At 47.9% G+C, this 70,466-nt stretch overlaps 12 protein-coding genes across 12 annotated transcripts; 5 read left to right on the top strand and 7 right to left on the bottom strand.

Moving 5' to 3' along the window:
- Positions 1-19,709: 19,709 nt before the first annotated feature.
- UCRPA7_2547 (putative maltose permease mal61 protein) lies at positions 19,710-21,572 on the top strand (the record flags this gene model as incomplete). Its single annotated transcript, XM_007915121.1, has 5 exons — positions 19,710-19,931; positions 20,012-20,487; positions 20,541-20,875; positions 20,928-21,325; positions 21,384-21,572. The coding sequence occupies 5 exons, from the start codon at positions 19,710-19,712 to the stop codon at positions 21,570-21,572; spliced, it is 1,620 nt and encodes a 539-aa protein (XP_007913312.1).
- Positions 21,573-25,117: 3,545 nt separating this feature from the next.
- On the bottom strand, positions 25,118-26,216 carry UCRPA7_2546 (putative family transcriptional regulator protein; the record flags this gene model as incomplete). Its single annotated transcript, XM_007915108.1, has 3 exons — positions 25,118-25,455; positions 25,556-25,982; positions 26,043-26,216. The coding sequence occupies 3 exons, from the start codon at positions 26,214-26,216 to the stop codon at positions 25,118-25,120; spliced, it is 939 nt and encodes a 312-aa protein (XP_007913299.1).
- Positions 26,217-36,799: 10,583 nt separating this feature from the next.
- On the bottom strand, positions 36,800-38,333 carry UCRPA7_2545 (putative agmatinase 1 protein; the record flags this gene model as incomplete). The annotated part of the gene is made up of 7 exons (XM_007915120.1): positions 36,800-36,928; positions 36,989-37,407; positions 37,469-37,698; positions 37,759-37,842; positions 37,897-37,987; positions 38,038-38,134; positions 38,202-38,333. 7 exons carry the CDS (start codon positions 38,331-38,333, stop codon positions 36,800-36,802), a joined length of 1,182 nt encoding a protein of 393 aa, XP_007913311.1.
- Positions 38,334-38,968: 635 nt separating this feature from the next.
- Positions 38,969-40,465, top strand: UCRPA7_2544 (putative mate efflux family protein; the record flags this gene model as incomplete). Its single annotated transcript, XM_007915114.1, has 2 exons — positions 38,969-40,304; positions 40,353-40,465. 2 exons carry the CDS (start codon positions 38,969-38,971, stop codon positions 40,463-40,465), a joined length of 1,449 nt encoding a protein of 482 aa, XP_007913305.1.
- Positions 40,466-41,424: 959 nt separating this feature from the next.
- Positions 41,425-42,736, top strand: UCRPA7_2543 (putative mfs transporter protein; the record flags this gene model as incomplete). Its single annotated transcript, XM_007915117.1, has 3 exons — positions 41,425-41,432; positions 41,502-42,344; positions 42,397-42,736. The coding sequence occupies 3 exons, from the start codon at positions 41,425-41,427 to the stop codon at positions 42,734-42,736; spliced, it is 1,191 nt and encodes a 396-aa protein (XP_007913308.1).
- A 1,053-nt stretch (positions 42,737-43,789) lies between these two features.
- On the bottom strand, positions 43,790-45,376 carry UCRPA7_2542 (putative nucleoside transporter protein; the record flags this gene model as incomplete). The annotated part of the gene is made up of 1 exon (XM_007915123.1): positions 43,790-45,376. One exon carries the CDS (start codon positions 45,374-45,376, stop codon positions 43,790-43,792), a length of 1,587 nt encoding a protein of 528 aa, XP_007913314.1.
- A 1,026-nt stretch (positions 45,377-46,402) lies between these two features.
- On the top strand, positions 46,403-47,528 carry UCRPA7_2541 (putative clavaminate synthase-like protein; the record flags this gene model as incomplete). The annotated part of the gene is made up of 2 exons (XM_007915109.1): positions 46,403-46,838; positions 46,912-47,528. 2 exons carry the CDS (start codon positions 46,403-46,405, stop codon positions 47,526-47,528), a joined length of 1,053 nt encoding a protein of 350 aa, XP_007913300.1.
- A 5,402-nt stretch (positions 47,529-52,930) lies between these two features.
- On the bottom strand, positions 52,931-54,748 carry UCRPA7_2540 (putative allantoate permease protein; the record flags this gene model as incomplete). The annotated part of the gene is made up of 4 exons (XM_007915110.1): positions 52,931-53,604; positions 53,668-53,811; positions 53,976-54,408; positions 54,458-54,748. 4 exons carry the CDS (start codon positions 54,746-54,748, stop codon positions 52,931-52,933), a joined length of 1,542 nt encoding a protein of 513 aa, XP_007913301.1.
- A 6,005-nt stretch (positions 54,749-60,753) lies between these two features.
- UCRPA7_2539 (putative viral a-type inclusion protein) lies at positions 60,754-62,919 on the top strand (the record flags this gene model as incomplete). Its single annotated transcript, XM_007915116.1, has 3 exons — positions 60,754-61,758; positions 61,913-62,311; positions 62,368-62,919. 3 exons carry the CDS (start codon positions 60,754-60,756, stop codon positions 62,917-62,919), a joined length of 1,956 nt encoding a protein of 651 aa, XP_007913307.1.
- A 2,090-nt stretch (positions 62,920-65,009) lies between these two features.
- Positions 65,010-65,741, bottom strand: UCRPA7_2538 (hypothetical protein; the record flags this gene model as incomplete). The annotated part of the gene is made up of 1 exon (XM_007915122.1): positions 65,010-65,741. One exon carries the CDS (start codon positions 65,739-65,741, stop codon positions 65,010-65,012), a length of 732 nt encoding a protein of 243 aa, XP_007913313.1.
- A 750-nt stretch (positions 65,742-66,491) lies between these two features.
- UCRPA7_2537 (hypothetical protein) lies at positions 66,492-66,983 on the bottom strand (the record flags this gene model as incomplete). Its single annotated transcript, XM_007915113.1, has 1 exon — positions 66,492-66,983. The coding sequence occupies one exon, from the start codon at positions 66,981-66,983 to the stop codon at positions 66,492-66,494; it is 492 nt and encodes a 163-aa protein (XP_007913304.1).
- A 1,042-nt stretch (positions 66,984-68,025) lies between these two features.
- On the bottom strand, positions 68,026-70,007 carry UCRPA7_2536 (hypothetical protein; the record flags this gene model as incomplete). The annotated part of the gene is made up of 2 exons (XM_007915112.1): positions 68,026-69,650; positions 69,710-70,007. The coding sequence occupies 2 exons, from the start codon at positions 70,005-70,007 to the stop codon at positions 68,026-68,028; spliced, it is 1,923 nt and encodes a 640-aa protein (XP_007913303.1).
- Positions 70,008-70,466: the final 459 nt, after the last annotated feature.

Below are 70,466 nucleotides of genomic sequence, written 5' to 3'. Positions count from 1 at the left end.
CAGTAAGCAATGTCTGGCTCTAAGATCCCTGATTCCGCACAATGATGGTTTCTTTTAGAATGTTGGAGCCACTCGCCTTCCGCCGGCATCAGCTACGCTGCGCAGTCTGAACGCCCGTAATGTATTCGTGGACTCCCCTCGAGAGTGGCCGTAATTTGACGCATGGTTTACCATTTGGCTGGTATGCTCTGGATTTGCTCGTTGAGACGCAAGACCGCTGGATTCTATACCAACCGCACTGCGATGGTGAATGTCATAACGGTTCATCATAGAGCTAAAAGCTTCTTCGACTCCTGCACCCTGTTTTGCTGGTCCGTGACTTGTATCGAGGACTGGAAATGAGAAGTGTTTCCCCGGACCCAGAGAACCTTTATAACGAGTATTGAGAGCCTGTATCTTAGCTTTGTTGGCTGTATCCATGGGAGCCGTATCCGCGGAAAGCCCCCTTATATGTAATGAAGATGATAGTCCGATCGCCGGGTTACTTCGTGTAGATGACCGGCTAGATCCACGGCTTGAGGGTGGAGTGGGTAGAGAAGTTTCGACAAAGTCAGTTCTCCTGAAGCTGCTGCTTATCTTTCTCTGATCGATGCTTGAACTAGAGATATGTGAGGATGTGCCAAGAGCTTCTCGTCGCAATTCCTCAAATGTCAACGTTGATGGAAGCGGGACCCTACTCAATCTCCGGATGGCCCGACCATGCTTCTCTAAAAATCTATTCATTGCTTTTAATGCGTTGGAATTCTCGAAAGTCGCCAAACCACTAGTGTTGCCCGTACTACGGCCTCTAGCCTGATGCACAGCATTCATAGTCCGAGGTGTTTGCGACGCATTGGGTGACACCTCCTGTCCTGCGTGAAGGCTTGCCTGTAGCTGCTGCATAATACTATCAAAACCAACGTGTTGATTCGCGTTAGATGGAGGCATGTAGTAGCGCCCAGACTGTTGAGATTTCAGCTCCGAAATCTCAACCGAGCTTGTCAAGATAAAAAAGCTGCCATCATGCACTCGACGCCGCACAAGCGCCCAACGTGTTCTGGCAGGATTGTGTTCAATCTCAGGTCGATAGACAGAACACTGCGCGAGGCGGGAATAGAATACCTCCAGTCGGCGTGCCATGCGTTCTAGGATATGTAGAAGAAACGCCGATAAGATGTTTATCTTGTCGACATTCGAATCTGAGGTGTCATCCTCGTCGGAAAGCAGAGAAATATGGTCAAAAGCATCCATACCGGAGCATGCTTCCTGCCGGAGATCCTCAAGAAGCTCTATGTCTAATTCCACACTGGTTGCTGCGTAAGAAAAAACTCCACGCTCTTGGAAACGAAGAGAGTCCGTAGTATCGCAGACAAATTCGCCGACCATAGATAACTCTTTTGTACAGTATTCCGCATCAGAACTTGTCTTTGCACGTGCGACAGTTCCAAGGACGTCTGGCAATTTGGCATCTGTTCCTGTCCCATTGGCACTTGCTATAGTGAATGATAGCTTGAGCACTAATTCTTGCATCTTGGGCCCAAACAGCGCAGCGAAGCCGCCCTGCAAAAGTCGACTCTGGTAGGCGTAGAATGTTCTGACCGCCAGGATATTTGGCAAATTCTCACGCAGCCAGATGTTGTTGCTTCCGGCAGGGTCATACGCAGATGATGTTGCTGTTGATGCTCCCATTATCTCATTCATCTCAAACTGATGTGCCACCAAAGTCTCAACAGTTGTACGTAGGTATGCCGCCCAAAGATCATAAAGTGCTGAAATTTCGTCATGAGTGGCGTCTGGTTTTGGATTGAGGTTTCCAACAAAATATTTTGTGAGAAGACTGGAAACCTCAGGGTTGTTAGTATGTGCTAGGTTATCGAATGACTTGGAACAATCAACGCCTGCGTTTGATTTGATGATGAGTGTACCGCCAGGATGCATTGGACAGAAATCAGTGACATCATAGACACTTCCGTGCACGCCTATCCAGATGCGTGAGCCAGGACGATGCCCTGTATTCAAGGCGAGCTGTGATAATGAGATGGTCGGGAGATTGCATGGTAGCGCCTTTGGTGTCATAAACACGTCCAACATAATCCGCCTCTCTGCAAATGCTTTGTTGATGATAATGTCCACACTTTCCATAGTCGCTGTACGGAAATTGTAGATCGCTTTGCGAATTCCACTCATGACAGAATCGAAGATGCCAACAGAGCCACAAATGTACAAATGGCCTCCCAAACCGCCTTGTTTCTTAGACATGACGAGATCACAGACTGTCTTGCCTTGTTCAACAACCAGGCTGTTAATATAGCGCGGAGGGATGTCCCTCTCAAGAAGATCATGGTTCTCATATACGAGACCCTGAGAATCCCGCGAGAAAGCTACGTGAACTTCCATGAAACCAGCCCTGACGTACTCTCGAAGTTCTTCTTCAAAGCAAAACCTGTCTCGCGACTGAACACCAAAGTATAATATATTGCGGCCGCCAGAAAGACCGCTTTGAACCAGACGAGCTTGCCAGAAACTTCGGAAAGGGGCAATTCCGCTACCACCTGCAAAGAACGCACATGGAGCCATGGAGTCTAATGGTAGCTGGAAGGCCGCGGGGCGAGAAACGCCGATCAGGATCTCATCGTTTCCATAACTGCTGCTCATAGAAGGGTGAGGGTTGAGAAATCCACTCGCCACTCCAGCACGGGATATGTTTTCGTTTTGAGACAAGGTACGACATAGAACGTTCTCAGCTCGAGAAATGGCAAGATCCACTGTTGCAGGAAGTAGCTCATCCGTGTAGCTAGCAATGGAGTAGGTGCGCGGGACTTCCAGTGGGATTAGCTCAGACAGCCAGGATAGTTCATCGAGATTGAAAGCTTTGTCCCATATATGCGATGGAGTGTCAACAATCGCCTGTTGTAACAAATCTCCCAAAGACCCGCAAATAGGCCACTCCTCGGCAGCTAGTACTTGAATAACCGTGTTAGAAGAGGCATGAAGCATTTCGTGCACCTTGAGTGCAAGCGCCTTCGTGACAGGTGCTAAGTGACCCCTGCGCAAGATGTCTCTGATTTTCAACTTGGAGGGGCCGGCCCTTCTTACAGAGCCGAGGTGCAGCTCGAAGCGAGCCCATGTCTCTGTCAACGGAGGGGAGACATCTATATCCTCCAGGCCCAGTGCTGCAGCCACTTTGGCACACTCCTCCCAATTATTAAGGGGCATGATGGCTAGTCGGTCCCCAGGGGCAAATGTAATTCCAGTATTGCGAATGTCGAGTGTGACGAGACCCACCGTCCGGGCGTGATCAGAGTCAACCGGTGAACGAGACAATACGTGAGACAGATATCGACACTCTTCAAATGTGCCGCGCATTTCGTGAGGCTCCACCTTCACATCACCACGATACGGCTTGAGACGTTCTTTCATCGCATCTGAAAATTGACGGTGCGTTTCCTCCCACGGACGATCGGCATCTCCGGCACCAGATGCGCCGTTCGTCTCGGTGCGGCCTGTCTTAGCAGCAACCTCGAGAATGCCGAAGACCTTATATCTGTGAACTCCCATAAAGCCACGTTCTCCTGTATATGCTTCGACAATGCCTTCGAGAACCCCTATTAGACGCGGGTCTCCTGTCTGCTGAACAAACTCGGGAACCCTGTAGTGGTATTCGATAGCAGCTATGAATGCCCGAAGATTAGAAGGTAGCCATGCTCTAAGATGTACACCTTCAGCGCCTAGGAAAGACTCATATCTGTACCATTTCCAATTAGCGTATTATTTGACAGAAAAGGTTTAGTCTAATGACGGGGGCGACATACTGCTTGCGTCCAAGGAATGCATCCATAACGAGATACGGGGGGAATTGGAGACCTGAAGAGGCTGGACATCGTTTTGAAAGAGGAGCCGAGAACTTGGCCCATCGCACCCATTGCTGAACTGGCACATAGTTCTCTCCAGAGTTAGGGTTGGTTGAAATTGAGTGAAAGGCATTTGGCATTCGCTCGAGAATTTCCTTAAGCCGAATCATCTCTCGTAGTAAACCCTCAATGTTCTTATTCATGACATGCTCTTGGCAAGCCGCAATGGCGTCAGGTCCATGTTGGAAGGATGCTGCCTTTGAGTAAGCAGTGATCCAATTATCAGCTTCCTTCTCTTTGAAATACTCACCAGATGTATCAGCAACACCTTTGAGGAAGGCCACTTCAGCTTTCTCCCCAAACATGGGCCAACGAAGTTCGGTATTGTCAAATCTGGCGACATATGGATAGGTGGACTCAACATCTTTGATCTTCAGATTATAGGATGACTGATCAACGAATGTGAGATGTGGCAATGCTCGACCCATCCGGCGAGAGATTTGAAAGTAAGGCAGGGCGATACTACGTGGAATGCCGACTAGTTCCTCTCCAAGGTCGTCTCCCATCGGACAACTCAACTTCAATTGCTTGAATGCGGAATTAACATGTACTCCGTCACTACCATCATATTTCTGCTCGAAGCGACAAATGGAGCAAAGAAGACCAAGCGCTACCAGGGCTGCCCAAAGTGCCTGGTCTGGTATGACATCCTCTGTCCCTTCGATGATGGGTAATTCTGCAATCGACTCCTGAACACGGCCTCGAGCAACGCAACCGGGCATTCGCTCGCAGAGATGCGACCATATACGACCAGGAGACCTAGCAAGAGCTCCGGCGGCCTCGTCGTAATCCGGTGGACAGAAGCCATGACCTGTACTAAGATACCCGTCACGCCAGCCCGTCCGTGGCCCAATTTCTTCTGCGCGTATCATGACTTGTCGTGCTGGAGCACCTAAAGCAACTGCGAGAATGTCTTGCTCGTTAGCATTGATGGCGTCTATTCCGGCTTGATCCTTGACGGCGTCGATCTCTGTAACAGAGGGGATACAGGAGTAAAGAACTTGATTGATCGATCTGCGCTCTCTATAAACAAGTATTAACAGATCGCAAGATAAGCTAGGATGGGTCAAAAAACTAGTTGTTACCTCATTCGGAGCCATTCTTCAACATCGACGCCACGTGGTATCTAACATGCGTTAGTCATTCACATCCTTATTGTACATTGATGTCTTCCTTACATCGAATGCTGCGTGGACATCGCCCGGCTGGCAGTAGCCCGAGAATGAGCAACCTCTCGGCCCAAGGCGACTTTTCAATCTCAAGTGTTTGCTTGAAGCTATTCCTGTAGCAGGGCACAGCCCTGAGCTTCCAGAGACAGGACACGATTGAGTTGACATCGATCGCTATAGGACAACCGGTAGTGCCACAAGCTATTAGCCTTCAAGCAATTAAAATTAATTCGAATAGTTGAGATTTCTTTTGCAATTGTACACATTTAAGATAGTCTATAAGAATGCGAGGAGCTGGCAAAGTTTGTACTGGCTTAATCAGGCTGCAAAACACTTGCTTGAAAGAGGGCCCAGCCACAAGGACGCAATCATCCAAGCAAACAATCTCCACTTGCTCTCATCGTTACAAGCTTCACGACGTCAAGACTTGTTTTGCATCTGATCCACGGTTCTGTCGAGAAACACGCCAAGATCGCTATTTATGACCTTGACCCGCAATTCTCTCACAACGAGGCGAATGGCGGGCGGCTAGTCGAAATGCAAACATGACTGCCATCGGAATTGCGGGGGCGTTCTGTGTCTTGGCCCGAGAAAAAAGGGGTGGAAGTCTGATGAGTGATTTCAAAACCTAACTATTAGTAGCCAATTCATGGTGATCAGACCAGGCCCGGGTACTAGCCCTCTTGAGGTGTTTGACAAAATCTGTTGAAGTGGGGACCTAGACGAGACGAGTCTCACAACAGCACCGCGATCTTGGCAACTGAAAGCATCTCCTAATCCTGAACTATCATTCTCAATGGGTGCTTCTGACGGTAGCCGATAGACAATGGATAAATGAAACTGGGCTCCTGGATTCATTTTCTTGTGATAGATTGCATGACCTGCTCCGGAATGAAAGAAAAAAAACAGCGCTCTCGTAACCTAAATCATTCACGTCATGTTACCTGACCACCTACTGTAATTCCCAATGTAACCGAACGTTTACAGCCTCTATACATAGAAAATTGTTGAATGTTTCTCTGGTATACTCCCAAGATATTCAATCGGGTCCTTAAGTAGACTTTTGGAAAGTCCCTGGGGCATGGGATACTTTGGGTCTCATTGCCACACTGCGTGGGGCATCAAGGGATACCCCTAGGAGTAGGAGAAGGCAGGCGTAACGTTCGGTGGTGAACGCGGCCCCTTTTTAAAATATATTGAAATTATCATTGACAATCGCAATCCATAATAAAGCATTTATATAGCCCTCTGTAGCGCATAAGCAGCGAGCAGAAGCTTTGCCGTGAGCATTGTATCCCTTCCGGTCTCTCGATAGGTGCAAATGGTGTGGTTGACGATTAAGTAGATGGAGTACTTGCAGTAGCTTATTCTCCTACAATAATCTCTTCCATGCATACTATTCGCATTGGCTCTAGCAAGGCTAGAGATATTTACAATCCACAACACTGACATGCTCTACGAGATGTATATCGAGATTGTGAAGAATCTAGAGATCAGATACTCCGTTAATTAATTAGCACCGGGGGTACCAAGCCTAGACTACTAGGTAGGTAAATAGCGCAAAGTTTGTGCGGCAGACACTAAATTTTGGTTGTCATTCACCGAGGGGCGTAAAAAGTGGGGCCAATGCACTTCCAGATGCTGAAGTAAATCGAGATCCGACCATCTGTCTCATCTTTTGAAACTTACAGCTGCTAAATGCTTTTCAATGACCATGCCCACAAGAACGGAGTGTCAGCCACATGTCATCGAAATGCAGCCACATGCTGCGGCGCGACCGCCAAGCCAAGCCCTCGACAATGTTCCAACTGACCTTGCTTTGCCTTAGGAACCGAGGCCCTTTGACAGTGGACGCGACGCATAGGTTGTTCTTTTAGCGGGTTTCATTTTTAAGGCGCTTTTTTGGGTATTTCGTCCTCATTATATACTAGATGCGCTTTCATAGCTGTAATGCTGACAGATTACCAGGGTTCCCTATGTGCTTCGGGGTTTCCCAAGATTATTACTCGAAAATTGCCGATTTTCAAACCGATGGTGACAACATCGCTCTCATTGGAACGTTGGCTCAGGGCCTGTACTACTTGGGTGCACCTTGCTCTGCTATGCTGACGAAGCGACCGCTGTTCCCAAAATATCAGGGACACTAAATTTGAGTCGGCTGGCCAATGTGCATCATTGGCTTACTCACCGCGTCTTTTACAACATCAGTCAATGGCCTCATCGGCACACAAGGAATGCTCTACGGACTAGGCTTTGTTACAGTCACTTATCCAATCATCAGCATGATTAACGAGTGGTGGGTCGTTCGTAAAGGAATCGCATTTGGTCTCATCTCGTCTGCTTCTGGAGCCATGGGTGCAGTGATGCCCTTTGTGATTGAGGCGCTCCTCAAGAAATACGGACATCAAAGGACTCTCCGAGGGTGTGCAGTGACAATGGCTACCCATGCATTGTATACCCCAAGCGAGGCCCTGAATGGGTGTTTCCGAATTAGTCCAAAGTATACAGAACTTATTTATACGAAAACGAGTTGATGATAAGCCGTCTCGAGCTTGGTCGAATTCTTCAATGGTCCGGTCCGGATCGTGGGTCTTTGACGAGTTCCCCTCTGAAGCTTGACCGACCATGAACAATACGTATAGCTTTATCCTTGTGATAGCGAGTTTACAAGCTAGTAGATCAGCCCGATGACAACGCACATAATTGCCGCGTTTAACAAACCATTCACTCTCTTATTAGATTTAGAAGAGCCAGAGCCAGTACATTCAAGATAGAGATTCACCGGACCGATCTCAGTAGGCAGGATACATAAGAATCGTCGCGTTGGAAAATAAGCGCTCATCTAGGGTTCGTACATACCGTTGGACTAAGTCAGAGCTTGCAGGCGTCGGAAGGCCCGTAACTGGTGTGCTTCTACATTTATTGGTGATCTCATGAAGAGGCTTCACATCAGACAATAAGAACCAGTCTGAGGAGAAAATGATTGGATATTGCTCACAAAGAACTTGACTGGGCAGGCAGGTACTGACTCTACAGCACAGAACTAAGATCTATCATCTCAAAGGAAGTTTATAGGAGATGGAGATATGCCCGATCAAATGAGAAAACGGCCATAGCTTACGCGGCTTGGTTAGATGATATTGCATTCAACACAAAAGCGAAATTAATAGTCGACCGAATGGACTTTCAGGCGTCCATCGTAGTTACAATAATCTAGAGCAGTAAAGATCGTGAGAGTTCCAGATCATATGCCTACAATTCACGTGAAACTCGATATACATTAAAGGCCTTGTTAACAAGCAGCAATTTATGTAACGCAAATCTGTGGCAAGGCAGCATGAAACCCGGTTGATGCTGAACAGACCTCGGAATTATCTGCGGCGGCATGGCTTGCTAGTAAGCCAACAAAAAAGGTCGGTTTGCATGCCTTCCGCCTTTTTTAACCACCGGTTTACACTTATTTAGGCCCAGGCCTCCGAAAACGTGATACGCGGGCAAATGAAAAGGCTCGCTTTTTAAGTTCAATCTCATATTTTGATTAACGCACGGCAGCCTATATTCAGGCTGATATATGACAATCACTATCCCATGTCGATATGAATCCTTGAATCTGTGAAAAGTGACAAAACCATGGATCAGTAAGTCTCAATTGATTTTGCTCAACTACTTCAATGTCATTCTTGGAATTCAGAAGCCGGTCACTCAAAAGCAATAAGAGAGAGCAGAGAAGCAAGGTCAAGTAACAAAGCGAGGAGGTATTGCTCTGAATGATTCTGGCCCGGCCATGATATCGCGCGGAACGGGAGCAGAACCTCCGAATTGTGGAGCACTGCGGAAGGACGTAAATGCTGTCACTGATCTGTCACGGAAGTGAAAGCAGATAGTGGACCATAGCAGAAGCCTTAAATACCTCGAAATTGCCACCGATGTAGTTTCCAATGTCCATTTTTATCTTCCAAGCCAAGCTGGACAATACTCTCGACAATGTTTCGCCGAACCGCTCTCATTGCCTTTGCACTCATTCCTTTGTCATTTGCACAAGTCTCCGAAGACTTCGAAAGCGGATGGGACCAGACAGCATGGCCAATTTACGCCGCTGACTGCAACCAAGGCGGGAAAGTCACTCTTGACAGCTCGACCGCGCATAGTGGCAAGAACTCCATACGGGTTGATGGTGCTGGTGGATATTGCGGGCACATATTCTTTGGCACGACAAAAGTTCCAAGCGGTGACGTATATGTCAGGACTTATGTGTAGGCATCACGATTCTGAGATGGTTGTGTCGAATCCCGAGGATATCTAACATAACGATTTAGTAAGGCCTCCAAGGCTCTCACCGATTCACATGTATCGTTCATCACGATGCCTGATTCTGCCCAAGGCACCAACAAGCATCTTCGCATTGGCGGGCAAAGCAAAATTCTGATGTATAACCGGGAGTCTGATGATGCGACACTTCCTGATCTCTCTCCTCAAGGAATCGCGACCTCTGCAGCGCTTCCTACCGGCTCCTGGCAGTGTTTTGAGTATCACCTTGGCACCGACGGTTCCATCGAGACTTGGCTGAACGGCAACGTTATTGCTGGATTGACCAGCAAACCTGGTGTTGCCAACGCTAACGCCGCACAGTGGCAGCGTAGTTCCATCAAGCCGAAGATCACCGCCATTTATTTTGGTTGGGAATCCTATGGTGGAGACACCAACACATTCTGGTATGATGACGTTGCTATCAGCTCGACTCGCGTTGGGTGCACTTGAGTGTTGGGTAAGGCAGCATGAATAGGAGGCGTGTTAATTTTCAAGTTGGTCACGCCTCTTATTATCTTTATATACCATAACACGCGGGTTGAATGTACTTGTACTCTTCACGGAAGGGAGCCTGGGTACATGTGTTTTTTTTCTGTGTGTTGAGTAGAAGTCCGTGAACTTGAAGATAAAGACATTAAGCTAGGAATCTGAACCCTAGAAGTACAGCTGGTCCAGGCTAAATATCAAACACTGATGTGGCTTGCTATCTATACATATCCGATACAGTAGTTCCATAAGAAACTACAATCCTAGACCATCTTATAAGATGCTGCTCTTTATTAGGGAGACATGCGCTAGTGACGTGACAATTCGCAATGATCCATTACGCAGTCCTAATCTACTAGATCTTATCAATATCAATAGTTCGGTTTCCTTCCACTGCGTCTTTGATAGCTTGGCATACGACTAGTGCCGCAAATCCAGCTTTTGCATCGCAATTCGGGGTTTCGTTTTCACGGATGATGTCGCAGAAGTGTGTTAGCTGGAAATCGAAGGGCACACCATCTGCGACAACCTGCTGCTCTTTCACCATTTCCGAGTTCCACGACTTCATACCCTCGTTGTACGACCATATTGACATATCAGGCACACTTAAGGATGCCTCCGTTCCGAAGATTCGATAAAAGTCCTGTCCTGCCTTCGGTATAAGGGGATTTTCGCCCGTTCCTGACTCGAAATTGTAAGGCGATGGGATATTATCCGATATGAAGAATGTTCCAACAGCTCCATTCTTGAAGCGCAGTGTAAGGGCCGCGCCTTCTTCCGCCTCATAACCTCTTTTAGAGGTGGTTTTCTCCGCATGGACCCTGATAATTGGTCCCAGTATGTATTGAAGCAAGTCCACCTCATGAATCATATTGATCAAGATAACGCCACCGGTTTTGCTTCTTCTCCATTCAGCCGCTGAACCAAAGTAGTCGGGAGGTTTATACAACACCCAGAGGCCGTTAACTGCCACCACGTCCCCCAAGATGCCTGAAGCCACTATCTGCTTTGTAGCAATCATATATGGATTAAAACGGCGGTGATGTCCGACCAGAACCTTAACACCTGTGGTCTCGAGATGCGTAAGTAGGTCTCTCCCACTGTGAATGTCGGTGCAAAATGGTTTCTCGATGAGAAGATGAATGCCACCAGAGGATAGCTCTTTAGCTATAGAGGCATGTGTATCATTTGGTGTGCAGATCACTGCAGCATCTGGCCTATTCGTGGACTGAAGAAGTTCATCAATAGAAGGGTAATACGCAACACCTAACTCGGCGGCAAGGTGCTCTCCTGTTCGCGAAATATCAACAATAGCAACCAGACTGGCATTTTCGCTTTGTGCGATTGTCGCAGCGTGACGTGGACCAATCAAGCCAGCTCCAATGACCGCGATTTTGACTTTTGGTTTGAAAGCCCCCATGATGATATGTTTGATATGCTAATCAATGTTCAATTTTAATTAGTAGCTCTTGTCTTCAGTTTAGCATCAGGGACAGAAATTCCTTCATATAATGATTTCCTAGCTAGAAGCCAAGCCCTTTAATCTCGTCGTCAACCCCTCAGTGGAACAACTAGCAGGCAAAACTCTTATCCGGAGTGCCGCCAATGTTCGCATCAACGCTTTTCATTTTCGAGATCTGACGTCTTCTCATTTTGTAAGGTGATATACAATGTGACTTCAATAGAGACCAAGATAAAGCCTGAACTCTTGTTTCTACTCCTTTCCATTTAAAGAGTAATTGGCCTTTTGCAATCTTCAGGCCAATGAGGTATCATAGCTGCTAATGCATCATCGGTTTGTACTTCAATATCGCGGAGACATCAAGGGAAAGGTCGACCCTACAATCACTCGGAGAGCTGTCGGCCTGCCATAGGATTGCATCATATGACCATCATCTGAGGCTTAGGTATATATGCGGCCGTCTGCAGCTTATGGTGCAACTGACTGGGAACAAATCACTCGCCACCTCCTATTTCCGCCTGGGCATGGATAGCTCGAGCAAAGTTTTTAGTATTATGTATTATATAGGTTATAAAATGGCTCCCTTCTACTAGTAGGGGCCGTAAATCTCATACTAGATATATTGGTAACAATACCCATTGGCCAATGGGTCCTGCACTTGCTTCGCTGTCGTCTGCCCCAAGACACCATAATTCAGCACGGTGTTGTTCGTGACATCAGGCGTCGTAGGCTGATTGAATATGGTGCTTGTGCCCTCGTATACGTATCTTCTATTCTTTGGATCCGCCGCTTGCCATTGCTCCCAAATATTATCCAACATTGAATGATGGAGATAGAATGCAGGATCCTGTGGGCTGCCAAAGAAATCATATCCCGTACCGCCGATGGCATAGTGGCCTCCACCATGAACACCAGGGCTATCTCCGTACCCATTGATATCCGTCTGGAAGTCAGCCAGCGTTGCTCTAGCCAGCAAGTAGTCGATGTCACTCTTGTTGTTGAAGTTGATGACGCCGTAGTTATTGAGGTCACGTGTCATGCAATGGGGGTTGGGCTGCGTCCAGTTTGCTGGCAAGCCAGTGAAAACTAGACTAAAATCCAGTGGCTGAAAATTGACTGTATGGTATGCAAAGGGCCCTTTAGTCACGCATCCACCGCCGCTGCCGTGTGGCAGGACTACGCCGCTTGGAGTCACGTAGACTCCAGAATCGGGATCATACAATCCATTGCCGCCTAGCGAGGTCTCCGTCCCATCGAACAAAGGGCTTTTCTCCAAATCCGGGTACAGTGTGTAATTCCAGTACGGCATGCCGAGAGTGGATGGCCAGCCACATGACTGTAGCTCTTTCTCCATGAGATAAACAAAGTGACGGTGCCACGACAAGAAAATGCCATCGATATGAATGGAGGTAGTCATGTTGACATGAATCGCAGCGTAATCATCAAATCGATTAGTCGTTGCGGGGACAGTCTTGTGCAAAAGCGACGACTTCCCCATAACACATTTAATGGCAGATATGAAACTCAGTTTCTCCTGCCTGGACAAGCTGCCGTATTCCTTTCGGGGTATGATTGTTTTACTGGTGCAGGTACATGCCGCAAGTACTGGCAGCACGGCCACAAGCATCAGTGAAAGGATGCATGTCCGGACCATGGTTGCAGATTGCATCGTGCGGCGGCCTGTGAGAAGTCCTGGGGGGGAGCTGGGTGAAAGGGAACGGTCGGTTTATGAGGATTGTGTGAGAGCTACATATTGAGGCATCCTCCGTCGGCTTTGGGCTAATATTCTCGAAGATGCACCTTTTCATTGGAGAATCATGCACTGGCGGCATGAAGCTCGCTTGAGGAAAAACCCCGGGGGCATGGATTCAATAGTTAGAATTGGTGGCTCCAGGGTCCCTTGTCTCAGTTCCACCTCTGAGAATTTGAGTATCAAAGTACATTACACAGGTTTGGTAACGAAAATAATTTTATCATCCTTGAACTTTCAGTTCGGTGGCGAGGATGGAACCATACATCTCACTGTGCAGCCGTAGTCGCTACCATTTGTTCCTTAAGAGTTAAGCTCAGACTTGAGAATGGATGTCCCGCGCATATCAGATGTAGATGCTGAGTTCGATGTTATGACTGATTTTCCAATGAGTATGAACACCTGATTATCATTCATGGCAGTCATGAATGCTTCTTGGCTTTTATCTTGCTTGCGTGTGCACAAATGAACAGTTTCTAATGAAAAGGTTCCCGAAACCCGCTCGAACAGATTGTTTAGGATGGTGAGAAACGGGTAGGCTAGATCTGCTGGAAAGCCTTGATATTTGGGGGCAGGTCTACTTACCCAAATTACATGATTTCAATCGAATCGCCGCTGCCAGCGAAGGGGTGTGTGGGTTGAGGATGCACCAACATGTTAAAATCGAGCATGGTTGTAAAGGGTGTTTGCCCACATGCCGTAATGTGGGGTCACATTTGGCAGGGGATAGCTTCAGCCCCTTGTTCTATAAACTCGGGAAAGGAAAGTGCACGTATCCGCATATGCCCGTTGCCTGTATTGCATGCGGTTGGGGAAGCGATCCCTGCTTCCCCGAATCGGACAACCCGTGGACGTTCAGAAGACATTCCTGTCTAGCCCAAGGCTAACACTTTTGATGAAGGATCTGATACTTACAACACACTAGGTCTGAGCCTAGACTGAAACGGGATGAATCTACTGTGGGCTCATCGCCTGCCATTGATGTGACTTTCGTGCCGAAAGGTGTTCATGTAGAATATCTCCAGTTAAAGGAGGTCTTCAAGTAGCCAAAAATGGGAGCTTTAAGAGCAAGGCTGCTTTCAGTGGGGTGGGCAAGCTATTGAGGTGGTAACACTCTGACCCTTGCTAGTAACTATTTCCAAGTGCCCTCAGTGAAACGGTTGTTGTGGCTAATGTGACAGATGAACCGGTCTATATTGCTCGTAGATTATAGAAATAAGCCTGCCGTTTACAAAGCTAATGGGTAATGGGTTTGCCCGAGCAGTGGCCTTGCGGCATCTTCTTGTGACCAAGGCGTCGATGAGAGAAGGAGAGATCCCGGTTGAGGCACCGATATCATAGCGGTTGGTCAGCATGCTGGACAAGAGACAAGGTTAAAAAGTATGCGTAATCGTCACGGGACTAGACGCATCGCTCGGAAATTATGCGAAGTGGAATGATGCAAAGGAGGGAGACGAAAAAGAAAAAGTACCTTTCAACTTACCGTCGCTTCCGGAAAAGAAAAAAAAAGCCTGGAGCAATCAGAGCACTTGCCCCTGGTGGCTTGCATTGCTCCGAAGCATGTAGCTTATGACAACGTATTCAACAGATAAAACCCCCTGGGCGTGACCCCTGGCTCGCCTAGCTCTCATACAGCTTCAAGGCACAGCAGCAGTCGAATCTGCAAGATTCCCTGTATATTGTCACGTAGCGTAGCATCTCCGGTTCCTTGTCTCTTGTTGGTGGTGAATGCGCGTTGTAGCAGGATCAAATCAGGATGGGTGGTCTCTCCTAAGCAAGAGCTGCAAGATTGATCGTCTCCTCATCCTCGAACCACCGATCAATGTGTCCTTAAATGGCCCAGAATTTCCCTTAACGGTGCTCTTGATGTGCTGATCACTTCCTACTTTAACTTTGATATTGGCCAATGCTGCAAGTCATAAAAGAAGTATCATTAGTTTCGAGAGGTTAAAGATTGGGTCCTGAAAGTATTTAGGTCTACAGTCGATCTCTACTAGAATGAGCAACCACTATCAAAACGGGATCTCATATATGGGCAAGCAGGTCCTTGCCGTCATTTGGAGTTTATCGGCAATCTCAGGAGTGGTCCTTGCCCTTCGAGTATATTGTAAACTGGCACGAAATCGTGGGCTTTGGTGGGACGATTGGCTGCTTATCGTTTCTTGGGTATGAATATCCTTTTGCACACTTGCTTCCTTCCCTCCCCATAAAAGCCCGGTCTTGCTGACAGGACTTCAACACACAGTTCTTCCTCATTGTTCCCAGCGCATCAACAACAGTCGAAGTGCAACTAGGCTTTGGTCGTCATGTTTTCGAGATCGACCCGGCCAATTTATTTGAGCTTGGCTTGCTCGGGCAGGTCACAGCATTCTTTTCTATCCTTGGTGCATTATTTAGCAAGACATCGTTTGCAACCACGCTTCTTCGCATTACGAAAGACTGGACCAAGATCACTGTCTGGGTGGTCATCGTAAGCATGAACGTCTTCATGCTTTTGTCAGCGCTGTTCACTTGGATTCAATGTACTCCCGTTACGAGGATATGGGACAAGTCTGTACTTGGGACATGCTGGGACAAGAATGTTGTCCCCACTTACAACACTTTCTCCGGAGGTGCGCATGATAATTCTATCTTCTTCACCCCTTTTTAATGCAACGAAGTTAACGAGTGATATGTGGTCTCTTAAGTCTACTCCGGTGTTATGGACATCTGTCTTGCCATGTTGCCCTGGGCTGTCATCATCAATCTACAGATGACGAAAAAGGAGAAATTAGGCGTAGCGATTGCTATGAGTATGGGTATATTGTAAGCTCTGCCTATGTCATTCAAAACTATCCAATCAATGTACAAACAACACTAACGAGTAAACCCAGCGCCGGTGTGACTGGTTTCGTTAAATCTGCTAAAATTCATACATTGGCAAGCGGGGACTTCACTTGTGAGTCCACAACTATATCAAGATACCATTTGCTCCCATTCTTTGTGTCATGAAACTAATAGAGCTGTGTCCACTAGTCGACGGCGTGCCCTTAGTTATCTGGGGTGCAGCAGAAACAGCGACTACTATCATTGCAACATCTATTCCCGTTCTACGCGCCCTTTTTTCCGAGTTAAGGAAAAATTCAAGTCGTCGATATTATAATCAGTCCAATCTAAAGAGCAGTACGGCGACTCGACCACACCGTTCAATCAATCAGACTACAGTTGTCACAGTACACGCTCGGTCTCGTTCACGAGATGCCTCAAGTAACGATACGGCAAGCGACAAGAGTATCTTGGCTGGTGATTCCAAGATTATGAAGACGTCGGTGGTCACAATCAACTACCACAATCGTCCTGTGCATGAGTCCTCCGTGCTTGAGATGGACGAATTTGACTATAGAAAAGCCACCGGTCGAGCCTTCTAATACCGAAAACTCCTTTTGGCATCAAAATAATGCTCACTGATTTCCCGTGTTGATGATGAACAAGGGTCTTGCAAACTGAACTGGCATCAGGCTTAGATGCTGGCATGGGGGCCAGCCTGCGCACGCCAGTGCGACCTCCATTCACATGTGCTCAATCTTTATGGAAGCTTAGTTTTATGATAGAGAGCATTACCTGACTGTCATGATTTCGAGGGACATCACGAAAGCATTTCATTGTGTTGTCGAGAACTTGCTCTACCCTACATTCCTTTTACATGACTGAAATTCTGCCGATCATCATATTGAAGAACTCAAACAATCTTACAAGAAACGTGATGGCATTTTAAGACAGATGATGATCATACCGGTAGAAAATCGAGTTCAATTACAATCTGCCATCATTGCTTCTTCCGTTCCCACTCTTACGATACATAAAATGTCGCATGTAGCTTGAGTAGTCCTTCTCTTAATCACTTAACCTAGGCGCTTTTAGTGGCGGCGCTGCTTAAACGTCGATTTAACTAAACTTGGCTAGCTTGACGAATTGACTTTAACACTTAATCTCTTCCTCCTCGTGGACACCTCTCGTTCTATCGCAGTTGCCTCTCGAAATACATCTAGAAATTTGTCCTTTCTCATCAACTTTTCTTCTTTCTCCTTATCTACCTCCAAACTTCTTCAGGGGGCTTGAGTTGAGTTATGTCTTTTCGGCCCTTAATTGGCATTGTTCAGCTTGGAGAAAAGCCTGAGACTTGTAGGCTTGCCTTGTTGGTGTATGGGGATTTTCGAATTTGCTGAGCTTCGTCATTATCTCAGAAAGATAGGAGGTAATTAGTTTAGGATTATTTTCCATTCATTAGTCTTATGGCTCTTGCTTGCATGTTCTTACTATGTATCAATGTTGTTAGATTTTCTTTCTAAGGTAACTCTTTGGGTCATGAGTTACTTCTCACAAATTTGCAAAGCTTCTTGTTCTTCGTGAGAATTCTGATCAACGATCTCTATTTTCGTAGCCTTTCTAGCTCGGCGTTAATAAATCTGTTCTTGTACTGTCTGGCACCCTTTCGCTGTAGTAAAGCTTTGGTTTGTCCTACTGCGAATTCGAAATCTCTCAGAAACCCTGTTCCCCTACTCACTTCAAGCTTACCTGAGTCTTCTAAGAGACTCACCGTTATATAGAAGCCGGGTACACTCTCATGTAATCACTACTACCTTGGTGATACAACATACAACTTACCATGCTACAATGCTCACACAACCACTCTACTGCTCGCTAGATCAGGGTCCACAGCCTCAAGTCCACATTATGAAGTCGCTTAGAATTCAGCTAACTCCTGGTCCACCCGTCAGTACTCAAGTTCGCTTTCTCGAATCTGCAATGCTCGTTCAGATCCTTCAAAGTAACGCCCCTGGTGACGTAATTGTAGTATACATGCATGGCTCTCATTTTGCACACATCCTGCTCGGTCGCATGCTATTTGTCGACGCCGTCCATGAAAGGTCTTGCCTTCAGCGTCAACACTGTTGCTGAAGCCATTGCTAATGTAACCAGTTGAAACAACCTCACGTATGATTACCTGGTTCCCAGTGAACGACTTGAAATATCTCCCGCACCAATAGCCTCGTATCAGGGGCTCCAGTTCTTCGTCTGGCGCCGAAGCAAAGAAGGCAAGACTAGCTATGACCCTACTGCCACCGCAGCCGCTGCCAATGGGAAGTGCATGGTATGGGTTGGCAAGATGACTGAGATAATAAGGCCAATTGTCGCGGCCGACCAGCCTCAAGCGCAGTTCTGCGCTCTTTCTATTTTGGTGGATCCTCATGTCTGAGATTACTAGTGGTTTGCGCTCATTCTTATTGGATAATTGCATCGCATATTTGTAACACCACCTCCTTCCTGCTGAATCTATCCGAGCACTACGCAGTCACCTCGGCCTATTTCGATGAGTTGCCGACAGAAACTTTCACCTACTTCCTTCATGATGCTTAGGAAGAGGATTTGAGAGACATTTATCATTTCCGACTAGTGTTACCTGGTAAAATAGTGACTAGTGCGGTTGTGTGGTGGCGAAATTCGTGTACCTGATCTCTAACCTTGATAAGGCGGTAGGAGGTGGAATGCCAGGTGTTCTTTGCAAATGAAAAAACAAGATTAACGTATATGATCATCCAGACACCAACTCCTCACGAGTCGTGGTTAGTGGCTGCTAAAGAATGTCTTAATCACGACTCAGCTCTCGGAGTTTGTACGTCTATCCGTGTTTTCGCAGAACTGTTGCCAAGACACGCGGGTCGACCACCTGTGCATCTGGAATCTCACTGCAGTGGAGGACTGAGCAAATGGTGATTGGTTGTGGGAAGTTCAACCCGCTACCCCACAATCAACCTCCCACCTTCCACCTTCATACAAGTGGCCATTCCTTGCCTTTTAAGCGTCCAAATTGGCACCTTCGGCCTCTTTGTCTTTGGGGAACACATGGGCTCGGAGGAGGATCTCGCAAGTGAGGTTGCAGGTTCCCGGTTATAGGCGGTCCAATAAGCTACATGCCTTGCTCGGGTGCCAGACCGCTGGCCAGGGGTTGGGGAGCGAAACAGTCCAAGCATCTCGGGGACAACGGGTGCGGGGTTGGCAAGGAAGCTTAGCCTTCCTTGATTGTCCCCAAGTCCCCCTTGGCCTCTTGGCCCGTTCTTGCTTACTCGCCCGAAATTCATACGACAGCGACGACCGAATGGGTTAAAGCGCCGAGTAAAGCACCGAGACCAACGTTACTCGAGTACTCCGAAACTGGCTTGCTACCTGCCTCTCGAGCTACCTACCCAGGTATCTACTAACCTGTTCTTGACATGCTAGTGCGGTCACAAGCATCTACGTAGTACAGCGTAATTACTATGCAGCACTCCGTAGAGACGACCCGCACCAAAGAGCTATGCCATCACTGGTCCTCTAAGCTCGGGTCCTAATGACACGGTGATCTTCTTAGATTCTCCGAACTCTTCCATTCTGAAGAACATGACCCATATGCGCTCGGGGGCTTACTACCCCGCGACCCCAGGCGGATCTGCCCCAGAACGGAGAAGTGGGCCTGTAATCCTACGGCGGCTGTCCGACGAGGATAGATTACTATAGTGCTACCCTTTCCCCTTCATTGTGGTTTATATTTCGCCTGTCTCTCATTCTTTTCTACTCTTCGTCTTCCATACTCCACGTTATCCGTCCAGGCAGAGATAACAGCCAAAATGAGCGACACCGTCGAATCTAAAGAATCTGGCGGCGCTGAGAAGGCCGTATCCCTAGTGGAACGTGGCCATGATGTCGACCTCGACACGAAAGCGGCCTTTGCCGATTACAAGGCAGATGCCATCGAGGCAGAGAATGCGGAACACAGAATGGGAGTATTGGAGGCTGTCCGAGCGTATCCCATGGCTTCCTTTTGGGCGTTTGTGATGTCCTTCACGATTGTAAGCTGCCCTTTTTGCGTTTGGACTTTCTCCTTTATCATATTTCTTCTACAGCAGGCCATAGCTAACATCACGGATAGATTATGGAGTCGTACGATGTGTTCCTCATCGGCAATTTCGTCGCCCTACCTGCGTTCCAAGAAAAGTACGGCGTACAGCAGGCCGACGGCAGCTTCGTCATCGTTACAAAGTGGCAGTCTGCTCTCCAAGTGTCCGGGCAGCTCGGAGCCCTGATTGGTGTGTTCCTTGCCGGTCCACTTACCAGCTGGATCGGATATCGTTGGGCAACCATAAGCGGCCTCATGCTCTTGAACGTCTTCATTTTCGCATTCTATTTCGCCGAATCTATGCCGGTTATCTTTGTAGCCCAACTTCTCGAGGGTTTGCCATGGGGTATCTTCATTGCAAACGCTCCGGCATACTGCAGTGAGATCGTGCCGATTCAGTTGCGAGCCCCCGCTACCCAAATGCTTCAGATGTTCTGGGCAATTGGCAGTATCATCGTTGGTGCCGTTACCTACGTTTACAACCCAATCAAACACCCGGACGCCTACAAGTATGAACTCCTTCGTGCTGATAGCAAGTCTGTTGCTGACGAAAAGAAATTAGGATTCCCATTGCGCTTCAATGGATGTTCCCCACCCCGCTCGCTATTCTCATGTTCCTTGCACCCGAGTCGCCCTGGTGGCTGGTCCGCAAGGGACGTCTTGAAGAAGCAGCAAAGGCAGTCGCACGCCTTGGACGTAAAGCGACAGCGCGGCCTACCGAGACTGTAGCCATGATGCGACGTGTCGTTGAGCTCGAGAAAACTGAGAAGTCTCCTAATCATCTGGAACTATTCAAAGGCACAGACTTGTACCGCACACTCATTGTATGCGGCGTCTACGCGGCACAAAACCTAACTGGCAACCTCATCGCCAATCAGGCCGTCTACTTCTTCGAGCGTAAGTTTCACGATCTTGTTTCAAGTGGATACATGTACTGATTCGAACACAGAGGCTGGTATGCCAACGAATACTGCGTTTGCCTTGGGTCTCATCACCTCGGCTCTTCAGATGATATTCGTCATGCTCTCTTGGATTCTCACCTCGTACCTTGGCCGGCGTACTATCTATGTCTGGGGCACACTCATCAACACTGGTTTCTTGATCGCTCTTGGTATTGCAGGCTCTATTGGAAATCCGAAGGCACACTCGGCCTCTTTGGCACAAGCCTCCTTAGGTCTCATTATCTCCGTCCTATTCACCTTGGGACCGGCACCCGCCTCGTGGGTAATCATTGGAGAGACATCAGCCATCCGCCTCAGGCCTTTAACAACTGGAATGGGTCGCGCTGCGTATTACATCGTTGAGATCCCTTGCATTTTCCTGGGAAGTTACATGCTTAACCCGACGGTAAGGATGTCCTTTTGCCTCCACGAATTTTACCATAACAAATGCTGATATACTGCAGGGAGGAAACCTTGGCGGCAAGTGCGGCTACGTTTGGGGTGCCACAGGCTTCATCTGCTTCGTCCTTGCTTGGATCTGGTTGCCTGAGATGAAGGGCCGATCTTATCGCGAAATCGACATTTTGTTCAAGCGTCGTGTCCAGGCTCGTAAGTGGAAGCAAACAGAAGTCGATGTGAACGATGATGAGTAGGCGAGGTCAGGAAGGTGAGGGGAGGACGCGACAAAATGCACCCCGAAAGCACTGAGAGGAGATGCAGGTCTGAGTACAGGTTGAGACAGGTTGCTCGTTGGCGATCCATGTGTGATCTACAAAGGACTGCAGTGATGCGGTTCAAATTGCGCACATGAGGATAACTTGTCAAATGGTTAGATGAAAATGATGAGGTCTATATGAATGGGAAGAGATTTAGTCTACTCATGTGAAGGGTCAAATAGTACTCCGCATAATCCTATACTCAGCGACACATCAAGAACAACACTGAAACTACTTTCCTCAGATTTCAAAAAAGTTATGTGAGAGATAGGAATATGCTGCTAATGTATCTAGAGAATTGGCACCACATCCTGTCTCGGCTAGCCTTACCACAGCTCTCTACACATGAGTCGTCCGTTGTAATCTGACAATTGCCGCAGCCTGCTTTATTGCACTCAACTTTACACCTACAATATCCCACCAGTATAATGCTTATCACTTGGTGATGTTGTCAAAATACCTAAGTGAGCTGTTATGCAAGACTAGGTTCAATGATTAGGTGTTTTCGCGTGAATAGGGTCCTCTTGATCTTGTTAGTGTATAAAATCGACCCGGTCAAGAACCTCCAGACTCTATGCTGTGGAAGTTGGTCCTGTCAGAAAAGCCTATAAGGAAGCACCAGAAAGAGGACTATTGATTGAGAACATTTGCTATGTTAAAATTGGTTACTGTGAAGAGACACAATGGTATTATGTCTCATTGTGTATCTGATGGTGTATCTGATGGTGTATTTGATGGTGTATTGGATAGAGTGATCTGAGCCAAAGCTGATTAAAAAAAATAAAAAAAAAATCGACCTTGTCTCGACTTACCTCTTCTCTTGCCCCGATGGGAGAAGTAGTTAGCCTCACAATGTGTTATAGTCAAGAGCATCTTAACTCTCAGCTGTTTCATTTGATTCGTACTCGGGAGGGAAAGAAAACTCCCTGCAAGATCCTCACGTGGGTACCTGGTCCAGAATCTACGATGCGCTTGTTAGACTCAACCGGAGACGCCTAGCGCTTCTGCGGTAGGCATAGGTCTCAGCCTGGCACTAATTGAGTGCGCTTGGATGGCTCAGCTCACTAAACTAACCCGTTCGAGGCAATCAGCTCCCTTGGCTAGGCCGGGCTATTGATGGTATTAGTGACCACTAAGAATGGCGGCTCGCGCTGATGCAGAATGTTAAAGCAATTATTGAATTCTAGTAGCCACGGGCCATCTTCAAATGATCTGGCCGCGGTGCCAAGTCGAAGATGGAATCCGCCAACATGTAATTCGGAGAGCTACTGAGCATGGGGATATTAAGGAGCTTCTGGCCAAGCAGCACGAGATTTTCGATCTCCTCCAGCGTTCTCTTTTTCACAAACTGGGGTAAATCATGGACAAGATGCGCTTCGTTTCCACCGTAGCCATTGGATGCCTACTGAGCTCTGTCTCAGCAACTGGATCTGGGGGCTGCAATGCCGATAATTGTCTCCGAGGTAGGCGATCGCCATGATTCATATTCATATCCGCGTCCTTCAGGTCGCTGACGTGGTGCGACCCATAGCTGTAAGGGCATCTGCATTTCCAACCCGCTCAGGTGTTGCAGATTGCAGCTCTTACTTCTTGGCTACGGTGACTCCTGAGACAAGGTAAGTGCTGAGATAGATTTTCCCGCGACGTAATCTCAGGTCTGATCATTTTCGAAGTACGATATACTCCACTATCGTTTCGACCGCCCTGCCAACGAACTTGTTCACCTCCACACAGTCTATCGCCCCGTCTGCTAGCCCCGTAACAGCCTACCCAACGTCGATCCCTACATACGCTTCTGCTTGTTCTGGCAGTGTAAGATACTCGAGTGCATGCTCCTGTGTAGGAGTTACCCAGAGCACGACCACTGTGCCCGCCCCATCTACGACCATATATATCACCGAGTGCTCGCTCCCTTCCCCGTCCGCTGAGGCATGCGGCTCGGTTTTTGCAGGAGTGAACTCAAGGCAATACCAGGTTGAGTGTGGCCTTGCGTACTCTGGCGAGTCTTCTTTGTCTGCTGTTACTGCATCTTCTTATCAGGATTGCTTTAACACATGCGAGATCGACTCCGCCTGTGGTTCCTTTACATTCGACTCCGCGCAGTGCTCCAACAACTGCCAGCTGTTTGGATTCTACGATGATATCACCATCGTCAATAGCGAAACAGCTAATTCAGCCTTCACGCCTGGGACAGCGCGGGATGGCACTTGCGGCACAGGAATTTGTGGCGCAGCAGTGCTTGGAGATACTTCTTACCAAGACAGTTATTTAGTCGCTTGTCGGTATGTCAAGCTATTTCCCTATTTCAGGTGAAAGTGACAGTGAGGCTAACGGAAGCTTTGAAGCTCTTCCTACAGCTTTGCGCAGGGCAGTGATGTTGCAGGCTCTCCATTCACCGCGACAAGCTTTCGAGACTGTCTTCAGCAATGCGACAACATCTATGCATGTAATTATATGTCATTTGACTCTTCCAGGTTCACGGGGAATTGCGCTATGTTCTCGAGAGGAGGTGTCAGCAGTGACGTATTGACGAGCAACCAGTATATTGATTCTGCGAAGGCTTTGGTCCAAACTGGTGGCCCATCTGGAATACACCTCCTGGCGGATCCATCTGAGTGTCCGGTGTATGATGGATCAGGAGGTTGCACAAGTGGATCTAGCAAGACACCTATTCACAGTACTGGTTACAAGTATAATGCTGCTTGTGGTAAGAACTACAAAGCTAGGACTCCTGGCAGTAGTTCTGTTACCGTCAGTACACTCACTGTCAATACATTTGCACAATGTTTCGACGCTTGTGATGTAAGTCTTTTATAGTTCCCATACTACTACCTTTACAGGGGCAATACTACTGGATTTGGGTGCTGAGATTCTAACGATTATACAGAAAAATAACCACTGCGTTTTCATGACATTTGCGGATTCAACCATTACGCCGATTGACAATTGTCGGTTTCTAAAGGGCTCCAATAGCAACATAGTGTGGGAAAGCAAAGCTGGTTATGATTCAATGTACTTCTAGTGACAGGTTCTAGCCTAGTTGTTCTAAATATCTGATACAACCAAGGATTGTATGGGATACCATGATTAGGGTATTCCTTGATCTCGTTTGCTGATTTCTTCATTGATAATAACTCCTGAGCCTTGACATACTCTTTCCACTGATCTGACGAGAAAGTGAGCGGAGATTTGATCTTGCTTTTAAGAAAAGGGGAACATACTTCGGTCAGACTAAAAAGGAACGGTACTCAGATCCATGGCAAAGAATGTGTGTGGTCTCTATTGGTCATTGTCTTCATTGAGTTCACCTTGGCTCTTTATTCACTGATTCACTGACGTTATACGTCTACCAAAGACTTCATAATCCTAGGTCGTGTCCCTTAATTTCACGACTCTCACAACATATTGAAACCGGGGCTATCTATAGCTTCAGTTTGATGGTCTAGATACTGCGGCTCTGTTAACCACTGACGGCCAAGATATTATACAAAAAGCTCTTTCCGGCTTTGCAAATATTCTTTCCATGTTGTCGGAGTCAGGCCAACAACAGCCAATAACTCATGACCGTCAATCAGCGAAGCACCCGCGAAAAAGCCAGGATCCTCGCACAAAACTTCATTTTCTAGAATTTCCTGCGCAATTGGCGGAGGCAAAAAGCTTTTGTAGACATCCTGGTCAATCTGAACATATTGACCATCCTTCCCCGTGACCTCTCGGAACTCGTCCATTATGCGGGTCAGAGTATAATAATCACTCGCGGCGGGGATTTGTTTCCCCAGAACCTTGTCACGGTTCTTTAGTGCTGCTACAACGTATTTACCTGATTTCTGATATTAGCTTGGCCATAGCGTCATAATTCATACTGTAAAGAACCCAAATAGAGGATCATCTTAGGACTTCCATAGAGACTGTAAACTTACCCATGTCGTCTTCTGGAAAGAAGAGCGGCAGCTGAGCCTTCGTAGCACTCGTGGGCCCAGTCAATGTGTATGTACCATCCTCGCCCTTTCTCAGCAATTGTAGGTTGGTGAAATTACTCATGTAATAGCCCGGCTGGATGAAGGTGGCCGGCGTTCCCTGGGATCGTATATACTGTTCAATATCTGCCTTGCGGTCAAAGTGAACCACATGCGGCAGCCTGCCATTTGAGGCTTCGGTAACATTTATAAGGGACGAAAATATGACGTGTTGCACACCAGCATCTTTAGCGGCGTCGGCAACGTTTTTACCACGGTCAAGCTCGGTGCCCTCGTTCGGCGGGGTCACGAAGTCGGGTAAAGTGACGAGAAAGACACTATGAGTACCTTCGAGTGCCTTTGCCAGGGACGATTTTGAGTTCATGTCCGCCTATTTAAGCAGTAAGCATTTCAGCAGACTCAAGTATTCGCAATCACTCGTACAACTTACGGTAATGACTTCAACGCCCTGCTTTACCAGATCCTGTGAGGAAGGAGTGGTCGCATCACGAGTGATAGCACGAATCTTGAAGCTCTTGGATAGAACAGGGTCGGCTAGCACTGCTCGTATCACGGAGCCTCCTTGATTTCCAGTTGCGCCAAATACAGCTAGAATGTTCGCCATGATATATGAGAATACCGCGGATCAAATTTGATGACCAGAAAGAGCTCAATCAGGTGCAGAGAGCAGCTAGTTAGGTAAGTGATCAATAGGGGTTTCAATGTGGATATACAGAGAAATGTGTCAAATAACCACGGATCTCAGCTGACAGTTAGAACGTTTTATATTCTTCCAGCTCTTTGTCAATAGTTTTGACATCGATGACTTAAGCACCGTCTGTCTTCTTCTTCATTCTCTGCATTCCTAATCTCGGAGTCCGAAGATCCATCGAGTGCGAGGTCTTAGTGTAAGTATTGAACGAAGTGATACCGTTCTTGGATGATCTGTTAATAAGCTGCTACATACGAGTGCTATCTGTATCGTACAATCTAGAAGTACACCGTTTTAGCTCTCTGACTCAAATTGCAGCTTAGCCGCTAATTTGTCAAGTGCTCCAATACACGCTTGTAGGGTGTACCAGGATCTCACTCCTACACCCCGCTCCGGACACCGACCCATTTCTAATTGGCTTATGCAGTCTTGGCGTGGATATTTAGTCAGCTGTGATGGCTCGAACTCCCCTACGATTGTTTCTACCACTGGCGGATTAAGTCACTTCTCCTGAAAATTGTAATCACCCATCACTAGCTAAGTAGACTGTCAGAGTTCGTCTCTCGAGTATCTTCTACGTGCAGGAAGCATGATGCAAAAAGGAAAACTCCCGTTGCAACCTGAAAGCGACGCTGGCCCCAGCGAGAGTTCTGCACCAAATCAACTGTCCTGTATACAATGTCGCAATCGAAAGCTCAAGTGCGACAGACAGTGGCCGGCTTGCGACCGCTGTTTGAAACAGAACGAACCGTGTGTGTATCCCGGATCACGACAAAGAGCGATTGGCCGGCGAAAGACCGTGCGGGAATTAGAAGAAAGAATAGGTGGGCTGAGACCATACATGAATGCCTTTGTACCTACGGGGAACTTTTAAAGCTTACAAGACCTTTAAGAACAACTTGAAGAGCTCCTAAGCGCCGCCAAAATTGACACCGGGCAAGATCTAGCACCAGGCCAAAGCAATGTGGTCCTCGAAGAAGCACTCCCGCCTCTATCATTCCAAGGACCGGAGCTGTTTGGCATCGACCCTATGCTTCTCACCGAACAAAACACACCTTTCAATCCAACTTTACCAGTCGGAGCTGATATTCCGCAACCGTCAGCTGGCCAATTGATTGATCTAGGTCTCTTCGAGCAGCTTCCGTCATTCGACCTCATCGATGAACTGTAAGATCACACATGTTTTGTGCACATGACCTATGCAGCGATGAAACATCTAATCATCATCATCTGGCAGAACTGCTCTGTATTTTCAGAATGTCCATGCTGGTGCACCCTTACTCCACCAGGCTAGCTATACGACGTCCCTACGCCTCCCTCCTCACATGCGCCCACCGATGTGTCTATTGTACATTGTCATGGCTTCAGGAGCGGCAACAAACGATAACTATAGGCACCTCGCTGAGCCCTTCTTCAAACGTGCAAGAGTCTACGCTGAGGCGGATGAATTGAAGGTGTGTCTATGATCCTATGTTCCTTCATTTTGACCTAGCATACCCAAGCCGTCTGTCGGCCGTTGTCATTGAGAATCAAGGTAGTTTTAGACCACTTCAAATACAAGCTTACTTTTGAACTAGGGACAAGGAGAGAATTACATGACATTGGCTCACGCCCAGTGTTGGTGTTTGATATCCGGGTACGAGTGTCATGTGCATGCTCATTTCACTAGAGCATCTACAAGTCTTTGCCGCAGCGTGCGGATTGCACAGATGCTCAAACTGCACCAACTGGACATTGAACAGACCGAGCCACTGCGTTGGGGTCTACCTCTGCCGCCACCTGTGAACTATATCGAGGCAGAAGAGAGACGGCGAGCATGGTGGATTGTCTTCCTGGCAGATCGATATCTCACAGCTACAACGGGCTGGCCGTCGCTGATTGATGAGCGCCATGTAAGCCCCACAGTCCCTGTGTCATAGCGCATTGCATCTTGGGGTCCATGATAAAGTGTGCTAAGCTAGTCAGATCCGGACCAACCTTCCTTCATCAGAAGAGGCGTTCGCTGCCGGCGTCGAGGAAGCGGCGATTCCTCTCTCCAAAGGTCTACTTGAGATAGAGGAAGGCCGAGGCAATCGGATGTCGCCTCTTGCTTTCCGTATTCTCGCTGCCAACGAACTGCTCCACGCTCTCGATCATACATCCCGCTTTTCATCTGATGATGGTAGTTTAGGAGATGTGCAGAATGGGCTATATTGGAAAAACCAAAGAGCAATTGACAAAAACTTAGGGATGCTAACCCTTTTCCTTCCCGAGAAGCTTCAGTTTTCTCGAAATCCGCGAAGTCTCGACGCGATTCTGGTTCACATGAGCACCAACATGGGTGTTATTCAAATACACCGCACCGCCATGGCTTTAATGCATCAATACTCAATGCCATCTTATTTAATTGCCCAGAGCCAAGCCCGTCTCCTTCCGGCCGCAGAGAACATTCTCAGTATTTTCCAAACAGCAGGTGACAGTGTCGGGACTGCAATCCGCAATCCACTTCTGTCATTTGCAGCTTATATGGCAGCGTCAGTGTTTCTCGACGACTTGCAAGCTGCTGGAGCCGGCAGGAATCAGAGTCAACAAAGTGAGGAGAACCTCAGGTTCTTGATTCGAATATTTGTCTTCTTTGGGAGTACAAATCAGCTTGTACGCACTGTTGCCTTTCAGCTGGCATCAGACCTTAAACAAACAGGTTTCGATTCAACTATGATGGACAAGGTACGTTCATATTGTAGTAGGGTGGTCAAATCTAAACATCGTCACAATATAGACGTTATGGTAGTCCGAATCATCGCTGACTATTTTGTTATTTTCCTAGATCATGAATCAAGTTGGAACGTTGGGTGGATCTACCTACGAGATCATTGAACCAAATTCAAAGCGTTCACCTATGCTTTTCTGTCCAGCCTTAACCTTTATATCAGACTTCCCTCTCAATCCGTAATTAATAGATGGACTCCTGCAAGCAGAGTGGCTGCTGCTCGTCTTTGACTCGTTCAAGTTAGCCTGTCTCAAGTAAAATGGTCACCTCTTGAAATGACTATCATTTGTACGTTTTTCTAAGGCAACTTAATTGTAGCGCTAGAACTACAAGACCATCGAGACTAGTGTTTAATGTCAAGATCATGCAGCGAGGCCCTCCAAGTCCTAAAAGTATCTTGTCCTCTAAAGTCTATCAAAACAACGGGTACCTATATAAGTGACTTTGCATATTTGGAGCATTGATGATTGGTTATTTCTGGATTAAATCAATGAATACCTGTACCACTGAAAGACTGCACTTTCTATCAGGTATTCTCATTGTACTTCGCAGAAACTAGGCTTGCATACTCATTCCTTCATAGATTTTTGCCGCTCTACCGTCTAATAGCTCTTTCGCAAATGCCTCGAATGATCGAGGAATGAAGTTCGGATATAGGTCCCGCGCATCAAGATATCCGAGGGACTTCGCGTACTCTGGACAATTGTGACCGCAGACGAACTTGCTGTAAGAGTATTCGAGACTTATCAGAGTCAGAGCCTGCTGCATATCGGAAAGATCGTAGCTAAAGGTCTTTCTGGCCGTTTCAAGAAAGCTTAGGAGCTGATTTTGACCGATCTGTATCGACCCAAGGTTAGTCTTCCTCGCTGGTTTATTGATTCACAGAGACTGATGCTTTAGGTGGGGGAAACGTGAAACCAGACGAACATATTGCCTCTCAATGGGCTCCCCCGAGAGACTTTCAAGCATCGCGAAAATCTCTTCTTGCGACAGTAAGTCTCCGTAACAAAAGACGTACTTGTTGACGGTTCGACTATCTGTTATAATCGTGGCAACGTATGGACCAATGTCTCGCAGGTCGGTTAGCGCTGTCTTCAAATTCCCGTCGCCCGAGATCGTCACATTGGGAACTACTAGACTTGCATAATCCACGCGGCCAGACAAAAGCGTCGGAAATGATGCTTGGTACCAGTATCCCACATCAATAATTGTGAATGACAGACCAATCTTTTGAATTTATTGATAGGTTTGTTCCTTCTATTGTGTAGAGAAAGATCGTCAGTCAGGCTCTCTTATTATTTGACAACAAATATGAATACCTGATCACGTATCCACATAACGCCGCCAGGTGGACACACAGTGATGAACGCGCAAGGTATGAAAAGTTTGACGTTGGCGCGTTTCGACGCATCAGCGAGCGGAATCTGCTCAAACTGAGCGCCTGGTCCAATGGCGCTAATCACGGTGTGTATGCCGACCAAAACCTCGGCGAGTTTGGTGCTGTCTTTAATCTCGGCGACATGAACTTTCAGTCCACGCTCTTTGAGTCGTAAGATAGACGACATTCTCGACGTGGGGCGAACGAGTGCTTCAACGTTCTGTGAGATATAGAATCGATTCAAAGGGGTCTGCTTTTCATGTGACGTACTGTCTCGCCGGCTTCGAGGAGACCATCGACAATCGCACCTCCAGTCCGTCCTGTCGCGCCTACCACGAGAATTCTTTGTGTTCCCATTTCCTACAGGTGCCGAATTGATTCTAAGAAAGACTGATAGCAATTGAAGATTGCGAACATGGAGATTTTGCACAGACACTTCTATCTTATATCCTTAAAGAGTGCCCCGGAGTCTATTGACCCCCTTTAAGAATTGAGCCATCTGGTTGGTCACTTGGTTGTGACACGGAATTCCGTGCTCCACTCAGACTTGGCGGAGATTTGTAATCATGGTATGTCTATGTATTTCATAGCACATCATGTGTCCAGGCTTTGATTCATATAGACTATCAAAACAACTGGATGGTATCCCATAGTCGATCTTACGGGAAAATATGAACCATCAATCCAATCATGCTGCACAGCTGGGATTCTTTTGCCCGCTCTGTAGCAAAAGCTTTGAAAATAGTTAGCGTCCTTCCTCAAATCTCGCCGGGCGGACGGACTTCCGATGACTATCTAACTGTTTCCAAGACAAACAGAGCAGCCGCCATATTCGCTATTGTCGAGCTAAGGCCAAGGAAGGGCCACGCACGCGCCGGAAGTCTTGCATTCCATGTAGCAAGGCTAAGACACGTTGTGACGTGTCTTTCCTCCGTTGTTCACGCTGTATGAGGAAGAATATTCATTGTTTCTACCAGGTATCAAGCTCTGGACCGCAGGTAGCAGCTCAAAAAGCTCCCCTTGAAACAATCTCCAACAGCTGTGCGGAAGTAATTGCAGACAACATTTCACATAGCCAGAGTCAACTTGTAGGAGATAGCTCTGATTTGTCTCTATCGGGTGGGTTGAACTTAGACTTGGATTCTAACCCACTCGAATATGGCGGACTAGACCTCACAGATGCGGGACTGGGGGTCATTTCGCCAAGCTTCCTTTCCTGGGACCACACTATCGACGCTGTTTGTCTACCGCAAATTCATCATTTCAAAGATCGCATTGTGCTAGGCACCTACTACACTCTGAGCCTTACTTCGTCGCTCATTTCGATCGACACAAGGACCATACTAGAAAGAAGGGGTTCGAAGGCAGGTCCTCATGGGTCAGCCGTTAGTCGTGCTTATTGCATGAGCACTTTAAGATCCTACCCAGGCATGCTCTGTAGCAATAACGGTACACTGCCGCCTTTCATCCATGCCAAATCTCGAACGTCTCCTTGGAAAGCGGCAATCCATCATTCTACAAATCAAGAAGCAACGTTACCGGAGCCGTTGGCGATCTGCAGTGGCATCATGCAGATGTACATGACCAGATCCTCAGGGAATATTGCTTTTATTTGGAGGACTATTCAAGCGGAATCATGGCGAATTGAAAACGAAGTTAGTAGACTATGGTGTTTCCGCGACTCCAGTCTGATAGATGCAGTACCTCTCTTACGATGCTTGGGACACACTTGCCTCAATCCAAGCCATGACTATGTACATCATCCTAGGTCTACTGGGTGATAACAGTGGGTTCATTACTGAAAGGCACATTCTAACGACTATACTAAGCATAGCCAAGATTAGTTGTATAACTCCTCGAAGAATAAATAAACTGCTCATAAAGTACTAACAGCATAGAAAATCGCGGACAAGTATCGCAATGCTGGGTGGTTGTGCAATGGAGAGCTTCAACAAGAAGAAATCCCAGCCTGGGATGATTGGGTATTAGCTGAGTCTCGACGGCGGTATTTATTTTCTAAACCCATCATTTCTCACGCTGAGCTGAGCGTTCTTTTGCTGACATCTGCCAGGACAGCTATAATCCTCATGATGATCATTCACATCTTCGAAATCGAACACGGGCCAGGCTTCAAACAATGTGGTGGGTTTATGGAGTTAGCTTTGCCTTGCAGTAAATCATTATGGCAAGCATCGGATGAACGAGCATGGGAACTTGAATATCGCAGGCAATACATGAGACGCAACACCACGAATCAAAACACCAAAATCATTCCGACGTATCGAGATTTGTTGTTAGACAATTTGGACCAGAATGATACAACATTGGCCTCAAGAACAGAGTATCTAAGCGAATGGTTCTTAGAGATGGATGACCTAGGAACTCTGGTCACCATGGCAGTCTCAACATTATAAAATCAACGGTGTCAAAATTTTGTCTTGACAATGTATGTGGGATCTAGGAGTTTGGGAAAATCATGACTTGCTCGGAAATTATACCAATCGTGCTAAATTGTGTTGTGATATTACCTTCAACTACCCTAGTTTACGAATTAGATATAGAGTCGGGTAATGGGGTATCTGTTTGGGACCAGGATAGGATTCATTGCTTATGTTCAATATCTTCTAGCCTAGTTCGTTACATTATCAGAGTATATTGCTATCTGATTATGCGCGGTACATTTCTTTATACCCATATGTCAGTTGAAATGGCGTTTAAGGCTTACTCTTTGTGTGTTTATAGACTATTGGTTGTCTTCATACAGCTAGTCAGCAGAATTGCACTACAAATTCTAACTATTTATATTCGACCCTTCTATCCATGGCCGACTATAAAGCTCAAAGTCTATACTCTCTTGTTGCTAGCTACGAGTCCTGAGGTCAGAATCGTAGACCGCAGTCTAGGCAACATCAATTGTAGCAGCGGAGAAAATTGTAGTAAATTGTCGGCTGGAAACAAAATACCAGTCGTTCCGCCTGCCCAAGTGAATTGAAATATCTGAGGCCGACTGAGTGAGAAGATCATGGCCTCTAATATTCATCTAAATAGACAACATGAGTTTCAATGGAGTCGTTAATCCGAGTTTGATGTTATACCCTTAAGAATGAGGAGGCGGCAACCTTCAGCTCGCGCCATTTTCCCATCCATAAAAGTAAAAGAACCAGCCTTGCTATGAAGTTAAGGACCGAAAGCTTGCTAGACCCCCATAAATTTCATGTTATGTCGACGGAGGGATGCTTCGCCTCTTAAATCCGGTCTTAACATCTCAGTATTTTTGTATGTATACTGGCAACACACTAGCAATAAGCGCATGCAATGGGAAGTAGCCGATTTGGTCATCAAGTTGTGGGACAAGGGCTGTCCCAGTGGGGTAGTTGAATTGACGTTGTCTTCCTTGCTCTTCAGACTATCCCATGCTACAGACTGTTCCAGACTAAATTTGCCCCGTCAAACCTGCATACGTACACTGGTATGGCAGCGGATTTACTTTATTCTCCCTCTAGACGTAGGGTCATTCATATCCTGTGACCTCATACTTAATCTCAGTGTTAGCAGACTAAACCTGCTGCCTCTTTTAGCCAATGTCTAAACTTGGTGTTTCTTGAACCCTATGTCTGTTGAAACCCCACACTCTTGATCTATACTTCACAGAACATAGGGCAATATGGCCCATTCATACCGTGGATAGCTTTTTGAGTCAAGTAAATCAAAATAGGCCAATAACAAAGCATTCGAATCTTTATAGAGCTTTGTTCATGCTCCTCCGCATTGATGGCTGGGTTTCCGTTGCGCCGACTTCAAAAGCGCATACTGATGTAGCGGAAAAGACTCGTGAGCTGTTAGACCGAATTCTTGCCCGGATTCTCCCAAGATTGCGATCTTGTGTGTAACACAGGTTGTTTGTAACACTGACTTGGCTTTGCTGGGCACTTGCAGGCCGAACTTGAGGCGCGGATGGACTGCCAAGAAGTGGGTTATCGCGACCCGCAGGGACTTCCTTCTACTTCAAAAGGCTTTAACTTCCTCTACTTCTTACCTCTCTGCTTTCCAGGCCCTGAAATCATTCCACCTCTCATAATATGGGTGAATCGCGCGGCTTAGTCAGGTCACTTCGCGGTAGACCAAACTGTTTGCCAAGCAGAAGATCCAGTTTTTTGTGAGCATCTTCGACTACTTATCTTATCTTCCAATTAAAAATAGCATTTGGTAAACCTTATCAATAACTCACCTAGGGCTTTGTCTCTCCCCATCTCACTCTGAGCAGTCTGCCGATGAGCATCACTATAGTAGGAACTGCATAATTTCAATTGAGCTGTTCGGCAAAGTTCACTCGTATGTGAAGCCAATTCGATCCCATCATGTTGGTTTACCTTGGGCAATAATCACGGTCGCTACCGCTACGCCTTATGCCTGGTATACGATCTCGCCAAGGATGTGAAGAGTGCCGAAGGCGGAGGCGAAAGTGTGATGAGCAGAAGCCACGCTGCGGGCCCTGTTCTGCCTTCAACAGAGGATGTAACTACCCATTGAGACTTGTTTGGGGCGTTGATCGCAAGTATAAGAGATCTGCTATCGGTAAAACTTCCCCTCGTGCAAGCCGCAGCGATGACACGACAGGTCCGACAGGTATAGTACCCGCAATGCCATTGGCACATTGATGATTAAATTGACTTCTATAAGACTCCAACGGAGGCGTTCTGGTGCAGTGCAATAGCACATTACCAGTGGAGCCAGCTGAGCCGCCGGTGGGCCTCCCCCAGTCACTCCCAAATGGCATACCGTTGCCATCAAGGTACCAAAAGCTACTGAGTCACTTCATGGAAGACATTCTCGCTTCCCTGTCTTGTCACCCATCAATACATAAGGACCTTTGCCATGGGTTGGTCCCTGTAACTTTGGAGTCGCCCCAGCTAATGTCTGCCTGTCTTGCATTGTCAGCCGCCGGGTTCTTGTCTCGTGGAGTTCTCTCTGTAGATGGAGTGGAAGTCGCAAGGATACTGAGCCATCTACAGTCATCAGGTCTTGCATTGCTGAGAACTTCGTTGGAGACTAGCCGGAGAGATGAGACATTACTGGTGACATGTCTTGTTTGGTGCCTGACAGACGTCTTTACCTATCGCCATGGCACATCATCCTGGCGCATTCATCTACAAGGGATCCAGGCTCTTCTCGAGGAGAATGACGCTCACCGCGACTTTGTCGCTTCATCGGGTGTTTTGCAGTCGGCTACCAGACATCTGTATCAATTGTATCTCTCTCTGCAAACGTTGCCACACATTCCCGCCTTGGTCCCCTCCAAACTACCGGCACCGGTAACAACAGTAGACGCACCGAGCTTAAAGCTCGTTTCAACACCGATGCCCAGAATAGATGGGTTCCTGGGTTACAGTGATGAGCTGTTGGACGTCCTGCAGCAAATCGACCAACTGTCACGGTCTGCCCTTATCAACACGGAACAGTCATCCTTTCAGGCTGATATTCTTCTCGGAAAACTCAAAGCAATGGTTAGCCGCGACTCCAAAACTACACCGGAAATATCAAACTGCTCACCTTTGTCACCTGAGTACGGTCGCGAGTTCACGCTCTGCCATCAGACCTTCCAGCAAGCGACTTTGATCCACTTATACAGGCGTCTTTACCATCTCCCCTCCAGATCACGACCTATCCAAGACGCCGTCAGCGCTGTGGAAGGGATGATCAGCAATATGAGCCAGGGTGAGCCCTGTCACACCTGGGTCGCGATGGCAATGCCGCTGTTCACCCTTGGCTGCGAGGCTTTCACAGATGAGCAGAAGAGTTTTGCGTTGGATAAAATCAACAAACTAGAGGAGTGCATTCGGTCACTCCATGTGAAGGCCATTCGTCAGGCTTTGAACGATATATGGAATGTGAGAACGAGCCTGGGTGACTTCGACGGTAATCTATGTGCAAGTCAGCTACTAGGTGCGTTTCTTTCACCACGAAGCAACTCTGCCTATGAGGCAACACTGACTATCACACGATGCAGAAAAGGTGCAATACAATATCATCCTGTTCTAGCCTTTGGCAGAGAAGCCTACACCTTTATTGAACAAGGATTAGATAACTTCTACGGCCAGCGAACCAGAACTGGAACAACCCGTAGCCTAGAATCGATTGTGCACTAGTCATTATGTTTCTTTGCATCGGTTGATTGAGTATTCGTTGCCTGGAGTTGGCAGAGGACCTTTCATTATAATACCTGAAAATAAGCTATGGTGTTACGGATGGAGTCTTTTACTTCCATTTATCTCCACAACTACATAGATTCGTGAAGCACAAGCCTCCGGCATGCTGTGCACCAAACCCTCCTTCCTCCCGTCTCGAGTAAGCCGTCGAAGGCCACTCATTTTACAATTCATCGATCTCCTTGCCGACCATCTTGCTCAAGGGACCATGCTTCACCATGATACTCATGACCTCATAAAGCACATCCGCAGCAGCCATGGTGGTGTGCTCAGCATTTGTATCATATGCGGGCTGTTTGCATCATTGTCAGCACCAACAGCGGGATCGGCTAGAAAGGGGAAGAAAACATACAGCAACCTCGACAATGTCGGCCGCGATAAGGTTCAAGTCCTCCAACCCGCGGATGATGGTCCTAAGCTCCCTAGTAGACCAACCTCCCGTCTCGGGAGTGCCCGTCGCAGGGGCAAAGGCCGGGTCCAGGGTATCGATGTCAATAGACAGGTAAACGGGTCTCTCAGTGCCGATCCGGTCGATGATTCTCTTGATGATACCGTCGGTGCCAATGGTGTCGATCTCGCGTGCCTCGACAATCTCGAAGCCGCAGTAGCCGTCATTGTCGTAATCGCTAGGTCCGCTGAGAGTTGTACGGATACCGGCGTGGATGTTGGTGTCGTTAGCGAGTAGGCCTTCCTGGGCGGCATGGTAGAAGTAGGTGCCGTGGTTAATGGCGGCGATGTCGGTAGGAGACCCGCCAAATACCTTGGGCTTCCCTGTGTTCTGGTGTTAGCATAGGCCTTGCGACGAACAGAGTGCTGGAAGTCTCTATCTTACAGGTATCCAGATGGCTGTCGAAGTGAATCACGGAGACGGGACCGTAGGCGCGGTTAATGGATCGGAGCAGGGGCAGAGTAATAGTGTGGTCGCCACCGAGAGTAATGACTCGAGGTAAGGTCTTGCCCTTGAGGGCGGGGCCCCTCTTGTCACCATCAGTGGCAGGCTTGCGCGAGAGAATCTCAAAGTGTCCCTCTTGGATCTGGTGAAGAGCCCAGGAGTTGTCGTATCTCCAAATATTGTCAGTTCTTACGCCTATCTTTTGAGTGTGAGGCGGGATGTGGTCTTACGATGTAACAGGGATGTCTCCGCAGTCGAGCACGGTAGCCCAGCTGTTGAAGGGGTTGGTCTTGAGAGGAACATTGTATCCGCCACTGAAATAGCGATTAACGTTCGTACATCTTGGCTAGGAGTAGTAAGAGTCGTACTAAAGATTCAATCTGCGGGATCCTTGTCGAATACCAGATGGACCGAAGCGAGCACCTGGACGATAGGACGTGCCGGTATCGAAGGGCGCACCTTGCCATACATTAGCTACAACAAACAAATGCTTGGTAGAATGATCTTACCAATGAAAGCAATGTCGTACTTAGCTTCGCGGTTCTGGAGACAGGGCTGGTAAGGCAGACGACCGAAGGTCGAGATACCGGAAAAGACCGAGTCCGCCTGTGTCAGGATGTCAGTCGTAGTTTCATATGGGGCGGATCTTCTGAAGGACTACAGAAGCACATACCTGTGTGCCGCCATCTCCGGGCAGTGTGTTGTACCACAGAGACTGGTGAGCTCCTGCGATGGTCTTCTGCTCGTGCCCGGTGTGGGCGAGGGCCAAGGTTGCCCAACCCAGTGCCAAGAGTGTTGAATGCATCTTCTAAGTTTTGCTTGTGACAGTGGTGATAGAAAGGAGAAGATTTCGAACATTGCAATTCAAACAGCGAACCAAATTTATATGACTTATCTCTAGCCCACGACTATGGCGCCGTACCTGGACCCATCCGAATCTTGTGCTTCAAACCCTCAAAGCTCGGATGGTGATCGAAGTGCTGCATGACATCGTCAGTCATCTTTCAAGGTGGCTATTTCACCAAAGTAAGCCTAGTCAAAAGTCCCACATTTCCGGGCCTTTGTTCGCATCTTATCGTGGCTACATTACCGTAAACGGTTAAGCAGTGCTGGGATATCGCTGACCTATCATGGCGCCGCGACGTTCCACATTTGGTGGGAGCATAATTGGCTGGTAATCATTGGTGATATCCCGGCAAGTGGCTATAATCGCTCTTTAGGACACCAAATTGTCGATAAGACGTGAACGTTGGGCGAGAAATCTGCATGACAACTACAGATTTGTCAAGCATCGCGATACTACATTACGCACTTGGTATAACCCGGTGAAAGTCCGGCTTGAGGTTTGTTTTGATCTCGTGTTGAAAGACCTGCCGAGATTCTCGAATCTGTTAAACCTGGTCCCTTTTGCAACAAACATATCGACTCTTGTGAGAAGAAATGAACAATTCACGAGGTCCAGAGGGTAGCCTCCATCCAGATATGGAACAGTTTGCTGATGAAAATGCGCCTCTACTCCCCTCCCGTCCGACTCGTCGAACGGCTACCCGATTAGAACACATCGAATGGTTCGCTGAGATGTGGTTTCTGACCAAGGCTTCGATTCCCGTTATCCTAGCCTATATACTTCAAAATAGTCTACAGACGGTCTCCGTCCTTGTCGTGGGAAGGCTTTCCTCGGAAGCTTTGGCGGTCGCCGCGTTCTCGTACATGTTCGCTATGGCGACCGCATGGCTGATTGCTCTGGGAGGTACAAGTGCCCTGGACACATTGGCTTCGAGCAGCTTCACTGCGTCAAAAGACAAAGGAAATCTAGGAGTACTCCTACAGCGAGGAATCATTGTGCTGACGGCCTTCTATGCCGTCGTTATAGTCATCTGGGTTTTATCTGAGCCTCTATTCAGAGCGCTGGGCCAACCCGAAGCCATTTGCATCCACAGTTCCAGATTTCTCCAACTACTCGCCCCTGGCGGTCTCGGCTACGTCTGGTTCGAATGTATGAAGAAGTTCCTGCAGGCCCAGGGCATATACCGACCGGGAACATACGCCCTCATGATCACATCACCACTCAATGCTGGTCTCAACTATCTCTTCGTTTACACTTTTGATTTCGGCTTATATGGCGCTCCTGTGGCCACCGGCATCTCCTACTGGCTTTCCTTCCTGCTTCTCGCTGCCTATGCTGCCTTCATTCAAGGAAAAGAATGCTGGAGCGGACTACAGCTGAGACGAGCCCTTTCAAACCCCTGGAGTTTTGCTAAGCTCGCTTTTTTAGGGGTGATTCATGTCGGCACTGAATGGTGGGCATTTGAGATTGTCGCTCTTGCTGCAGGCCGGCTTGGAACACTTCCTCTTGCGGCTCAGTCTGTTATCATGACCGCTGATCAGATTATCAATACTATTCCTTTCGGTCTCGGTGTTGCAGAGTCGGCGCGGTTAGGCAACATGCTCGGGGCAAAAAGCTCTAAGGGCGCTCGGCGCTCCGCCCATTGTGCCGCTATCCTCTCCATCTTCTTTGGCTCGATTATCCTCACGATTCTGTTGGCAACGAGAAACAACATCGGAAGCCTCTTCAATGGTGATAAGCAAGTCATCGCCCTTGTTGCCGAAGTCATTCCCTACGTAGCCTTATTCCAGATTGCAGACGGACTGAACGGAAGCTGCGGCGGAGCGCTGAGGGGAATGGGACGCCAGTGGGTTGGCGCACTCGTCAACTGTATAAGCTACTATGGAGGAGCTCTTCCCGCTGGCATCTACCTCGCTTTTCATGGGTGGGGTTTGTCTGGTCTCTGGATGGGGCAATGCGTAGCTCTCTCACTCGTAGGCGTACTTGAATGGGTTATCGTCGGTCTGAGTGACTGGGATAACGAGGTGCAAAAAGCCGCTAATAGGCTGGACGAGGACAACGAAGAACAGAATGCTGCCGTCTTCCATTAGATAGATTACTCACGCGAAAAGTTACGTATGACCGCTGAGGATAGAATAGAAGACCTTGCATTGTGCAAAATGATTGCAACCCAGTTGTGCTGTGTGCCGTGAACTCAGTAGGGCAATGCAGGATACATGCGCGTCAATTCAATTCCATGGCGCCGCGGGAAAGCAGATTGATCTGGCCAGGAAACCCTACTACTGCCTTCCCTGGTACGTGCGATACCACCATACAGGCCACCCAAGAAATTTATGTGAATCACAATCAACAAGCCAAGCGTGGGGAGGCATTGCCCAGAATCATGCCATGCCAATAGTGTTAGCGGGTTGAGTGTTAGTTGGTTCAAATTGCGACAGACATTGTCGTTCCTCAATTCAAACGCTTATCAAGAAACAGAACTCAGGCCGTATGATCCTCTAGTTCCGAAATACTTGGCAGTGACTAAAGGATCTCAGCTTGTAAGTAAAAAGCGTCTTCTCAAAGACGTACTGTACAGATAAGGCGCGTATTGTTCCTTTTCGGGCAAGATTGGCGGCCGAACGCTAACGTGGAAACGACGGAGATAAGAAAGCCAGCGCCACAAGCCATCACCCCTGATAAGCGTGTTAGTGCTGTTTTGTAGTTGCAAGTAGTCATACTAATTAGATGTCCGCGTTCATATCAAGCATCATGATATTATATGTATAAGTAAACGTAATCCGGTAGGCCAAACTATCAGCCAAGCAGTTCGATCCATTAACACTGTCAACTCCAGCAAAGGCTGGTTGTTATTGAGGACATGGCCAATGCTGAAAAAACAGACGAGCCTTCGGGCGTGGCAACGTTGCCAGAGTCGATTGCACCAGAAGCAGACGAAGTTCTGTTGAGCAAGGATGGCTTCAGGCTGTTCCCGCAACCCATCCTTGGCGATGAACTCGACCCTTTGAATTGGTCCTTTTTCAGGAAACACACAATCCTGGCGATTGTTATGTCTCTGTAAGTTAACTAAAGGCTTCGTTCCTTCAGCGTTGAGGGGAGTAAATAATAACGCATCGGGGACATCAGGTACTTCATGTTCACGTACATCACAACGACCACGGTCCCATCCTTCCCGACGCTCCAGGAGAAGTATTCTATCAATGCGGAGCAAGTAAACTGGACCGTAGCTATTCCTGCGCTCGGCCTTTCTGTCGGACCCTTGCTGTGGGCGTCCCTGGCAGACATCATCGGTCGGCGACCTATTCTCATCCTCGGCACAATCATGGCTTTGGCTTCGACAATTGGAGCCGCCCTAGCCCCGAACTATTCCGGTTACATGGCTGCGCGATTCTTCCAAGGGTTGGGTGTCAGCCCTGCATCCAACGTTGGTTTGGCCATCATCAACGACATCTTTTTCGAGCATGAACGCGGCCAGAAGCTGGGACTCTGGGTACTGGCCATCGATCAAGGCCTCTTGTTCGGCCCATTGATTGGCGGTTTCGTCAATATTGCCGGCTACCAGTGGATTCAATGGCTCTCTGTTATCTTATTCGGCGTGATTCTTCTCGCCGAAGTCATATTTCTCCCCGAAACTCTCTATCCACGTCACCTCATGCTAGCAGTAATGCATAGTAGCGGACGGCTTACGAAGACAGGCAACGAAAAGCCTTCAACCGCGGATCCATCTCAACCGCAAACACACATCACTGTGCGGAGAACCAAGAACTTGCCATTTGCGAATGTGGCCCCGCTCCCAGGGATCAAGCACCCGAAGCCATACGACACCATCATCCGATTCTTCAAGACGTTCAGGTACATTGTTGTATCCGTTTCCATCATGACTTATTGCTTCGGCTGGTACTGGTGGGTGCTTTCGGTGGTCACTCTGGTACCTACCGCATACTCGACCTATCCAACACACATTCAAGGGTTTGTGTTTTCATATCTCTGTTGATTACTTCGCTAGCTAACTCTGCAAAAGACTTCTATACCTTGGCCTCATCGTCGGCACCTTTGTCTCTGAGGTCTTGTGCTCAGGAAGCCTAAGTGATTGGATCGTAATCAAACTTGCCAAACGTAGCCACAACCAGAAAGCGCCGGAGATGCGCCTCTGGCTGGCCTATCCTGCCGTTATTCTGACCGCCATCGGTCTGATTGTCTGGGGTATTAGCGTTGATCACGGTTACCACTGGATAGTCGGCCAGGTGGCCCTTGCTCTTTGTAAGCTCTTCCCCCTGACCTTCGTCCTATCCAAAGCTGAGTTTCTTCACAAGTTGGTGCCGGTATTCAGATGGGGAATACTGCAGTCTGCTCCTATGTAGTCGATGCTTACCCGATGCAAAGCATGGCGACCATGACCTTTTACGCGGTGATGCTGAATCTTTCGGCATTTGTAGACCCCTTCTTCATCGTGCCGTGGGTTGACAGTGCCGGATTCACCTGGACTTTTGTTGGACATGCTATCATCACTGTCTTCTTCTGCATTCCAGTATTAGCAGTGATCCACAGGTTTGGTAAGGTCATACGGGAGAAGGCGGGATCCATAAATTGGGTGAACCCGGAGTTCGAACAGACTGGATGATACTAAGACATATGTTCCTTAAGTGGTTTCTTGATGTTCTGTTCTGTTGATGTACGTAAACATACACACGACCCCTGGCAGGACCCGAATGGGCAACTATCACTAGAAGTACATAGATACATCGCGTCGTCTTGATATGCTCCTATTTAATAGAAACGGACGGTAACACCACCTCCTTAGATAAGTTTAACACTGCTGATATCTAGCGTCCTAGTGTCAATTTTACTAGTTATGATGGCAATTATAGCATAATGACTATGTTATCTTATATCTTCTTCATAAGATAGTTTCTAACGTTATGATTGCCAATATTATAGACATTTACGAAACTTTGATCAGTGCCGAATACGTCTTAAAGAGTTGTCAAGTATAAGTTGTTTGAATACAAAAGTGGTAAAATATAGTAAAGATAAAGATAATGTTTCAGAGCAACGAAATTCACAGGCAAGTGCTTAGTGTCTATAATCTCTAGTAAAACTCAATGGTAAGGCAGCTACCTATAATCCCTAATAAACACCAATACGATGCAACATTGGCCTCGAGAACAGAGTATCTAAGCGAATGGTGGGTCACTCTAATCGAGAGTAATCTGTCTAGGGTTTACTCCTGGCTTATTGTGATGTAATTTAATAGATCACCGCTTTGCAAGGTGATCCTTATCTTATTTACACGTAACTAGAATTCGCATGCCCTGCGTGCGACTGGATTTTCCATCATGTCTGAAGGGTGGTTAGGTTTCTGTCTGTGACACCCCAGCCTGAAATACTTTACAAACTCTTTCTTCCACTCTTGTCTAACGTCCAACATACTTTAGCTCTACATACCTCAATGGAATGAATGTAATTAACGTAAACACCAACGTGAGCTCGTTTGCAATATCACCACCGCTACCCCCAATAAGGCCACCAAGTGGACCCACATACCATGTCTGGACCATACCAAGAACCCAACCAGCCACACCAATGAGAAAAGCGACACATCCGGCAATGCCTAGAGGAAGACGCTTTGGGTCACTCCATCCATCAAGGTCGTAATTATCTAACGAGCCCTTGCGGAAAACATAGTGCTCGACGAAAATAAGCACGAAGAAGGAAGTCATCCAGTAGCCTAACAGGGACAAGAAATTCAAGAGGTAGGTGCTGAGCGAGTTTCCAGCTCCGATAGCAAGCCCGACGACAACACCAAAAAGCGCGATAGACCACATGAAACGAGGTATACGAGCGAATGGACGGGCAAATTGCTGGATCGAGAGAGCACAAGAGTATAAGTTGATGCTGTTCTGTCCTATCCCAGCAAGCGACAAGACTACCAGCGTGAACTTGGCGTAGCCACGGGGATATAACAGCTTCTGCAACAAGAAGCCAATGCCCTCGTTCTCATAGACGTCAGACAACGTCTGGTCAGCTCTAATCAAGGTTCCGATACAGCAGCCAAGTAGCATGTTGACACAGGTCGAGACCGTAATGCCCATGGTGCAGAGAAAGAAGACCTCGACTCGAGAAGTGTTGATAGGGTAGTGCACATAATAGTCGGCCGCCAGCGTGCACCAAGAGACACTGAAGCCATACATAACAGCAAGCAGAGAGAGAGCGCTGCCGCTCATATCGACGCCGCCGAGCCCACTCTCGGCCTTGATCTCCGCCCGGGGTGCAATCTCTCCATACATTACGAGGAAGAGGATGAAGAAGACGATCCAGGCATACTTCTCGTAGAGAAGAACTGCTTTGAGACCGCAGAAGTTGACCACGGTACTGCCTACGGCAATGATGATTATGCCCACAGCTTTGTTGACTCTGCCATCCGAGACAGCAGAGATGGCCGAGCCAGCTGTGATGCAAGCAAGAGAGGAGAAGCCAACCTGAGTAATGACATTCAGAGCGGCGGCAATTTTGGATGGATACCACCCGAAACTGTATCGTGAGATGGAAATTTGCCGTAAACCGGTGCCAGGACCAAGTGTCGCACACCACCCAGTAACGGCGGCTCCAAGCAGGTTGCCGAACACAGTGATAGCTACACTGCGACTGAAGTCGAAGCCGAGCTGTGCACCCAGGATGCCGGTAGAGAGGGTCGAGATATTAAGGAGACCTCCCGCCCAGAGAAGGAACATGGCTGCCTGCTGATGCCATGACTGAGGCACCTTCTCTTCGGCACGGATACGTTCGATGGCGTGAGACTCGATGCCAAGCTTACGGTCTAGGGCGGCTTCCATCGCGAGCAGCTTATCGAATATACCACCGGCGGCTGACCCATCGGCACCATGAGCTTCGTGGATGGATGGTGACTCAGTAGTGTTGTCATGATTAAGGGGCTTCTTCAAGGCTTCAACGGATGGGGTCTTCTCGTAAGCTGAGGCAGCCGTAGAAGCGTCTTGTTGCATCTCGGCGTCGTTTGCAACTTTTCTGAGGAAAATACTCTTGCCCTTCCCTTTACAAGATATTCGAGACGACTATAACGGTGGATGGGCGAGATTTTGTGGTTAGTCGGGGTAATAAGGACCATGCCGTTAATAACACCATCGGAAAGATAGCCTAGGACTTCGGAGGACGCCTGAACCCATACACTACGATCGGCAGATTCCTATCATTCCGCCCGATGGAACTCCGGTCGAATAATTGTTGGATAGGCTATCTAGCTCTAGTTGTAGATTACATGGTTATGCTTCGAACTCCTAAATTCGAGGTGGTTTCGTCAACTCATGAGTATACTACCCACTTCACATCCACAATACCGGTAACGAAGTTCAAAGGCAAGCGCTTAGCGTCTATAATCCCTGGTAAAACTCAGAGATAAGGCAGCGACCTATAATCCGTACGAAACAGCAAGACTATACTGGAAGTGTTCATGAATCCTACGGGTGGATTGATCCTTGAGGCTTATAATTGGTACTTAAAGAGAACGCGTTGGCGATTCTCCACAACGGCCAGATCGGACAGGCCTTACACAGAGATAAGGGATGACTAGCGTCCATGATCCCTGGTAAAACTCAGAGATAAGGATTGCCTAGCGTTCATGATCTCCACAAGCCCCGGTAGAGCTCCGCATATGGCGTTAGTCAATTGAGTGTTTCAGTGTTGGGCTGCATTCCATGATCCTTGGTAAAAATTAGACATGCCAACTTGGCTTCAAAATCCTTGGTAAAACTCAGAACACGATGTGAGCTGCTCCACGTCGGTGCAAAACTCCTCTTGATTTGAGTCACGCGTCTTACATGAACACCGCGTAGTTGATCCTTGTTCGTGAATAACAAAGTCTCAGACTTCTAATACTATATCTAACACATACATGTAACTCAAAATTAAATCAAAGTGTACTGAATAGTTGTCCTCTCTAAACTCAGTAGCCGGCAATCACTCTAGACCTCTACATCACATATCGTCAGACATTCACGGCTCACCGATTCAAGATGCCACACACTGTCGAGACGCCGACGACTCACACCTCGTTCTCGGGAAATGCACGAATTGTGCTGTCCGACAAGTCTCGAAAGGCAGACTTTAACGAGATTCCGATTATCTCGCTCGCGTCACCTCGTGAAGAGGTTGTTGTACAAGTCTTTGACGCATGCACTCGAGTTGGATTCTTCTATATCAAGGATCATGATGTGCCGCAAGACGTGATTGATAAGACCTTCGATGCTGGGAAAATGTTCTTCGCACTACCAATTGATCAAAAGAACGAGACACATTTCCGAAAGAACAAGTTGCTCCGCGGTTATGAGGGTCCCGGCGATACTAAGGCCGACTCGGCATCGACACACAGACCGGATCTGAACGAATCCTTCAACTGGGGTTACGAGGCTGACTTAGACCCTGTAAAGTCTCTCGACAGTATAGGCGAAGGTAAATTCGACACCAAATTCTTTTTTCTTTTTTTTTACTTTTTTTTTTTACGCTTGTTCTAACTATGTTCTAGCATGGGGAGACAATCTGATGCAAGGTCCAAACTACTGGCCTAGTATGCCTGGTTTTAAGGAAAGGGTGTCACCCTACTATGCCGAGTGTCTCACTCTTGGCCGGCGTCTCATTCGTCTATTCGCAAGCGCATTAGGCGCTCCCGAGAACTACTTTGATGAGATGTTTCGCAGACCGGGTGCAATGATGCGTCTTATTCATTATCCCCCTCAGCAGCCTGATGACGTCAACGTTCTTGGTATTAGTCCGCACCAAGACATTGAATGCTTCACGATCTTGTGCCAAGGAGAGGAGGCTGGACTGCAGATTCTCAACGGCAAAGGAGAATGGATCGAGGCGCCACCCATCAAGGGGACTTTCGTCGTCAACATAGGTGACATGATGTCACGCTGGTCAAATGACGTCTTTACGTCTACTCTTCACCGAGTCATCAACAAGACTGGAAGGGAACGTTACACAATTCCTTTCTTCTTTGGTCCTAGTTATGACGCTGTTATAGCACCTTTGCCTTTCAAAACGTGCAATTCAGATGGGAAGGGGCCTCGTTACGAGCCAGTACAAGCTGGGGAGTATGTGTGGAAACGCTTAGCAGACCAGAAAGTAGATGACAAGAACTAGATAAAGATGACAGCTCCCTATATATTAGTTTGATGCCATTTGTCTAAAGAGTGTCTAGACATTTATTTGATGATGATGGGTTCTGGTTTCTTTAATCCAGCGCAATGATATTCACAATAAACTCAATAGACTTAATATCATTGTCTCTTCTCACTTTATAGACTCTTCTAAACAATGATTAGTGTTCTGTCCCCGATGTTGAATCGTAATTCAATCAAAGAGTCGTGACAGAGTGGCCCGATACTCTTAGTGACTCAAGGCACAGCAGTACACAACTTTACTACATGCCAGACATATGAACCTGCGACAGAGACTGAAAGCACGACTACTTTAAAGCTCCCATCTCAATGTTAATCAAACCTATTGAAACACAGGGTACGACTGGACATCACCACACGCAAAAGACTACCTGGTGACATTGTTCGCACAACACACACAGTTTCGTCTGAACAGCTTGATATTTGGGCAACAGGATATCTCTATATTCAATTGCACTGCTAATGAAAGCACAATTTCGGAGTAATCTATATCATTATCGTGATCTGTTCTAAAACGATTGTGGCGCGGAGTGAAAATTGGTGAAGAATAAAATGTGTATCCACCCGAACTGACCGATCGATTTCGAGTCATTGCGACTATAATGGGACCATCTCTTACTAAACCACACTCCCATATTCCAAGACGCGTATTTCCCTGTTATTCATGCAAGAACGAGCCGATATGTGGCAAGTTGAAACGGGCGCAGATCTACATTAAACTTCCCATCATTACATGCAATTTCGACACCGTCATCCTCGAGCAGATTTGTCTGAAACACTTTCTTGACTGACCAAGAAGTTTCAACGACACCTCTCCCTCGGCCTCCGAGGGCATCGTATATCCTGATAATAATGCTCCGCCCTGCCCTTCTAGGTAAGTCACCGCGACTGAGATCTTCGTCATCTTCACCTCGTTTGATAACATCAAGAACAAGATTATCGTCTCCACGAAGATAAATTGGGTTTGGAGTCGACGTTTCACCTCTTCCTGTCAAGGATACAAGCTTGAGAGGGTTGTTAAAATTGAAAGCAGCGCGGACTGTTTTTGCACCCAAAGCTCCTCGATGAGGTAAGATGGCCCAGCGAATACGATGTTTTCCCATGTCTGCTGTATCGTCTGGGGCTTTGGGCGATCGAAGGAGGGAGAGACGCATCACATTTCCCACTGTCGCAAAGCCGTATTTACTATCATTGAGGATTGAAACACCATAATTATGTTCTGACAAGTCGGCAAACTTGTGGCAGCATACCTCAAACTTTGCCATATCCCAACTACCGACATTCAGTATCTGCACAACTATATTAGATTGACGTCAAGGTGACTTACGAGGTGTTGTAGTGAGTTGGTCTTTTAATAACCCCATATTGCGTTTCGTAGGATGCTTCGGTGTTGTGTATATCTACAGGGAATTCGACTTTGAGGAATTTCATCGTCTCATGCCAGTCGATATCTGCAGTGCACTCAACGAAAGATTGTTCATCTTCATCAAGGCCTGCAACAAGCGAAATTGTTATGCGCATCGTGCTGAGCTCGCTGATTTTGACTTCCGTTATCACACTGACACGATGCGGCTTATCCTCGAGTATAGATGTAGTTGAACCATTCAACTCTTGCCGAGTTTCCAAATGGTAAACCTCCACATCCCAAGCTTGCCAATAGATAGGCTTGTCATCAAAAATAGCAAACTGATTCGCTTTTCCAGAAAGAATCTCTCTCTTCGCTCTTTTGTCGTAAAGAGAGCTGATGGTCCCTTTCTCTACTATGACAGTCAAATGACTGTTTTCTAATCGGAATATACCTGCAGAGATTTCCTGAGCGGAGACAGCTCTCTGATTCTGCAAAGTTTCGAAACTATTTAGTCGAAGAAGGATGCCATCTCCGGATGCAACCACTGCCCCATGGTCTGCAACCTCGATGATCTCTTGGCGTGGCCATGGTAGTGTATTCAACGCCGCGGAGCTATTCAGCTTGATGGTTCTTGTCGTCCATTCGCTGATTCCTAAAATTGAATAGACTTGCTGTAGCAGGTTATAACCAACGCTTTCCACCTTTGAGTAGATCTATTACTCTAGTTAGGTGCAATTCTCCAAAGATGAAGGTGCTTCAAGGGTGTTTACCTTGTCCGAGTCGTCGTAGCACATCTTGATTGCAGTCCCAGGGAGGCAGTCATGAAACTGACAGAGCAGAACACTCTCCCACATATCGTCAATCTCCTTCTTGGGATATCCATAATTCTTATCATGGATCGATGCAATTGTACTAAGCAGTTCGATGTCTCTCAAAAGAAATTCCGATCGTCGATTATTTAGCTTAGTCTTGGCTTGCGTTGTATATACGCCACGGTGGAGCTCGAAGTAAAGCTCACCATGCCATGTGGCAAGACTCTTTGACTTCTTCTCTATACGATCGAAGAAGTCGTCGACACTGTTCCCGGAGTGTACGCGTGGTAATAAGCCTGTTGTATCGGATAACCCCCGAAGACGTCGGAGGCGTTCCAAATGTTGCCAAGTTGGCCCTCCACCGCCATCTCCCTTTCCAAACTGTGTAAACATTTGCTATCAGTATAGATCTCTTGGACAAGAAACCCTTAATACCCGGAGACTGTGGGTACTAAGTTGCCGTTTTCAGGGGCCACATACCGCAAGAAGAGCTGTATTATCTTGATCTAGTGATCTGTGATTTGAAATGCTGTTGCGAATATTCTCGAAGCTCGCCTCAGCGCAATACGTCTTTGCTGGAGGCATATGGCAGATAACTTGACTTCCATCTAGTGACACCCTAATAAATACCGTGGTTAGCTGAATGAGCTCACTGTCGTAGCGTGGAGCCTACCAATTGAATGTCGTGTGTGGGAAGTCATTTACGCTGTTGAAGCATGGTTTTTGAGTCAAGAATCTGTTCATGCCTGCTAATCTACATAATTGTGGCAGCTGACTTGAAAACCCGAAGGTATCTGGTAGCCAGCATGTTGTTGATCGAAAGCCAAAGCTGCTCTCAAAGAACCGTTGACCATAGAGGAATTGTCGCACAAGGGATTCGCCTCCCGGTAGGTTCGTGTCGTGCTCTATCCAGCAGCCACCGATAGGGTGGAATTGACCGGCCTTAACCTTGGAACGGACTCGCTCCCAGGCGTACGGGTACCCCTCTTTCAGCCATTTGAACTACTCGGTTGTAAGTTGGTGGTAATTTATCTCATTAAACAACAAGATTTGTATCCTCGTGTTTATTTGGCACTGTCATCCCGGGCACACTGACCTGTTGGGCTTGGGAGCATGCAAAATTCAATTCAGGATAACGATCCATCAAATCGCATTGATTTAGCCAAGAACGAACAACTTTCCGTTTTGTCTCTGCCCAGGGCCAAAGCCAACATGTGTCAATATGGCAATGACCGACGGCGAAGATAGTTGGCTTTTTGTCCTTGAAATCAGCATGGACATTTGGAGAGTTGATATTGCACCCCAGGTATTCTTCAGCTATTTTTCGGCATCGGTCAACAGAAGACCTGTCGTGGACGTCGAATGTATCGATAATTTTTGAGGCGACATTGAGTGCTTCTTGTTGCTCCCAAGAGTTCTCGGGGAACTCCATGGCAGCATCGTGAATGATCTGGAAGTCGACGCGCAACATTCTCACCTGCGTGTTGGGAAGAACAAGCTCTGCTTTCGACAGCGTGAAGTACTTTCCTTCGTCAGGGGGCTGAATAGAATCACCTCCAGGGTTGTTTTTAAAGATTGGCCGACCTGGTCCGTTTCCAAACATGCCATTACATGCCATCTCGATGTAAATGATGTGCTCATTGCCATCCTTAAAGGTTTCCGGGAGGATCCACTCAACCCTTTCTCCGCGGCCCGTCAGTCCCTGAAGTGGCTCACCGCGCTCAGTCCAAACCGTTGCCTCATTGCCGCAGTCCCAATGCAGCTCTATCGGTCGTGTCTCACCGATCAACTCCGTAGGGACCGTAAGACAGACCTTGAACCAGTGAGTTGTCCAAGATGGACCAAATGACTGCCCAACGGCGGTTTCCCTATAGATGTTAGATGGAGCAGTTGCCGCATCAAATGTCGGCCGCTCTGTTCCTGGGGCATCCCATACAAATAGCCGAAGATGAGAATCGGTCGAGAAAACCCCATCATTCGAAAGCCTTTTCAGATAAGCTAATATTCAACAGTGTGGTGGAGGTTCACGGGCCAAACTCACGCTATCAAATTGACTCGATCCCATTGGCCCTCGGTGAAGAAATTAACGAGCCTCTTCTTGTAGATTGGTGTGATACGCTTGCCAACCGGGCCAGGTGCCCTGATGGGGTACAATTCCGTCGATGACGAGTGTACCTCGCCATTCTTTGAAGTATGTTCGTGGGAGCACATCGTTATAGGAGAAGAGGAGGTGGATCAACTTCTGGTAACTGAATTCCATAACGATTTTCCTGTCCTGAATATTCAGCGCTCACTCGGAGAATGGGCGGCGATATGAACCGGGAGAAGGCTCCACTAGGGTCTGTTCGGACACGTTGGGGATGCCTAGCCGTCAAAGTTGAATTAACCCGAACTTTACACGAACCGGAAGGAAGAGCCATTGCAGGACAGCGCAGCGGAGGGCGATTTCGGCCAGAAAACTTTCCTTCATCCCAGTGATAAGCGGTGAACAGTGGAGCCATCTTATTTGCTATTCTTCGCCGGAGCATTCAAACAAGCCACGGCCCACTCAGAGACGACAGGATTAGCGATGCACACGTACGTGAGGTCAAGTCACACACTACTTTTTGTTGCTAAAGGATGCGGCCCCACTCATCTCCCCAGGTGGTCTTCGGGGTAGATTACCTAAATCGCATTTACACCATTTGGCCGCGCGTTGTCTGGGGAGAAGCGGGGATGACGGGGCCGTGCACAATATTCCCCGCTTGGAGCCATCAACCAGCGACATTGTTGCTGAAGTCCCTAATTTTACTAAATCATTAGAAGTTAGGGGACATAAAGCGCAATATGAACTACCTGGCGGCTGCTGGAGAGTCAGGTGCAAGCGAATAATTGAATTACAATGTACTTATGGTCAGAGACAAATATGAGGCTGTCGCCAACTTGAAAGAGGCGTGAAGTTAGGAAGTTATGAAGGCCTTAGTTGCGTGCGACAGACAAAGAAACATTGCGGAAAAGAGACTGCTGTCATGAGCTTTAAGCCCGATTATGGATTTACCTCATCCTATATTAAATATTTACCAAATGATATTGCCTCCTTGTATATATTTAACACCCCCTCCCTTCAATCAGAATGCGCAGATATCAGGAAGCGTCCTTTGTGCAAAAGGCTTCCTCGGACCTGCTTAGTAAACATATCTGAAGTTGACATCTTGCTGGAGCATGTTAGTTTGGCCATTTGAGACGGAGAGACGAGCTTACACGGTCGGTGATGTCCTCGAAGGAATGAGTGAAAGCAGTGTCTGCAACTGCCTCTCCCCTAGCGATCTTGTCATCCCGCCTCTTGTTCTGCCAGATGTAGTACGTGCGCATGGCAAGCAGCGTGATTACAAGAAGACAGAAGCATGCCAAGATAACCGCGATAGCAAGGAAGTAACGGGGCGCGTCTTGAGAACGAAAGACCTGGGGCCCGATCGCATTGCCAGTTGCCCAGAAAATGAAGTTGCTGGCAATCACAACACTCTTTTTAGTCTGCCCTCCGACATTGCGTGTGACGAGTGAAAGAGCGAGACCAGCACACGCCCAGAACGAGATCATTATGTAGTATGCCAATAGTAGTCCAACGCGTTTGTGAGCCTCGAATGGTACTACAAGCAGAACGACGGTACCTCCGATGGTAGGAATGACGGCTGCTATCATTGCCAAAATTGTTTGATGGAATCTCCTGTCAACATAGACACCCGTTAACATGGCAATGATCTGTACAACGCCGGACACCATCTGGAGAAGCTGAGTTTGCCAGGTTGTAAATCCGAAACTTTTGATTATAATGTTGGCGAATGCTCCGAGGCCGCCCGATGGAAGAGTTGTGAATAGCTGGATCAACGCGAAACAGTAAACTATCGATACATTAGCTTTTGAACCATATCTGACCAAGAACATCCGATCCTAGCACGCCTTACCTTGGGGGTCAGTCACCGCATCCCATACCTGGTCTTTGCGGAATTTGCGATTTTGTAAACCTGTCCGATTCTGTCGGACACGTTCTACCATGAGTTTCTTATCCTCTTCACTCCAGCAGTGGGCTTTCATTGGGCTGTCTGGCACTAGAATAACGAAAGTCAGCATTTGCCATCTAAGTAGAGTCAAATCGCATGGGAGAGATGTTGGGAAAGCCTGCATGGTGCTATTTTGAACTTGGGACGGATACAGAGGCTTCACACGCGAGATGTACCTGTCAACACAACGATGGAACAGAGAAAATACTTACTCCACCAAATTACGAATAATCCCCAGAAGACAGTGACAATACCGTAAGTCATGAACAGCGCCTGCCAAGACACAACGGGCCCCGAGTGGGAAATGTGTGAGAAAGCAAAGGCAAGAAGGCTGCCACAGATCTGTTGAGCTCCGTTCATCATATACCAGAATATGACTCTTCCAGACTGTTCTTCTCGCTTGTACCACATCCCCGATAGCAGAACAAATGTAGGCTGGCAGCAAGCTTCAAAGGCACCAAGGAAAGCCCTTAGAGTGATAAGCCCAGCGAAGTTCTTCATTGCGGCATGCAATGTAAGAGTGACGCCCCATAGGCAAATGTTGGCACCGAGCCACTTCGCAATAGGCACTCGCTGAATAATATAATTCTCCGGGTATTCGACGGTCAGGATGACGAGGTAGATGACGGTAGTCAACCAAGAATACTATTCATACGATTAGACCAACAAGATAACAGTGTCCACAAAGTCTTACCTGCTGGCCGACCAGGTGAGCATCGTCAATAATCCCCATGATAGAAGCAAAAGACATTGTGCCCTTGTCGAGCGCCTGGATGAAGTATGTGACGACCATGACAGCCAGAACACGCTTATCGATCATGCTCTTCAGGCGCTTGTTGGTCACTTCATCGACTTCAACAATAGTCTCATTCGCGTATTGCGCCACTTCTTTGTCCACGAGCTCATAATTCATATGTTCCTTAGGGCTGTCATCCTCGATGATTTCCGGAGCCTCATTGACTTCCGGATCCTTATTCAGAGCCATGGCGTCATTGGTTTGGTGGTGGTGTGGACAGTCAAACAGTGAGTGCTGTAAAACGGAATGCGGAGCTTGAATGCAAGAGCTGGTCGTCACATGCTATAAGTACTCGGCAGGTGGGAGGGCTCCAGTCTGGGGTCAAATCCGGGGTTGTGGGAAACACCTCCCGCGTGACCACTGGGGAAGTAATAATACTACGCTGTTGAACCGACCATCCAGATTTGCGCCCCATCGATTTCGTTCCAACAGCTTCGTAGTATCGGTCTCTAGTTGATTCCTTTATCACACTAATTAGAACCATCCCTGTATAGCGCGAAATACCAACCGAAGGGTGCTCCGCACAGATGAGAACCCAGGAGGATCAAATGGCTGCTCGCGAAATTCATGGTGTCAGTAAATTCGGCGAAAAGCACCTAATCAGGATACAATAGTCACAATGTACGCGAGTCTTTGTCCTAGTGGAAGCACAGACGAGAGAAAACCGGCATCCAAGATATCTTATTCCTATAGCAAGGAAGCTGACGATATGGGACTGCCCAAGGCACCTATAGGCGCACCTAGATGTGAGGGGATATGGCTGAAAAGGGTTAAATTCTCCGCTTGCAAGCGAGTTATTAACCGCGATTCTTCGGTGATCTACCCTCGTTTCACTCTGTCAGTAGTGGCAGGAAGGGTCGCGGCAGGCCAGCCCCGGGGATAACACAATCGGCTCTGCCCACCGCTATGAATATCTCAATCGACGGGTCATGTAGCGGGTTAATTGACCCCGAGCGGAGCCGGTGGTAGGCCAGTTCAGGGTAACGCCAAGATCCTAGCTCACCGGTCATCGGGGTGGACTTGGCGGTGGAAGACTACACGGAGCAGAACAGCATACATCGTACAGTAGCTGCAAAGGCCCGGTATTCCAATATCAACCGTAGCTCCGAGAATGACACATGTAGGGAGTATGAAACATGTTCGAAACCAAGTTTATCACCTTTTCGGAGCAGCCTGGTGTGATCAGTCTTATCGGCGCGTCAATTGTGGTGGATAAGGCGGACTATCCTGGCGTCCGCATCGCCGCCTCCAACCTTGCTGATGATTTCGCAAGTGCTACTAGGGGGGAGGCGAAATCTATTGAGCTAGCTGCGGGTAAACATGCTTCATCTACCGACATTACAATTGTCATCGGTTGTGTCGAAACTAGTCCACTCCTTGCCAGACTTGAGAAAGAAAAGAAGATCGACTTCCGGGCAGTTAGGGGCAAATGGGAGTCGTTCAGTACGACATTAGTGAGCAACCCTTTCGACGGGTGCTCGCAAGCATTAGTCATAGCAGGCAGCGATAAGAGAGGTGCAATATTTGGAGTGTATACGCTTTCTGAGCAGATAGGTGTCTCGCCGTATGTACCCAAGCTGAGCTTGTGATCTCTTGTTATTGACTATAGACAGATGGTACTACTGGGCTGATGTACGTCCAAGACATCAAATGAAAATCTTTGCGCTTCCGATCCACACGATTCATGGGGAGCCTAGTATTCGATATCGCGGTATATTCATCAACGACGAGGCACCGGCACTCACAGGTTGGGTCCGAGACAAATTTGGCAAATATGGGGTTGAATTCTATAAAAAGGTATTCGACTTATTGCTGCGGCTTAAGGTAGGCGAAGATTCAACCATCGAAAGACTGAAAGCAGAGTCTAAAGAGATAAATAGGCAAACTTTCTCTGGCCGGCTATGTGGCCCGGCTATCCGAACCCGGGAGCCTCATTCTTTGTTGACGATCCCTTAAATCAGATAACCGCAGAAGAGTATGGGATATGCGTGTCAACATCCCATCATGAGCCTATGCAGCGTTTATCCAATGAATGGTTCGCCGATAACCCTGATGGAAGCTGGAACTGGATAAAAAACAAGAGCAAAATCATCAAGTTCTTTGAAGAGGGTGTGCAGCGTGCAAAGGACTGCGAATCGTACTTCACACTTGGGATGCGGGGTGAATATGATCGAAAAATGGCGGCTGATGATCCAGCAGCCGTGGTTCACGACGTGATACAAACACAACGCCATATCTTCAGAAAGGTGCATGGAAAGGAAGATGCAGTACCCCGTAAGTAGCCCCCAGACTTCCTTGGCAACGGGCGCACTTTCTAAAGCTGTATGTCCAGAACTTCTTGCCTTGTATAAGGAGGTCCAAGAACAGTATGAAAGCGGCAAGCTAGAAGTCCCGGATGACGTTACACTACTTTTTGCAGATGACAATTTCGGCACAATCCGGAGGCTTCCATGTGGTAATGAGAAAGACAGGAAGGGTGGAGCTGGAGTATGCGACGAGTATCAAGCTTGCTTACATATGACGAGTTCCTAACATTTTGCAGATATACTATCATTTTGAGTATGTCGGTGTACCAAGAAGTTATAAGTGGATCAACAGTAACTCATTGGCAAGTACTGAGTCGCTTCACGAGTCGCGCCACGACTCTAAGATTGCTGACTCTTGAACTAGGGTAAAGTGTGGCACCAGTTGCGGGAAGCATATCGTAGACATGCAAGACAAGTTTGGGTCTTCAACGTGGGTGACATCAAGCCCATGGAGATACCAATCACATTCGCTATGACCATGGCCTGGGATGTCGAATCCATCAGCTCTGACGGGCTCACGGATTTCTTTTCGGCCATGGCTTTGCGTGAATTCGGATCTGGTCTGAGCCAAAATGTCGGGGCTGCGTGGCACGAATACGACAGACTAGTATCGCTGCGTCGACATGAGCATATTGAGCCAAGCACATTCTCTCTATTGCACTACAATGAAGCAGAAATCATATTGGAGCGATGGAAATCTCTTTTGGTGAACGCGAAAGCAATCTACGACCGGATTTCCAAAGACTTGCAACCCGCTGGGTTTGAGCTTGTTCTTCACCCAATCAAGGCAAGCTATATTTTCACCACTTTGCAAATCATGCTTGGAAAAAACCAAATATTTGCAAGGCAACGGCGTAACTCTACGAACAAACTAGCCTTGGAGGTACTTCGCTTGTTCGACGAAGACTACAGCCTCTCCGAAGAGTTTCATCAATTATTGGATGGAAAATGGAACCAGATCATGAGGCAAACGCACTACGGATACGAAGAGACATGGCATGCTCCTTCAAGAGATATGATCAGTGGATTGTGCTATGTTCAAAGGCGCCAGAGCTCGAACCCGATCGTGGGACAGATGGGCGTTGCCGTTGAAGGTCATATGGGCGTACGACCAGGACTCACTAATGAAGAATCGGACAGAACCCATCCTAGTCGACGTGACCTCACTCCGGGAGTTACCCTAGGTCAAATGAGCCGATATGGGCCATTAGCCCGCTGGGTCGATATATTCACAAGGGGCACGTACACGATTCACTGGAAGGCAAGTGTACCATATGGTTGGATTCATCTCTCCCATACATCAGGGTTTCTTGAGCCCGATGAATATGACAGTCGAATCGAGATAAGTATTGACTGGGAGAAAGTGCCTGTTGACTTCCATGAAGAGATTCTGATCGACATTCGATCTGAAGAAGGGGACTTTGAGCAAATTCACTTACCTGTAAACGGTAGGACAATCCCGGACTCGTCCCAGCATGGATTCATTGAAGCCGATGGTTATGTATCCATGCCCGCTTCTTTGACGTCCATTGAAGATGCATACTACGTTCTTCCAGATGCAGGAAGATCGGAGTTTGGCCTTGTCGCTCTTGCCGATATTACCATATTTCCTCCATCTTACCTAGAGTATGAGGTGCATACATTCACATCTGACGCCTCGGCTGCTCTGGTACTGTATTTCAACATGACGCTAGACTTTGATCCTACAACTCCAATGACATATGAGTTGCAGATTGACGAAGAGCTCCCCCAGACGCATAGATTGATCGTTAACGAGGAGCGCAAGGGAGGATTGCCTTCTGGTTGGTTGCAGGCTGTCCAAGATTGCGTATGGGTGAGAAAACACGCAACATCAGACTCCTTCCTCAGAGCAGGAAGACATACCCTGCGAATTCGACTCTTGCACACCAATCTCTTGTTGGAAAAGTTGATCGTTGACCTTGGTGGAGCCAGCGAAAGTTATCTCGGACCACCAAGTAGCCAATACGTCAATCGGTCCAAATGTACATAGAGACAATCTAGCATAGAGTTGGAAGCACAAACAACCCAGTGGGTCACGGTGACAGTAGCAAACGTCACACCAGGATATTAGAGACGTCTTGAGAACAGAACAGTTTGACCATTTAGTGTCTCATGGCTGTCAAATCCTAGACAATTTCTTCTACCCTTCATAGCCCCTCTCAATGCAGAAGTAGATGTTCATGCTACTCGTCAAGTCAATTGACTTGACAGGATATCGAATGAGGGGACAAGATTTTAGAGGTGCCAACATGTGCAATGCTAGCAATTAGTTATACTAGTGAAGATAAATCCTTGGTTGATGATGTGAAGGGTAGGCATCGCTAGTGATCGTAAGGAATTGATTCTTAAGGTAGTTGAGTATAAATATAGCTTAGATCTATTTGATTGGTTCAGGCTCAGATAGCTATTTGCCTTTAACACAGTAGGATACCAAGTGAGACATAATAACATTTTCTTTTGATTGAACAGTAAAGACGACATTGCTAATATCTAATACTTGCACACCCTCGTAATAGGACAACTTGATGACTACCTACGTACTAGTCCCGTAGCAATGAACCGTGAGCTGATCTATCATCGCCGTGGTTACGAGCCTCGACCTGTAGCGAAATGTAGTTTATATCACGATGAAATCCTCATACTTGTCCTCTCCTTGACCCTGAACAAACTCACCCGTCATAATTCTATGCAAATATGCATCGCCAATCAATTTGCTAGATGAATCGTCCTTTTGGAGTGCAAAACAAGTAGGACCGCCAAGTAATATCACAGTGACATCTTCAACCTATATGGCCCGAGCCCCATACGCCCGCACTCTGTTTTGATGAAGCATCTATCTCCATTGGTCCGAGCTAAGGTAGTAGAATAATGGAGACAAAACATTTGACGTCTTCCTGATATAGGAACATCTGGCATGAAGTCTTTAGGTGGAGGCTGTTTTCAAATGAATGTCTGAGACCTGTCGGGAAAGACCTCGGGCGCTGGAAATGTGACTTCTAATCCATTATGTTTTGGTCCATACCAGGGTTCTCCACAAGTTCGCTTGATCTCGCAGACTTTGGCTATTACCAAAGAGAACCAAGTCTTGAAACCTCTTGTAGTGTCTAAGGCGTTCTTCCTCGTCCTGTAGGCTCACGTTCCCTCATGGAAGATGTGTCATCTGCTTCCAAGAACCAATGACAGTATGCATTCTGCTTACCTTTAGACCTTTCGCTGTATTACGCTAGACTCTAAATACGGAACATGATGAACCCACAAAGCACTTTTTGGTACGTTTTCTACGATATACCTACAAAGTACTCTTTGATGAGATTTGGATGATATACTCACAATACTTGTTTTGGTGCATTTTCTATGACATACTCACAACACACTTTTTAGTAAGATTTGGATAATATATCCACAAAGTAATTTTTGGTACGTCTTTTATGATACACTCACAACGTACTCTTTAGTGAGATTTAGATGATGGATTCATAATACTTGTCTTGATCATGTATATCCGGCAACGTCTATTAGTAACCTTATATTTGAATGTAAGGATGATGAAGGTATAAGTTTGAAATTCAACGTAATATGTCACGCTAATGATAGGATAGATATGCAAGATAAATCAATATTACTTGTCATTGATATAATGGAAGTCATAGGCACTGCGGGGCATGAGCATGCGGGACCTTTGGGTGAGATATGTAATCTCTTGGTGACTGTCCGGGGTGCACGTGACTGCCATGAACGCAACCGACCTGTCGCGGACTTCCTAGCCTATCTTGGGTACTTGCCACATCCACAAGCATCTGCAATCACAATAAAGCAGTCGCAATACGACCACATCGAGCCAAGTTTTGTGACTAGAAATCATTGAAAATGGCGGCACCTGGTGCGATGAAGAAGTATGTGAGCGGCAACGATCCCAAGGCCCAGATCAACGAGGTCCTCGGGAAAATCGACGATACCTACGATAGGCTCCGACGCCTCAAAAGCGAAGCACGCGAGTTAACACTCCACCTCGACCCGGAACATACAGGACGCTATCCAACCTCTCAAGAGGATGAGGAGATGGAAAGCGATCGGGTCAACGCGTCTAAGCTCGTGGCCAAATCGGTTGAAGTTGAGAAGGAGATCGAGGCTCTGAAAGCACAAATGAAGGATTTCTCGGAGGAAGCCCAGAAGGAAAGAGACGAGTTTCTCGCGTGTATCAAGGACTCCTCGGATGAAGAGCTTCGAGATGCCGCCATTCCAGCCGAAGTGTTCGGCACTGTGGCTCGGATCTTTCTTGCCAACGGCGGCGGCCTGGATTTCTTTAGGAATCTTGGGGAAGAAGCTGCTTCCAAGTTGACTGACACGGCAACGGCCGGGTCGCAACTGGTGTCGGCCGAGAAACAAGTCGAAACTCATGGCGCTACTCAGACAAGAGAGAACGACCTTCGTCAGGAGAAGTATGGTTGGCTTCTACAAAAGACTATCGAGGAGACGGCCGAAATGATCGAAAATCTCCGGAGAGAGCGGACGTTGGCCAGGTCCTACCATACCATAGCCAAGATGGAGCTCGAGTCTTGTGAGAAGACTAGCAAGGAGCTCGAAGAACATCACCGAGAAGAGATGTTTCAGGAGAAGTGTTATGCACAACTACTTTCCACTGAAATTCAAAATCTGAAGGAAGATCTCGCGGCAAAGCAACAGGGCTACATGAAGCAGCAACTGCAGCTCAACACTTACCGCGATGATATCTCGCGACTCAACCGCTCTCTAGCGTCATCAAGCGACAAGAACAAGCAGCTACAGGAACTTGGAGATGAACTCTCCGGCAAAGAGGGTGAGATTCGTGCACTACAGCAGCAAGTCACTGCGTTGGAGAAGGACCAGGATCAGGTTAATCGCCTGACTAAGCGCGTCCGCGAATTAGAAACCGCCCAGGCAGATTACAATCGAGAGATCGGCCAGCTTCAAGAGACGCTGACGAGAAAGGAGCAGCTCATCAAAAGCTCCAAAACCCTTGCTGAATCTTTGCGTCAACGACTCACAGATTTTGAAGGGAGCCTGGACAACAAGGCCACCGAGCTTTAAGGAAACGAAGGAGGAGTTGGCTGAAAAGGAAGCTGTGCTAAGTGGCAATGACACTGAGATTCAGAATTTGAATGTCAGGATTGTCCACAAGGACCAACTGCTTGCCGAACAATCGAGCAACGTTGACTCCCTGAATACTTCTGTTCAGAACTTGACTGAGCAACTCCAACGTAACACCGAAAATGCGGAAGCGAAAGCTGCCGAGTTCAACGTGCAACTGGTTGACAGCAAGAAGAAGTTGGATGAGCTTCAGTCTAGATTTGACGCCAAGGCCGATGAGCTGCGGAAGACAGACGATGAGCTCAAGGAGCTACGATCTCAACTCGGTGTCAAGAATAATGAGGTTGGGGAGCAAAAGGTAAAGATGGGGAGCTTGCTTCTGCTCGCGCCATTCAAGATGCGGAGATTGCCCAGAAGAACAAGGAGCTCAACGAGCTGCGAGTCCAACTTAATGGCAGGAACGAAAATATTGTGAAGCAGAAGCAGAAGCTGGAGGAGCTTGAATCTGACTTCGTCACCAAGGGTAGCGAGATTGAGCAGAAAGATGAAGCGCTTAACGAGCTTCACGACCTTGTCGCCCAGAAGACACGGGTTCTTGAGTCGAGAGAAGCAGAGGTCGCGCAGATGAAAGTCCGCACTCAGCAGCTGGAAACCCAGTTCAATGAGAAAAGCCAAGTAGCTGATGGACTCGAAGGACAAATCGCGAAGCTCAAGACTGACTCGCAACACACTCAAGCTGACCATCAGGCAACAGTAAGGAACCTGAACACGGAGATTCAGAGTTTGCGAGAAGGCAAGAGGGCGACGGAGGCTGATGTCGTCGCAGGGACGACAGCCAAGAAAGCCGCCGAAACTAGCCTGGTTATTGAGAAGAAGGCCAAGGAGGCTGCTGAAGCTAGCTCTCATCACGAGAAGCAGGCCAAGGAAACAGCGCTACATGAACTGGCCGATGCTGCCCAGGATTGAGCAGAATGGTCGCCGCTAAGCATGAGCTCGAAAAGAATAACAGCGATCTTCACACTGAATTGCTGGGAAAGAAAGCGGAGGCTGATGGTCTTGAACAAGACCTAAAGCGCGCTTGCTCGTTGCTTGCACACCCAGTGTCTGACACCAATGACCAGTGGTGGACGAGTTGCGATACGAGGACCTGGGCTGGGTTCTTGAACATCATTCACTCACCTGAGGCACAGCCAATGACTACCTCGATCCCAGTGGACCAGGTTTGGATAGTCCTACCCGCGTGGATGTCTGCCTCCGATAGGATGGAAGCACCTCGTGGTGATGTTAGCCGCCTGGGGGTGATGTTGTTTGGTCTCGTCAATAGTGATGAGCTTCACTGTAACGAGATTATACAGGTCGCCTCTGCTTTGATGCAGCAGCTTCAGATGGTCAGTAGCGTCAAGCGTGATGCTATTGAATTTGTTATCCATCAGACCGCCCGCTGCGACTGGCGATTTGGCCTGGACCAACTGTCGTCGATCGCAGTTCTTGCATTATGGCAAGTGGTGAAACTGGTCCAAGCACGTGCGGGTCAGACTATCTCAGGGGATCAATGTATTGATGCCCTGGAAAGACTGATGACCAGCAGCCCATCGGTCATCAAGCATCTGTTCACTGCTCTGGCAAACCACCATGCTGTAGACGAGGCTTGCCGTCAGCGCGGCATTGTCCTGGCGAGCCATGGCCTCGGAATCCTTACCGATGTTGAGTTGGATCTGGTTCTTGCAGTCGACTTAGGTCGCCGAACCATCCGTGCCATATCCAAAGACCTCTGTGTCTCTGGACAATTTGGCCGCATCGAGATCCGAGGACCAGATGAACAGTACAAGGCGTTCAATCTGACAGAGGAGCAATCCTCTTGGTGGAATGACAACGTCTAGTAGATAGTTCAAAAATATATACTGTTTTGAAAGGTAGTTTGATATGCTTCATCTTTGTGACATAATAATTCCTCAAACTTGGGTAGCGAGCGCTGTAGGGGTTTAATGTGATATCGATCAAGGACATGACTTTACATTTCTTCTCAAGACAGGTCCGCACTGGAGATTTGTCCAGCAGCGGCAAAAGTGTTCCAATATCTCTGCCCGGAAGTCTTCACTTCAAGGGTTGATTGCCTCGATTCAGGACGGAATGTGGTTGGCGGCAATTGTCAAAAGTAGTGTGATTTCGCAGCGCGTGCATTGTCGAAATGTATACCATCACACTGGACAGCATCCTCTTCTTTTTCCGATGACAGTCATTCTCTTGAACAGTAGTACAATCAGGCGAGAAGTAAAGTAGCTCGCTTTTCGCATGGCGCTGAATGTTGATCATCCAGTCGAAACTGATAGATGTAATCGATCTATGGTTCGACAATGTGGTTTCAAGAATCTACTGAATAAACCGCTGAGGTTATTTAACCTCCAACATAGCAGCACAACTTCTTTGGTTACTTCGTATGTCATTTGCAAAACGGCCGCAAGTAGACAAGGACGGGGTCGGTTGGTGGGCGGCAACGGGTTCGCACGGTTGGACAAATGCCTGTGTTAGAATCGGGATGTTAGAGACTTGCAACCAAGATCTAGCAATGAATACTTACTGTGTTATTACAAGGTGTGCGGATTGGAGACGTATCTTGAGGTGGAGGTTGACTGAAGGTTGATGAATCTAGAGCTGCTTTGACGGCTGTTTGGGATTGCGGCGTTGCGAAGTGAAGGGATGTTAGGCGAGTGGCCTTCTTTGAGAGCATGTCGAATTTAATACCACAAAGACATGAGTACCATGATATGTCAGCTAATTGAAAAGGGATCCAGGATGGCATGGCAGAACTCGTAGGGTCGCATTTCAACACCTCACACAGCAAAATCACATCTAGACCTTGATTCAGTCGTCAATCGGATTTATTTGTCACATTAGATGCATACATTCATAGCAAGCATCACTTCAAGGCATACGATTCATCTTTATCCGTGCTTCATAATTGTATTCACTGCAGAACTATCATCCGAAATGTGCCTAATTGCACTCCATCCTTACCATTCCATCAGCAATGTAGACTTCAGCTCGAGAGCAGTCCGCTAACAGCCCAGGTCAGAAAATAGAGCGTCGGTTGCATCCAATCCTGTTTGTGCCTCGATCTGCTGCAGTAATGTCTTAGGAAGCAGAGTGACTTCGTGCGCGACAATGTCTCCGTCTAGGCCACCGACGAAGCGAAGTGGCACACCTAGGTAGGCTCCCAATAGCTGACCGGGACGTTTCTGCAGGAAAATCTCCGCGATATCGTTCAACGGAAAGTGGTTCCTCTCTGGGAATTTCACGGGAAGCAAGGACTGGAATGCAGAGGGTTTACCGTCCAGAGGGACGTGAATGAGGCTGGGCAGCCATGCAAGCATCATTTCGCCTTGAATTGTTTCAAGCTCCTCGATCTCAAGCGCCTTCACGTAGGTCTCGTCTGCGAAGAATGTAGACAAACCCATGCCTCCTTCCAGCTCCGTAATCAACTTGAAGGCTGCCGTTGCTGCACCGTGGTGCACAAAGCTGTCTTTGTCGATTGGCAGATAGAGATCCCCTTCTGATGACTGAAAGTTCCTCGTTCGAATGCGGAGGCCCTCCCAAGTAGCCAGGGCGAGCCAGAGAGCACCCTGTCCCACGAGCTCTGCAGCTGGGCCCCAGCATAGTCCATTGCCGATCCTCTCTATCTCCATGACCGATGGGAACTCCGACTCGAGCAGATCTATGCTGACGAGCTTCTGGAAGAAGCTTGCTATCACAGCCAGGCGAGTTAGGATCCTCTTGATTCTCGGATCCATTGTCGTATCGATACTGGCAAGGAGACAGAAGGAACTGAACGCCGTCAATTCATCGCTGCTATGCTCCTTCATCAGGACAGTAAGGCGTTGCCCACGCTGCGTCAGCCCGTATCCGAGATGATGCCGCTTGATCAACTTCATCAATGTCAAAAGCACAAAAGCATGATCTACCCGATAGCGCGCGGACTTGTCATCAGGCACCGAGACCGGCATCTCACCGATAGGTATGCCTGGCCACTGGTGAACAAGTTCGAATATGAACTGTAGTAGATCTCGGCCCATTGAAGCGGGCTGTGGATGGTCCTTGGCTGACGGTTCGCCGAAATCAATGATCGAACAGTCATATGTAGTCAGGAAGCCTGGCTGAATGTCTTGATTGTCTTTGTACTTTGCTTGGGCGTGTTCGCGAAGGAGTTCTGACAGTGCGACATTTCGCTCTCGTGTCATGACAAGGCCGGTAGCTACGTCTTGCACTGCATCATTTCGAACAGTGGTGGAAATGACCAGCCCAAGCTTGGAGAACGGCAGAAGGCCTGCGAAGTCATGTGAGTTGATTGAAACAAATGACCCCGGCATCCCAGTCACTGCTGAATCCATGCTGAATAGGTCCGCCTCTGCTTCGTTGGCGAGTGTGCTCTTGCGGCTTAGTGGAACGTGGCGGATGTACATGTTGTCGACTTGTCGTCTAATTGCCGAGAAGAACGAGATGGCTACATCCTCGTCGGCATACATGACAACTGGCTTACCGTCTCAAATGCACTGTGTAGCCATCTGAATAGACTGTTGGTAGAAGGCGCCGTCCGTGAATGAACCGGTGATTACGTCGCTCGTGCGAGGGGACGTCGCATAATTGGAGGTAAACGTGTGAATGTCATCCGGGTCACGAATGCTAAACGACTTGAGAACATTCTGCGGCGGCGGGGTTCGAAGAGCTGGGGCGAATGCGATCATCTTGACACTGGCGGGCTGCTTGTCCTTGACGAATGTAGAGATCAGGCCCTGAGCAACCTCTCTATCGATGGTCCGCTTGCTCTCATCGTCCATCAGTACTACCATGTTGTGTGGTAATTGAACTGAAACCCCACTTCCGACGAGATGCTTGAACTCGGTGTATGTCATGAGGCTGATCTTGGTCTCCGCCGACAGCTGGCCTTCCTCGACCAAACCAGCGAGTGCTCCGCCAGAAAATTTGTCGGATACCAGATATCTAGCGCGCAGCTCTTTCTCAAGCCTGGTGTTCATAAGGTACCCCAGCTTGGTGTCTTCTTTGCGCTTTTGGATGACATCCTAGGTTCGCTTGACCAGAATGGTACTCTTGCCAGCGACGAAATCCTCCTCGACCGTAGCCAAACCGATTCCCGACTCGCTGACCCATCCCTCAAAAGCCTCCAGAGTAGTGTCAAAAGAGCCAGCCATTTTTGATAGATGAGATGGTATTACTCGGAATGACGGGGAAATTTCAGAATGCCTTGTGTATGAAGAATGTGTGGGGTTGAGTGAGTGGAGGTTTATGGCTGTTTGTTGTTTGTGGTCAGTAAACACTCAAGCCGCTCAGCGTCTGCTAAGTCTGCCTCCAGTCGAGACGAACCTTTTCCCTCCTAGTCTCGGAGAAATTCTTTTGTGTTATTCAGTCAATATCCATCACCGCCATGACTCAACCCATTGCTCTCAACAGCCTCACATTCGCAATAGTTCCTAGTTCGTCATCCGCATCACGTTCACAGCTGGTAAGCACTCAGCCGCCCATTTTAACAGCTGCTAAGCTCCTTGAATAGGACCTGTTGAGGAAATTTCACTAAGTAGAGCTGCTCTGACAACGGTACGTATCTTCCACAAGTAGCATAGCCACATTCTAACGCTTGCAATAGCTACAGGTCAATCAATTTTGCATACGTCAAATCGTCGAGCGTCGAGTGCCTGAGCCACAACTTGAATCACGTCTGGAAGAACTAGGAATACGGTATCACGGACGAGCATGGGATCAGAACATTTGTACTTTCCTGGGAATAAGGCTCTACAAATGAAGGAAATGGGCAAGCACTGTCGCAGTGGGAAGTTTGATGTCAAAAAATCTTTTCTATTGTTTCTACTTCATTTCAATGTGTGATCGCCAGCTTGCCGACGGTTGAGTCTACCATCATGGCTTCTCAAACCACTGGTGAGGAAGAATTTAGACCGACGAGGAGATCACCACGCGCTGTGACATACACATTTGCGAGGAGGAAGATGGTTGAGGGCGTGAACTATTAAGTGAGCCCAGCAGGAATCCATGTGCTTGGCCACCTTAGCCAGTAAGCCTTGGGGCATTGTAGTTGTAGTAGCCAAGATGGATGGCGTTACAAGAGAGCGAGTACCTCAGCCTGTGTTCCTGTCTCCTGATCAGCCTTTTAAAGTACTGATCGATGCGCTGGGGATAATTGTCCTCTCGGACAGCGCCTAGCCATTCCAAAACCATGCGCCATACGTTGGCCAGTTCTCGACGAACATAGCCCAACTCGGTATCAGCTTCCCTTGTGAAGTCGACATGGAGCTTCCAGCCTGAATCACCGTTAAGATGAGTCATTTCAAGGAGCCAGATTGTGACGCAGTCATGTACAAAGTACCAATGGGCATCATACACTGCTTCCTCTGTAGCTAGCACATCGGCCTCGTAATGGGTCAGCGGGACCTCAAAGACATCGCAGCCTTGGGCTACCCCAATTGGGCAGTACTCTTGCCAAATTTCCTGGCGAACTGCAAGAGGGGAAGCGTACAGAGTCTCGTACTCATCATCGTCTTCTTCGGCTGCGGGAGTGCCCGTTTGGGGTGCACCTGCTTCCTTATCCTCGATGATGCTTGGTAGTGGAGCGATGATAGGTCGCGGGAGCAAAGGTGCGAAATTTGTAGGATCGACCGACGGCATTTGATACTTTACCGCAGGAGGTGGGCAGCTAGCGCTCTCGGAGCCTGACTCGGCAGTGCCTGCTTCAACTTCTGCAGTTGGTGTGACCGTAATCTCGGGCATTGGTGCTATGATGTCTGGGACTATGATGTCTGGGACCTCTGCATTGTCCGTGGCGCTGCCGGATGCACCTTGATCCGTTGGCTCCGTAAGGATCGGCTGTCGTGGTGATAGAATTGCTGGCTTCTTTGAAACAGCAGCGGATGCTATAGCCGGCCGGTGAGCGGCTGTGTTTAGCACGTTGGCATATGACATGGCAGCAGGGGCTGCTTGGACAGCAGTTCGCTGCCCGTTCTCGCCCAACTGTCTCGGTCTCCAGTTATCGGTGATATTGCCTTGCAAGGCATCATGAGTAATCCCACACGCTCGCAGGTCCTGCTCCTGTTTTGCTAGCTGCTTCCGGCGCTTGGCATCGTGGATATCCGAGGCCTTTTGGGCCTCTTCGGCCCAATCCACAGCTTGAGAGAACGCGCCAACGCGCTTGGTGGCAAGAGATCTATTCCCACCCACAGAGGCCCAAGACGGTGGTGCGTTGCTCATGGCAACAGCATATGGCTCCTTTGAAACCGCAGTTGAACCACTGGGTTGGCCAGCGGGAGCCGATCCCTGAGCTGGTGGTGTTGAGCCGCTTGCCTTAGCTTTTCCCTTGCTTTTGGCTTTGGCATTGGCGCTGGAAGCTAGGCCTGGTCCCCCGACGGCCGTAGTTGAGCGGCTGGTCTTGCCTCGGTGGAAAGGGGCTCTCCAGTTGGGGTTTTGGACCCCCTTTCCTTTGGGACTGGGTCTTATGGGAGCGGACATGGAGGGGTACTGGTCCAGGTCGCTTGGGTCGTGCTGGTACGGTCTGTCCTCCTCTCCGACGAGAATATGATCCTGAATGTCCAGGAGGTACTGCTGCCATTCCAGCGCAACGATGTTCGAGACGTAATTTCTCGGCTTGAGGTCCTCCCAAGGGTAGGCCTCGTTGCTGACTGCATTGAGGACGGGATTAGCAGTGCGTCGGTATGATATGGCGGAAACGGGTACTTACACTTGCAATGCTTTGTCCAGATGTGCTTGTCCAGCGCCCAGTTGAGAGCCTCGGCAGATGTATTGGGGCTGACAGTCGTCTGCTCACGCAACTTTTCCAAAGTCTCTTTCAAGGCAGCTCTCAGCCAACCTTGCATCTCACGGGCGTCTTCTGGCTCTGCCAGCTCGAACTTCCAGGTGGAGTCCTTCTCCATCAGTAGCTTGCGGATGCCCTCTCTACGAGAGACCTCCGCACGGGATAGCTTCACCAACGCCAAAGGCACCGCTAGTCGCGGGCCGTTAAAATCTAACATCTCCATTGTGATTATCGTATCACAAACGCTTGATATGGCTTTTTAAGATGTCCTAAAAGGGGCGCGCTGCCGAGTGCTTGTGGTCACGATTTGTTGTTGACGTGGATGGTAGAGGAAAGAGTTTTGCCGCGAAGGGGGGGCAGGTAAGTCAGCTATGTGATCAGAGCAGGCAGCAGCTCATCTCTGCATGTGTCCTTCTAGCTGCAAAGTATTTGGTGCGCAAGGAATATGAATGGAGAAGTACTACGATCATGGACATGCTATCAAGAGAATATCACCCTTTTGTCAACAAAGATTCAAATCGCCCACCACCTAGTCTCCTCACAACATGATACCCCTCTATACCATTCCACCGAGATCATATGAGCTAGATGGATATCAGCGTATTTAAAAATCTGGAATCTTTCATGTTGAGTTGGGGGAGCATGGTCTTACCTCTGCCAGCAGTCAGGTGACTTATTTGCT

The sequence above is a fragment of the Phaeoacremonium minimum genome, assembly GCF_000392275.1.
Source record: "Phaeoacremonium minimum UCRPA7 unplaced genomic scaffold PA7_03_scaffold_167, whole genome shotgun sequence".
Classification (NCBI taxonomy): Eukaryota; Fungi; Ascomycota; class Sordariomycetes; order Togniniales; family Togniniaceae; genus Phaeoacremonium; species Phaeoacremonium minimum.
This window is presented reverse-complemented; position numbering and strand designations above follow the sequence as displayed.